General features: G+C 46.2%; 2 protein-coding genes, 1 long non-coding RNA gene and 1 pseudogene across 8 annotated transcripts; 1 reads left to right on the top strand and 3 right to left on the bottom strand.

The window, feature by feature from the left end:
* The first annotated feature begins 12110 nt into the window (after positions 1-12110).
* On the top strand, positions 12111-24136 carry LOC120678814 (lysine-specific demethylase JMJ25-like). Of its 2 annotated transcripts, none has more exons than XM_039960200.1 (11): positions 12111-12886; positions 12973-13078; positions 13620-13941; positions 14037-14100; positions 14191-15064; positions 15508-15837; positions 16139-16426; positions 16504-16576; positions 16688-16773; positions 16895-17014; positions 23813-24136. In XM_039960200.1, exons 1-11 carry the CDS (start codon positions 12357-12359, stop codon positions 23957-23959), a joined length of 2940 nt encoding a protein of 979 aa, XP_039816134.1. In that variant the 5' UTR covers positions 12111-12356; the 3' UTR covers positions 23960-24136. The 2 variants fall into 2 exon arrangements, with proteins under 2 accessions (XP_039816134.1, XP_039816141.1); XM_039960207.1 differs by lacking the exon at positions 23813-24136 and adding an exon at positions 19806-21553 and having other exon boundaries at positions 12114-12886.
* LOC120678825 lies at positions 23016-27728 on the bottom strand. Its single transcript, XR_005676824.1, has 2 exons — positions 27604-27728; positions 23016-23941 (listed from the first exon to the last, which is right to left on the bottom strand). It is a non-coding gene; the product is annotated as an uncharacterized LOC120678825 (long non-coding RNA).
* A 686-nt stretch (positions 27729-28414) lies between these two features.
* LOC120678807 lies at positions 28415-39393 on the bottom strand (annotated as a pseudogene). The gene is made up of 8 exons (XR_005676812.1): positions 38939-39393; positions 38044-38184; positions 37578-37943; positions 32761-32866; positions 29878-30014; positions 29638-29730; positions 29079-29279; positions 28415-28938 (listed from the first exon to the last, which is right to left on the bottom strand). The product of XR_005676812.1 is annotated as an uncharacterized LOC120678807 (transcript).
* A 21834-nt stretch (positions 39394-61227) lies between these two features.
* On the bottom strand, positions 61228-62272 carry LOC120678796. 4 transcript variants are annotated; one of them, XR_005676805.1, is made up of 2 exons: positions 61968-62272; positions 61228-61600 (listed from the first exon to the last, which is right to left on the bottom strand). XR_005676805.1 is itself a non-coding variant. In XM_039960171.1 (2 exons), exons 1-2 carry the CDS (start codon positions 62102-62104, stop codon positions 61302-61304), a joined length of 336 nt encoding a protein of 111 aa, XP_039816105.1. In that variant the 5' UTR covers positions 62105-62271; the 3' UTR covers positions 61228-61301. The 4 variants fall into 4 exon arrangements, 1 of the variants encoding a protein (XP_039816105.1); XR_005676804.1 differs by having other exon boundaries at positions 61770-62061; XR_005676810.1 differs by having other exon boundaries at positions 61813-62061.
* Positions 62273-70066: the final 7794 nt, after the last annotated feature.

The raw sequence follows: 70066 nt of genomic DNA, 5'->3' as shown, positions 1-70066 counted from the left end.
GGAGTACCTTGAAAGAGCTTTTCCTCCGCGCGAAGAACTTGAAATCCAAGGCTCCCCGGGGAGGAGCATGTGGAGGAGAAGGTGCTCCACGCCATCTTGAAGTCTCCTTGGCCTTGAGATGGATTTGGGATGGGGGATTTGCACCCTAGGGCACTAGAGAGAGAGGGAGTTCATGAGGGAGAGGGGGCTCGTGAGTGAGAGAGGGAGAGAGGGGGTGACGTGAGGAAGAGGGAGTGAGCTGTGAGGGAGAGAGATATTAGTTTATAGGCTTGTGGGGTCCCTATAATATAAAACATCTGGAGCAACCGGTCAGACCAGTCAGTCACACCGGTCAGACCGGTCCTGACTGAGCCAAACTAAATTTTTGGTAATGTTGGTTTCAGTTTTTGCGAATTCAACTTCTTATCATTTCAAAATTGAAACATAATTTCTAACCAAACTCGAACTCATCATTTCATGTGTTTAGATGCTTAAACTAGAATTCGATTTGATTTCATTTTGAAAACTTGTTAAAGGATCTCATGTGAAAACTTTTGGTATAAATTTATCCAACATTTTTATGTATGCAAACTCAGTGCTAATGATGAGGTTAATCGTGTGCTCAGCCTTAATGCAAGGTGATTAACACCCGGGGTGTTACACAGTGTCACACAGGAAAGAATCATGTATGACCAATTGTTAATTGTGTTCGTTCTCTCCATGCTTACAAGCACCTGCTGGGCATCACGCAAATGTACCAGCATTCAGCAAGGAATATTGGACAGCTTACTGATACTTTGTTAAGATCATGATTTTTTTATTGATGCTATGAACAGATACATTGTAAGATAACTTGGGATCAAACTTTTGCGGACCGTGTCTTATACATTTGCTGAAAATGAAGCGGTTTCCGAGTCTCCAAAATGTAAATGAAAGCTGCTAGCCTGTGAAGATTTCGTATCATCCATTCATCAGTGTAGTTTGGATTAAGAAACATTCATCATTGATTGTAAACACACAATCAGTGCTCATAGTCATTAGGGATGAAAACGAAAATGGTAATTTCTGATTTTCGAGAACCATTTTCGAGATTTTATTGACTTTTAAGGCTAAACGAAAATGGAAACAATTATCGAAAAAAACGAAAATGAAAATGGTAAAATAATATGAAAGTAAAAAAACAAAAGTGATTTGAGCATTCTCCGATCGTTTTCGAAAACTATCGTATTTTCGAGGTATTCTACCGAATTTTACCGATAGAAATACCGTATTCACGTACAATGCCAGCACCACTACTATCTATATTTTTAGAGAGTCATGACTCATTTGTCCAAACCCTAAATCACAACCTGGCGACCTGAATTCGTAGGACTATAAATAGTTTCTTGGATGGTGGGACCATTATTGTCTAAATTTTTAGTACTATAAAATGAGATACATGTCACGGATGGATGGATACTTGGATTGACATCTTAACCATCAGTATTTGTGCACGAAATGTGTCAAGTCATATGGTTAGAATTTTGGTCTATGGTTTGATATATTTATCGTTTTTCAAAATGTCGTTTCAATAGGTTTCGATCGTTATCGATGTGTTCTCGATCGTATATTATCGTTTCCGAAATTACCGGAATACCGATGCCGTTTTCATTTCCGACAATATCGTATCATTTCATTTTCAATGAAAAAAATATGAAAGTGAAAGTGATAGAGTCTTTCACCGATCGTTTCCGACCGTTTTCATCCCTACTAGTCATAGACCTGACCTAGGTAGGACATCGTTGATTAGGGAAGGAATTCCTCGGCAAATGTTAAGGGTTACGCGAGCGGGAACGGGCGGATCTGTCGTAGAAGCGCGCACGTGATACTTTTTCTCCGCAAGCTCGCCACCGGAGTTCGGAGAGAGGGATTGCCGGGGTTTGGCCTTCGAGCTTAGAAAGGGAAGGGAGGGGGTGGTAGGGACGCCCGGCCGCGGTGGCGGGTTGAAGGGCGGCGTGGTGAGACAGCGGGAGCCGCCGGCCGCCGGCCGCCGGCCGCCGCGAAGACAACCTGTGGGCTAGTCCAAGGGCTAGGCACTGGACGGGGAGCGCGAGAAGCCGCCGGAGACGGTTGATCGGCGGCGGTGACGAGCTGCTCATGGACCTAGGTGGGGACTATTGGATTTAATTGGTTAATGGGCCGATTTAGATTCAATTAAATCTAAGGCCCATAAAAATGCTAAGTTATTCAGCCCAACCTACTACTAGGCCCACGATGTCTAGGCAGGCATGATTAAGCTTGATATTAAGCATGTGAAGATAAGGTAAATCACCAACGAATCAAAGTCAATTAATATCAAGAGATCTTATCTCTCGGCATATTTGGCGTCCAAGGCCCACATTTAATGCACAAGATAGCCTTTAGAAACTTCTTATACTGGATCGGATGGTATTGCGATGTGGCATAAACAAGTAAAGGCACAAAGGCAGACGGGACAATCTAGTCTTGCCTTTTCTTTTCTTACAACCCACATATACGTGTATTTCTTCCTCTTCTGTTGTTGCTCCCCTCTAATTCTCCCCATCTCAACGTTTTGGATGCATGCGTATAGGCAGGAGGCAGCCAAAGACTCAATCTTCGTTAGATTCTGCTTACCACTACTGGAAAACAGAATCGGTTGGAAAAGGTCTTAGGCACCGGTTTTCCAATCGGTTACCGCAAACCGAGACCAATGATCTCACATTAAGACACCGGATTTTTCAACCGGTGCCTTAAGCTTCCATTGGTACCGGTTGGAAAGACCAACCGGTACCAAAGAGACTGCCACGCTGACGCAAGGTGGCAGCCCCTTTGGTACCGGTTGGAATGACCTTTTCCCTTTTTTTCCAAATATAGTTTTGTTTGTTATATTTATTACTGTTTATTCTTTTATAATTGCTAAATGCACTCGAGCTCTACAGTGCTATACTTTCATTGGTCGTTCGTGTTCGTTTTCAGAGAATATTTGAAACTAACTAAAAGTAAAATGCGAGCATATAATTAAACTAATTAGATGAACTAATATATTTACAAATATACAAATATCAAGGCATCACATTTAGAAATATTTACAAATGTACAAGTCATGTTTGTAGTCCAACTACTGGTCCCCTCAGGAGCTCAATGGAAGTCCTCTATGGTTGTGACCGTCGTGGTAGAACTCGCCTCTAGGATCCAAGATCTCGTTAAAAATGAATCCGGCGAGCTGCTTGCACACGGTGTTGATCCGATCAGTAGAGTAACATTCATCCCCCATTTGAGGGTAAGCTTTTCGGTGGTGGTGGGTTGTCTAGGCTCGCGAGAAGCTTTTTCCCTAATTCTAGAAGTACCTTTTCCCACAACGGGGGGACTTTAGGCTTCAACTGTTCTTTTATATATTGAGCAGTGTCCTCTTCCAACTCCTCAGCGGTCTTCTCGTTGGTCAATTTTCTTTCGACCGTTTTCTGCTTGTTCTTTGAGGGTCCAGCCGCTGGGAGGGATGCTGTCTTTTTCTTTCCTTTTTCTGGTGCAGGAGGAGTTGGAGTACTCGTGGCCCTTTGCGCCGGCGGAGACGGTGGTGAAGGAGTTGTTTGTGGGGACGGCAGTGAGGGAGACGGGCGATCGGTCTGCACGGGAGCCGTTGTGCTTGCAGTAAGTTTGACGTCAGTCTTGCGCTATAGAACGACCCCGTGTAGTGCATCTCCCAATGTCTTCTCTCCATCCCCTCCAACGAAGTCGAGCTCAAGATCCTCATTGTTTCCAACTATCTGCTCGACTGTGACGGAGGTGTAGCCAGGGGGTATCGGCCTTCCATGAATTGTAGTAGAAGGATTCAGGGGCAAGGCTAACCCGTATGTGACATGAATGGATATATTCCTTGCTCGCACATGAAGCTCGCACAGTGTCTGTTGACGCTCCTTAGCGCCCCAATTTATGTACCGCAAGCGCACGGATCGTGATAGCTTTTCTTTTAGAGTGCCCCCCAAGTTTTATCAATCCGTGGATCGATAAAGAACTACCTAAGGTTTTTCATCTAATCTAACGGATCTATCCTAACATGAAGTATGAATTGCACATATAGAGTAAACCTTTAATAGATATGAGTGTTGTGTAAATGTTGATCTCATCCATGAACATAGGCGTAACCATAGCAAAACCAAAGACATGACTAGACCTATCGTCATCTAGTTGTAGTTCAAGCTAACGAGCAAATAAATCATGCATCTCAATCAATAGCATCCTTAAATCAAAACCTCCAATCCAACCCCTCGGGAACCCCCCTACTCAGGCCATGCCCTGTCACGACGCTCCCTTTGGAAAAAAGCACCCCGAAGCACGCTAGACGTGTCAAACCCCCTTGGGTAGATCCGGTATGAACTCCTAGCCACCATAGCTACAAGAACACCCCATGCAATCTATCTCGAGAATAGATCTAGGAATAAGCGCACCCAAGGCAAGAACGAAATCAAAAAGAAGAGACATGATCGCTAATAGATTCGGAAGACATGATTATCATTACTCACATAATAGATGTGTTTGGATCATCGCCGCCATGTGCACACCATCGATGAATCCAACTAGCTCATGAACTCCGCCATGGCACAACCACGCAGGGAGGCCATGGCGGCTAGGTGCGGCCTAAGCCATCTCCTAGACAACTTCAAAGACTTGCGGTGGCCTTCGTCTCCCTCTGGTCTTGGCCCTAGGTTTTCGTCGAGTTCTGGGTGGATGGATGCTGCGAGTTGAATAAGGTGCGAGCTATTTATGAGCCGAGGAATCCACAGGTCGAAGGGGAGGCCGAACCGCCTCGGAAACGGGCTAGGCCGGCCGGCTCATGGGCCTAGGCCGGCCGGCCTACCCTCTTTCGGACCCACCTCGGTCTCATCTTTCGCGTGTAGACTCCTTGCATCTTCTAGAGTTTATGTCCTTCACGATTGCACCCCTTTGGACATCATTATCTTAGAGATATCTTTGAGGAAAGGATACGATAGGGAATTCTTCCTTAAATCTTCATTTGCTTTGCTTAATCCCGAAGTATCTTGATCTCATCTTATTGGGCTTGGTCCTTTGTGCTCTCTTGGAGGATGGATGTGCATGAATGGGCTTCGAATCAACATGGGCTTTGGTCCTTCCTTTGGGCTTTGGCCTTCATGTTTCTCCGTGTTAGCGCTCGATCACGGGCCTCATCATTTCATGCTCCAAAATAGGCCAAAAACTTGCAAAAACGAAGTTCCACCAAAATATATGTGCAAATGTGAAAATGACCAATAGTTAGGCCGGGGTTAGGACGGTTAGTGATTTTGATATTAAATTCATGCCATTATCAAGGATAAACAAGGGATAAAATGGGTACTTAAGGAGCACCAACATTCCCCCATGCTTAAACCTTGCTCGTCCTCGAGTAAGTCCAGGAGCTTTGCTTATAAAGAAATCAGCGTTGCCCCTCAATGTCCTCTCTGCACTTAGTCATACATAACAAGACATATTGCTCTCTCAAGTATTTAGCATTTAAGTTCATGTTGTGACCGGTTACTTTTTTATTATGGGAGATAGACAAGCAATTAAAGAACAAGCCACAATAATAAATAAATGCCATGCTCTCAAACTTAAGCGAACTTCAAACCTTTACCTTGTTTCATCGTGAAGAGTTTTCAAAAGAATGCATATCAAACATAAGTGAGGTTCTCTTGCAAAAGATCATGAAAACACTCATCTCATCAAGTCGCTCAAGCCTACATTAGATTGTCTTCAGCCTATTCTACTCATATATAAAAGTGGAAGGCTTATGTGGAGCTTGGTAGGTAAAAACAATCCTAACAAAACATTGTACTTGAAATATTATCAAACTAAGAGAGATCTAATGGAATTACCGAGACTAGTCAAAAAGGCCATTGGAAAATAATGTTGGAGAGGGAGAAAGATGAAACACACACATTTAGATAGGTGGACATGTGCAAGTGGCAAATGAATGATCCCGAGACACAAATGAAGTTCTCGTTATCGGATTGCACATGGTTGGAAGATTTGAGTATGGAATAGTTCTTCAAAGTAACTTGGAAAATTAATGAAGCCAAAAAGAGCTAAGGAGCATTTTATTCTTCTCTTTTTTTTCTTTCATTTTTCTTTTCTTTTCTCCTTTTTTTCATTTTGCTATTTTTCTCTTTTTTTCTCTTTCTTTTTGCTCCTTAGAACTTTTGATAACATAGAATACTTACCCAGCCACCCCCCATACTTGAACGAATGCTCGTTCTCGAGTATGAATAGTGGGAGAACCAACTAGCTAGGGTAAGTATCTCAAATTCACCTTCTTCTTCGTAGAACCTCTTGAATCTCCGGGGAGCCTTGTCTCTCAAAACTTTTCTTTATATGGTGCCCTTGATTCTTTTGATTCCGTCGAAATGATAATCCATACTCAAATTCCTCGTGTGTATGAATATCATCTTCAATGTGTCTTCACCTTTGTTGCCTTAATTTCCTTCAACTTCTTTTTGTACTAAGTCATGGTCCCAATCATTGCTTCACATTGTCGTCGTCTACTTCAATTCCTCGTTGTCCCATTGCTGCCTCATCTTCACGAATTTTTCTTTCAATTTTCAGAACAGAACATGTACTGAAACATTGCTCCATTGCGAAGTTCATGAATTTTTCTTTCCAACGAGTTCTCATTCGCCCAAAATTGATTCCGAACAAGAGAGTTATGTCCATTTCATCCCAGCGCTGCAATCTGTCCCAACCAATTTCAGAACGCGCAACGTCCAATGTTCTTGCCATATCTCCTTGTATGGGTCTTCAAATTCATTGATCTTGGATGCGTTAGAACGGGAATTTTATGGAGCTTCTGAATATCAACTTTTTCTTTCTTGTACATATCTGTCCATGTGCAAAATTTGATGAAAACAGTGGGGTTTGCTCTCGAACTTTGGAGATGTTGACGAATTTGATTTCTTCTTTGATCACGAATTCATGGGAACGCTTTGTCATGCATGCAAAATAATCAAGTGCACACACTACCACCAGGGTGACGGTCGGGAGTAGAGACAAATGCCAACAAACCAACTATCCCTAGAATCTCAACTTGTGGGATAGCTAGCTTAGCGAAATCTGATGAGTGTACGTGTGTGCAAGTGTAAATGCAGATGAAAGGAAGATATATAAACAATGACAATGTTTGCACCAATTTCTAAACACCATGTTTACAACTAGGTTGCTTAATTTTCTATATAGCCATAAAGATATAACCGAGGTCAAAACACCAAGTTCATTTCAAGGTTAAAAATTCTTCACAACGCAAGAAAAATAAAGCGCATTGCAAAGCTTATAAATCAACCTAAAGCAACATGAGAACAAAATGGATTGCTATCTTAGTCAAAAGAGCTTAAAGATGGAGGTCCGCAAATAAATTTTAAACACCACGTTTACACAAGATTGCAAAAGGAAAATGCTATCATGATAAGCATTACATCGATAGAAAAGCATACATCAATAAGATTGAGACCAAGCTAGCAAAATGAGGGCATGAACAATGGAATGGATGCAAAGTGCAAATGCAAAGTTAGCAAAAACAAGTGTTAGCAAGATTGAAAGGACCTTTCGATGTTGTTCCGCAACTAGCTTATTCAAAAACAATTGCTAAGAGTGACAAAACTCCGCGGCACTTCATAAGAAGTGAGGCTTTTGTCAATGAAAAGATTATTTATCGAAAAGGACCAAGAAACCGAGCTAACAAGGTTTTAGAAATAGTTTTATGGGGTTCCTATATTTTTTTGGCTTAAAACAAAAATTTTGAAGAGAGAGTGTTGGGTATAGAAATTCTATCTAAGGTGGTTTTAAAAAACTAGAGAGAAACATAAGTTAGATTTTTTTTAAATGCAACATGCAATGCAATGCAAGGGTGAGATGAACAACATGATATGCAATGCAACACTTGGTGGGTGAACAAAATGATATGACATGATGAGGTGGTCTAAAACCAAACAAAAAGTTAGTCTAAGTTAACTAGCCACAAGTTTAGAATCAAAGGGTGGCGCAATGCTTCATAAATCTCTCTAAAAAGACACAAAGAAAAAGACTCAAAACACTAATAGGCACACAAAAAAGTCTACAAGTTTCCCAAGATCAAATAACAAAGTGCTCCCTCAATAACATTTAGAATGAACAACATGAAGTTGCGATTTTTGTTAGAGCAATGGTACAATGTTACTTGATATTCCGATTAAAGAGTGCAATGTAGACGGTCATATTAATATATATATAAAATAAAAAATCGGGTTGCCTCCCGCAAAGCGCTTCATTTAAAGTCATAGAGCTCGACTTTCTTACCTTCAAATTAATGCGAAGCCATGGTCCTTCATGCAAGAGGTGAAGGTGTTCCATGCAGCTCTTATTCCACTTCCCATGTTGGACATGATCAATCACGCTTAATAGAAAACGTGCCCAATCGTCTCTCACATCATCGTTACCTCCTTCTTTGTTGTCCTTCGCGCTACCTTTCTTTTCACGGATTTTCCTCTCTATCCAGATTGGGAGTTGTGCCAACCAATTGATCCAATGCAAGGTGCACGAAATCTTCGTTCCAACAAGTCTTCATTTGCCCAAAACGCATTCCAATTGAGAGAGTTATGCCCCTTTTTCCCTGTCACTGCAACCTGCCCCGTGCTCAACAATCGGTGCCAAACAATAGGCTTAGACACCGGTTAAAGTTACCAACCGGTGCCTTTGTGGTGGGCACGTGGCGGCACCGGGTCATGGCAAAATCCGGTGCCATTGTCCGCTCTTTAGGCACCGGTTGGTGGCACTAACCGGTGGCTATACTGGGGTTTTGGTACCGGGTGATGCTTTAACTCGGTACCAAACCTCTTACCTTTGATTGCCGCTGGCCAAAGGTACCAGCTGCTTTTGCAGCCGGTACTGATGCGTGGCATTAGTACCGGTTGCAACAGTAGCATAGTACCGGTTGCAACAGCAGCCGGGTACATTTGGCCAGGACTTTTGGTCCGTTTTTTTAATAGTGTACGGTAGTTCTTCCTTTTTGAGGGCAATTCTGCATCCAGTAGTTAGGGAGTGAGTGCTTAGCGCGATTACGTACTCTCTAGTGGTGTTTGTGCAGCAACTACTTCGACTATACTAGGCAATTATTTATAATACTACTTTGACATTGACGTTGCTGATGGTGAACGTGGTACTCATTTAACTCTTTACGCGCGGGTACTACATTCAGTCGAATTGTATGCTATGACCAAGTATTATAGCAGGCTCTAAGTGAGCTAAATACTGATATGGAGGAGAGAGAAGAAGTAGGCTACAAGCTTGCAACCAGCTTCAACACAAAAATAAAAAAAGCTTGTAAGAGAACAAGTGGGCCTCACATTAATGATAATGAGCTAACTATTATATTAATGGGCTGAGAGATAAATTGGAAGATTCTTATAGCCATCAGCTGGCTGTATTATTAACCTTGCTCTTACCTTGTTGTTGCATATAGCACTCCATGTCTCTATTACTAGTATACCTTCGTTGCCTTCGTGTTAATTCTCACGAATCTTCTATATTAGTGGCTTTGTTTAAATTAAAAAAGGGAAAGTTTGCTGCTTTTTCTACGGTGACACCTAAGGGACAGGGTCACAGTGCCGGCAGGAGCGCGCGGGATGCGTTTGCTTGCGAACTCTCCAGCTCCCAGGCCCGGGCGGGCCGGATCCTTTGCTTGCGACCCACGGCGCGCTTCGGGCGCGGTGCCCCTGCTCCGCCGATGACGGCCAGCCGCCCAAGGGATCAGGGTCCCAGTGCCCTAGTCTGGCCGCGTTGAACTCAAAGCCCGCCTCGTATCGGTCGGCGCAAGGCGGCACGGGTGGTCACAGACACGGATGCCATGCCGCCGCTGCGTTGGAGCTGCCAGGTCAACGATCCACCATGAGATCCCGGGGTTCGTTGGGCATGGGGTCTGAATACCAGAATTCAGAGCACGTATACTCCACCAACGTGCAACGAACAACTGTACATCATCCATTGCCACAAAACAGGGGGAAAAAGGAAACCGAGCCGAGTTTGTGCCGTATCGATTTTACGGTCTCGGTTCCTTTCACGCCCGCCAACGAACTACACACGGAAAAAGCGGCGAGCCCTTGGGCGTGATTGGTTTCCTGGGAACCAGGCTGCCGCTGGCTTGGTCGAGTTCGCACGTGAGCCTTTGTTTGGATGACAGCATGCATGTGGCCTGGTCCGATTGAGCTGTTGTTTGGTTGCCCGCCTTGCAACACGCACAGTAGCAATTTTCAATCACTGAGCGGAAAATCGTCGGCACTTGATCCAGGGGCGTAGCTGGGGGGGGGGGGGGGCAGGGGCCTGGCCCCTATCGTTCTCAATTTTAGATTATAAATTTGAAATTTGATATAATTTTTATATAAATTAATATATTTGGTTCCCTAATAATAAAAAAAATAAATTTATAGCTCCGCCCTCACTTGCTCCACCTGCATGGTGGGAGCCTGGCCCGGTAGAAACGGTGATTCTTTTCTCGTGTGTTTGGTTGCGGGATCACTGGGTTGGGTTGGATCCAACCCGGATTTTGGGGACGGAGCCAACCCATCCATTGTTTGGTTGCACTTCTGATTTTGAGGACGGAGTGAACCCATTCCATGTTTGGTTGAAGGAATTGGGAATACGGGTTGGATGGCATGATAACACCGTTAGTGAGGGTCCCACTTGCAACCAATGGACCCCACCTGTCAAGCTCTCATCTTTTTCTTTTTATTTTTTTCCTCTCACCCTTTTCTTTTTCTTTTTTTCTCTCCCTTACCTTCTTCCTCAGCCCGAGGGGGGGGGCCTGCCGCGCAGCTCGTCGGGGCGAGCTCCGCACCCCACCTCGCCTGCCGGCCCTGCCTTGCCGCCGGCCCCCGCGCTCTCGGCCCGCCGACCCCATCCGCGGCCTCCGCCAGCCGGCCGACCACGGCCCCGCCCTCACGCCGGCCGCCGCCGTGTCCTCCGCCGCTAGATCTGTGCGCCGCCGCCGCCATGGCCTCCTCCGCCGTGGCCGTCGCCGGTGCCCTTCTCCGACCTGGCCGCGCCCGTACAGCTGCTGCTGGTGTTGGCTGCCGTCGCTGCGGCGCTCGCCTGCGCGGCCGCGGAGCCGCCGCCGCAGGAGCAGTCGGCGAACTCCGGCCCCCGCGAGCGCCCCCCCCCGCCGCGCGCCGCCGGCGTCGGTGCCGCGCCGGCGAGCTGCAGCTCCTGCTCCCGCGCGCCGCCGGCGTCCGCGTCGCCCAGCGAGCCCCGGCCCCCGCGACGCCCCCCGCCCGTGCGCTGCCGTCGTCCGCGCCGCGCCGGCGAGCTACAGCTCCGCCCCTGCGGTTCCCTGCCTGGCCGCACGGAGAGAAATGGGGGCACGGGGCAGCAGAGAGGAGAGACGGGAGAGAGATGGGGCAGTGACGGGAGAGAAACGCCGCGTCAGAGCGGAGCGGAGCGAACTCGTCCGCCAGATTTCGTGGGATAGAGCCAACCCGCATCTCCACCGAATATACCTCTCTCTGTCCCCTGCTGCCTCTATCCAAACACTCCAAAAAGAGATCCGACCCATCCGAGTTCGTATCTCGGGAGCCAGGCTCGGGCGGCACTTTTGCACTCCTCTGGCCTGTCCAACAGGAAATGCAGGTATCCAATCAGAGAGAACTTGCATCTACGCAGCCTGGCTGGGACTGGCTGCAAGCATCCAATCAGCCCCTGTCTGTCTCGCAGGATTCGGCCTGCGCGCTGCCCTCTCTAGAAGTACCCTCTCGTCAGGGCTACGCCCATCGCTGACACGCCGTCCCCGTCCGTCACCGCGCCCCACCCCGCTTGCAGGCGCAGGCCTCGAAATGGTAAAACTCCCCGAGAAGAGCTGACAGCTCCGTCCCGTTTCGTTTACCGTTGCAGCCAAACCAGCCGCCGCCAGCCCACCCCAACCACCAGCCCACCAAGGGCCCCCCGGAAGCGGTTCCTCTGCAGTTACTGCAGAGAAGACTCACCGGGTCCCCCCACCCCCGCCAGCGGAAACAACCAACCAAACCCGCGGGAGGGGAGGGCACGCACGCGGCACGCCTGGGGCTCGTGGGTTTCGCCCCCCAGGCCCAGGGTCTCCCGCTCGCCCCCGCCTGCCCTGCGCGCGCTCCACGTGCTCCCGCCGCGGCGCGGAGCGCGCAGCCCAGCTCCAGCGCCAGCGCCGCTGCGGATAAATAAGGACCCCCCTCCCCCAATCCTGCCGAGTCCGGCTCCCGAATCCCGTCCCGCACCGCCCCGATCGAATCCGGTCTCGCTCTCCCGATCGCCCCCTTCGATCTCCTCTCGGATTCCGCGGCTCCTGCAATCCCGTCCCCGGCCGATTCCCCGGCGCCGCCTCTCGGTCGGCCCCCGCCATGGCGGCGGTGGGGCTCCGGATCGGCCCGCTGGGCGGCTGGCCCGTGGGCGAGGAGGACGAGGACAGGCGAGGGGCGGGGGAGGAGGAGGACGACGACGACGAGGACTGGGCGGTCGGGCAGGAGAGGAGGACGACGAGCAGGAGCAGGGGCAAGCGGAAGAGGCCCGCGCCGCGGGGGCGCACGGGAGCCGGGCCGGGGCCCAACAAGCGGCGCCGCGCCGCGGCGCCAGGGCCGCCGCCACCGTCGGGGCGCGCCGCGCCGCGCCCGGAGACCGCCGAGCCTTCGCCGGATGAAGGTGCCAATGCCGCTTCTGCTGCTGCGGCGGCGGCTGCGGCGGCCGCGGTGGAAGACGGGGTGGGGAAGGCGGAGGGGGAGGGCGTGGCTCCGAACGCCGGGGGCAGAGGCCGCGCCGGGAGGGGCAGGAGGTCGTGCCACCAGTGCAAGAGGGCGAGGCAGAGCCCGGCGGAGATGATCAGGTGCGGGCGGTGCGACCAGATGGTCTACTGCGCCCCCTGCGTCAGGAGCAGGTAACGTGCCGCTCCCCCCACCGGTCGCGCGCCTCGCCCCGTCCTGCTCTGTCGCGGAATCGTCAGGGAACCTTGTGATTCTGCAGGTACCCGACGATGTCGGAGGCGGAGGTAAGGGAGCAGTGCCCGTTCTGCCGTGGAGTCTGCAGCTGCACGCGGTGCGCCGCCAAGGATAAGCAGGATGGGCCCGAGGTGATGTTCATGTGGCTTTCTGAGCTCGACACCCGAGTACATACATGCCTCAGCAATTCAGCATGATTTGAAATTTCTGGAATTTGTTTCGGTCCCTTGTTTAGAGAGCATTGCTCTTTGTTGTGACACGACGCGGATGTGTTCAGTTGGATTAGATTGTGATAAGGAGCTCTTTGTTACTGGTACTGTTGAGCTGGAGGTGATGACTTGTTTAGAATTATTTGGAGAAGTTCACTTACATTGTTTATGTGAATTCATAATTGAGTAGTTGACAAAAGAAATCTCAAATTTCAGTCATGGACACTTAATTTCTCGTGCTTCCTTGTTTAGAGAGCATTGTTCTTTGTTCTGGCATGTTGTGGATTTCGTTCCATTCTGCTATGTTGTGACAACCCTTTTTCACTGGGAGTGGGTCAAAGTGTTTGGAGAATTTGACTTGCATAATTTTTTGGAAGGAATCGTCGAGGAAAAAAAAATCTCATTTTCTAGTCACACCTCTTATTTGCTGAGTTCTGAGAATGTTTATTTTCTCCCATTGTAGAGCTCGGTTTTGAAGAAATGCAATAGCAATGGGTCAGCTACAAGAAAAAAGAGGCCCGTTTCTGCAGGTGTGAAGTTACCCAGGGCTCGTAATGTGGCAAGACGGACTAAAGGAGTTAACCACTCCTTTGTGAGGACAAATAGGATGAATGATGCACATGCCATGTTGGATGAGGTGGATACGTCAGATGTGAGCACTGATGAGGTCGATCCTGAAACAAAACGCAAATATGCCAGCTACCTGTTGCACTACCTGTTGCCATGTTTGACACAGATCAACAAGGACCAGATGGAAGAAAGAGAAGTGGAGGCCAGGATTCAAGGTAAAATAGATTGTTATGGAATAACTTACTAGCTACTTGTGGTTTTCAACTGCTTTTTTTTTAAAAAAAATTCATCCCCTCATTTCCCCCAACAGGATTGGAATTGTCAGAACTGAGTGTCAAGAAAGCTGACACCGGGAAGGATGAGAGGGTGTTCTGGTACTGGATGCTGTCAATTATTGAGTAATTTTCATTTTTTTTGGCTAATATTTTTTTCCCTATATGTCTAAAAACTGTTCTGTGAATCAGTGACAATTGCAGCACATCAATATTTGATCTACACAGAAGCTGCCCAAACTGCTCTTACGACTTATGCATCGTCTGTTGTAAGGAGCTTCGTGAACGCCATCTTGAGAGTTCTTGTCAGGAGGCACCGACAAATCATCCTAGAAAAGAATCTGGCTATATGCATGGTGGTGATTCTGATCCCCTGCCCAATTCCAATTTAGTCAAAGAAACAAGTTTGCCTAGTCACCAATCTGAGTATATCAAGTCGGAAGCTGATCCTGATGGAACCATACATTGCCCTCCATCTGAACTTGGTGTGTGTGGCAATGACTGTATGCATGATGGTGATCCTGATCCACCGCTCGATTCCAATTTAATCAATAACAAGAAAACAGATTTGTCTAATCACCAGTCTGAGTCTATCAAGTGGGAAGCTGATCCTGATGGAATCATTCATTGCCCTCCATCTGAACTTGGTGGATGTGGCAACGGTGTTCTTAATTTGAGAGAAATTTTTGAAAAAGATAAGTTAAATAAGCTCGAAATGTTGGCTTTGCAAATGAGCAAGCAGCTACAACCTTCTGATATCATCAGTACAGATACATGCGAATGCTCATGTTCAGCTAATCATGAAAATTCAAGGAAAGCTGCCACCAGAGAAAATTCAACAGATAACTGCATATATTGTCCCATATCAGATGACAGGAAGCCAGATGATCTCAAGCACTTCCAGAAGCACTGGGTGAAAGGAGAACCTGTAATTGTGCAAGGGGTACTCAAGAAAATGTCTCATTTGAGGTGGGAGCCACCAGATATGTGGTCTAAAGTACATGGCACCAATACTAGTTCTGAGATGAAAATGGTGAAAGCCATTGACTGTCTGTCTTGCTGCGAGGTTAGGGCAACACATTCCTCCAACTGCAAATCTATGCTACATTAGTTAATCTGTTAGAGATGTAAACTGTGGTTTATTATGAAACTAACTAGCATTTACACGGCTGTTACTTTTTATTTCTGTGGCATAGTTGGATGCATATCTATTTATTACCCACAGAATTATAGGTGTTTGGATGGTCACCTGGCAAAAAGGTCAACTAGGTTAAATATCCAAACACATTTGTAGTCTAGGAGACTACAAATAGAGTCCAAGCTTAGGTTGCGTGTTTGAGAAAAATAAAATGAAGGATTCAAATTCTGAAGGGACATGGGATAGATGCAAATTTTATTCTTCAAATGGTTATTGTCTTAGTGGATTGAAAGACTCCGATCAGTTGAGTTATTTTTTTTCCTTTTACCATAATCAACTGAGAAACATAATCTATTTGTTTGTATATACAGATCGAGATATGCACCAATGACTTTTTCAAAGGGTATTATAATGGTCGGCATTATCACAATCTTTGGCCTGAAATGCTTAAATTAAAGGATTGGCCTACTTCAAACCACTTCGAAAATATTTTGCCTTCCCATGGAAGGAAATACATCAATTCCTTGCCATTTCAACCATACACAAATTTGAAATCTGGCTTGCTAAATGTCTCTGCGTTGCTTCCTGGTGACATCTTAAAGCTTGACATGGGCCCAAAATCATATATAGCTTATGGCTATGCACAGGAACTAGGCAGAGGAGATTCTGTTACAAAGCTTCATTGTGATTTGTCTGATGCGGTAAGTAAATAATTTACACTATTGGTATTGAGAACGCCTTATCCAAATCCATCCATTGGACATAGTTATATCATACTGGACTGTTGATCAAGTCCTCGAATGTTTTTTTTTCTCTGTTGAGACGAGGCGTCTTCATGAAGAGAAGGCCTTCATACTTGCCTACATGATAGAACCTTTTTTTTTCATCTTTTAATGCTGGCTTGATCTATGAAATTTTTTTAATCCAATAGAGTAGAGAATGCTTAGAATCTCGCTATAAAGTTGTTTTCTGTTAACTCTGTAATGTTATTTCTGTTGTCAGGTCAATGTTTTGATGCATACTTGTAAAGTTCATCACTCTGAAGAACAACAACAGGAGATAAGAAACTTGAAAAGAAGACATACAGAACAGGATAAAAAGGAGAACGTAGCAATAGATGGAAATGATACAAGCATGGAGCATTCAGATATATCCCATGTTTACTGCACAGATGATGGGGGAGGTGCACTATGGGATATTTTCAGGAGGGAGGATGTTGGAAAACTAAAAGAATACCTCATAAAACATTCCAAAGAATTCCGCCATTTTTACTGTTCTCCAGTTGAAAAGGTTAGTGTCAGTTTGATCTCTGAATGAGCTTGTGCAAAGCATAGTTTATCATTTTGTGACACTTGCTTTCAATGCAGACTTTTAACCCTGTGCATGATGAAACATTTTATCTAACAAACAAACACAAGAGGAAGCTCAAAGAGGAGTATGGTGAGTTGCCTTATTTATTTATTTATTTATTTATTTTTTAAAAAATCCTTTGGTGCAAATGGTTACAGTGTTCAGTGCTAAAAGTTTTGAACTTTTGATATGATGTTGTAGGAATCGAACCATGGACGTTTGTACAAAGACTTGGAGAAGCGGTTTTCATACCCGCGGGGTGTCCTCATCAAGTACGGAATCTCAAGGTGAACTTGCCAATGCGTTATTGCAATACCCAGTTTCAAATTCTGCAGATGACGACTGGGAGAAATTCTATCAAATCTGACATGATCTGCATCTGAATGTATAATAATTTTACCTATGCAGTCTTGCACCAAGATTGCTCTGGACTTTGTATCTCCAGAGAACATTCAGCAATGTCTTAGCTTAACGGAGGATTTCCGCAGGCTTCCAAAGAAGCACAGGGCCAAAGAAGATAAACTAGAGGTACGGACTTTTCAATACATGACCGTGTTGATTTTTTTTTTTGTAAAACTAGCGGAGATGGCACGTATTTAATTTTCTTTCCATCGAGCAATAATGTTTTTTTATTCCAAAAATAATACACGTCTTTCTTTTCCTTTCATAAAAAAATGATGTCAATTATTATCCTTCCAAAATAAATAACGACGCAAATTATGGGTGAGTGCATGAAAAGGAAAATAGAGTGTGTGACAAAGGAAAGTAATATGTGGGTACAAAAAGTGGGTAGATGAATACTTGGTGTAAAAAGTATTAGAGTTTTGGTGGAAATATTTTCCTTCTATCAATTTCCCGAGACCTGCTAACACACCATCCACACTACCCGATGTGTACAAGTTCCAAGAAAAAAATTGAACTAAAATTGTAGTTCAAAAGGAAAGATCAATATAAGATTAGGCGCCGATTTAGGATCAACACACGAACACACTTGAACGTGCAGCACACAGCGACGCCTCTTACAATGCTGCTTCACCAACGGTGCTGCTTCACCAACGGATCAGACGGTATGCTTGATCGGTCAGACCGGTCTCGCGGCAGCCCGACAAAGATCCAACGAATGCCCGTCCGGGAGGGACCCTGTCGGGGCAGGCACACCTTGGATTGCCATAGGTTCAGCAGGGCAGTTAGGGCATTCTCAAACGCCATGGAGACGAAGTAAGGATAGTATGTCAAGATTGGAAAAGCTAGGGTAAAGAAAAAAAGTAAAGATGATAAAAAGTAGTAGATTGGTTTGTATTTGATCGACTGGATACCCTCAATCGGCTGTGATTCTTTATATTTATAGGGTGGAGAGGTCTTGTCCCGTACAGAATCCTTTTACAGATTTAAAGCTATAAAAATCTTTAATTTTCATTGGACTCTAAGCGGACGGGTGAGACGGCCTCGGCATATGCCATGTCCGGAGTATCCGAACTTATATCCAGAGTATCCAGGTTGAAGATCGGATGTCCGAATAGGCGTTTGGAGTGTTTGGAGTATCCGAGCATTCACCCGGAGTTTTCAATTTCCTTAATCTATCTGCCAATTTTGATCATCAACACCATTCATATTTCTTTTAAATAATATGATAGGATTTCATTAGGAGTAGATAGTTAATAAATACACTCTTGATAATGGACAAACATAAGATGTAGGCCCAGTTTGGGCACGCTTATAATCTGCTTACTGGCAGAAATAAGCGAGAATTTCATCCAAACGACTTGATTATTTTTTGCTTATCTGGTAAGCTGCTTACCAAAGAATCACGGAAATAACGTGGAGCCGATTTCCTCCGGCACGGTCCCGAGCCCGCGTATCTAGTAATCGAGGGGTGTCTACTCGCCTATCCTTGCCTCTCCCCAGTCTCCCGCCGACCCTCCCCGTGCGCCGCCTCTCTCCCTACCTTTGCCACAGCTCGACAACGCCGCCGTCCTTCAGGTGCTTTGATTCGGGCCATTCTAATTTACGTGCGACCGTACGGAAGCCTCCGTACAGTCGATTCCGACCAATTTTTTCTTTCCTTTTTTAGTAACTTTTTGTTGTTTTGTGATAAATAATTTTCAAAAGAAAAAATTTTGAGTAGAGAAAAGGAAAAAATTTGATGAGAAAAAGTTTGGAACAGAAAATTTTCATTATAATTGGAAAAAAATTAAAAGAAAAAATTTGCATCCAAAATCTAAACTAAAAAGTTTGAATTTTTTTAAGAAAAATATTTTGAAGAGAAGAAAAAGGAAAATTTGATGAAAAAAAGTTTGAAACAAAAAATTTGAGAAAATAATTTAAAAAAATTCAAAGAAAAACTTTGGCATCCAAATCTAAACTAGAAAGTTTGGGGAAAAGTTTTGTAAAAAAATTTTTTGCATACAAAACTCGAAAAAGAAAAAAAAAGAAAAAGAAAAAGCAGACGAGGAGCTCGCCGCCGCCTCCGCCACTGGCCCACTGCGGCGCCTTCCCGCCACCAGCCCCGCCTCGTCGCCTGCCGCGCCTCGCCGCAGCCGCCGCGCCTCCCTGTCGCTGTGCGCCACCCCGCCGCCACCGCTCCTCTTGGGGAGTGTGCTGACGCTGCTGCTACGGGCAAATGCGCCACCGCCGTCGCCGCCAGGGAGCTCTCCCAGTGGCCCTCCGACGCACCCCTGCGCGCTCGAGCGAGAGCCTTCGGGAAAGAGAAGGCGCTCGCCGCTGGGATTTGGATCTGAGCAGAACGAATCGGCGGTTGGGGCTCGATGGCTCCCTTACTCGATCACTCTAGCGACCGGCGGGTAGCACCAGCACCTTGCATCCTCATCTCCATTGGCTATTGCGGTTACATTCTCTCGGCGGTTACATTTGAGGTTACATTTATTGAGAGAGAATTCTTTAGTAGAAGGGAAAGATGAGGACCTCGTCAATCTCTTCCAATAAAAGTGATCATAGGATTATATTGCAGTAGCCTTTACTGTTTTGTAATACTCTTTAATTATCATGTTTAGAACTTGTATTTTGAATATTATTATGAATTTGTTATGTTTATTATAATTTATCATTCATTATATTGCGTATTTGCTTCAAAACAAAATTATATGCGGCATACTCAGCCGTAAATTTCTGGCTCGGCCATTGATCTCATAGACACAAATTATTGGACCTCATCAAAAGAGATAGCTGTCCAACAACCCATCCACATATATAGATGCTAGCTAAAAGATCAAAATGCTCTTATATGATGCACTCAATCTAAATACCCTTGGGTAAAACTGTTCAAATTTTTACCGGGTAAAATTGTCTAAATTTTTATCAGACTCCAACTTCATGACTCTGCCTCGCCTCGACGCAAGCTTCGCAATGGCACCATGTCCATCATAACTATCCGGCCGCACCAGACACCCCTCTGATTTTGAGGTCAAACGAGTCAAACCGTCTGGCACACTCTCCTGGCAACTCACCGATGTCGATGCGAGTCCAGCCTCGTCACACTTTGACGTCTTTAAATCTTTTGCGCTCCCACTGCATAGTCAGCTTTGGGCTAGCGCGGGTGGTGCAACCGCCCCGGGTCCCAAAAGTTTGGGCCCCATCTAGAGATATATGTATTATTATATTAACTAAGATCTGGTTCTTTTAGAATTCCAGTCCATTGAAGTCCAATTATGAAAACAGCCTAAGCAGGCCTAAACGAGAGGGCAAAGCCCACTTCCAAGAATCCCACGAGGCCACCAATTGCAGTTCCAAGTCACGTACAGGAACACCAATCGCTTGGCTGCTCGATGCCCCCGTTCGCCCCGACTCGCCGTTCGCCCAATTTGGAAGACCAATCGTCATGTCGTCGGACGATTATGGTCAACAGGGCCTCCATTTTTTTCCACCCCGGGCCACCAAAAGGTCAGGGTCGGCCGTGGTGCTAGATAGTGGCGTTGAGATTTTAGTCCTTCATGTCGGTGGAGGGTGGATCCACCACCCAATGACCCGACGACCCTGGGCAGCCGCCCAGGCTCGTAACTCATACACAAAAAGGTGTGGTTGATTCCTAGGAAGAAGTAGGGTAGGATTATATATTTTTCACGTGCTTTCGTATGTTTAATCGGCAAACGAGATGGCTTGGGAAGTCTGAGCGGCCGCAAAGAAGGCGGCAGCGGGGCTCGACATCCCCACTTTCTCTCATTTCCTCCCCTCGCTCTCTTGGTGGCTGCCCGCTATTGGCGGTCGATTCCGATGATTTTTTACCAAGTTTCACGAGTTTTGGTGAGTATTCAAATGCAGGAATAATCTTACTGAATTTAGCTGAACTAACAAGTTCCACGAGTTTTGGTGAGTATTCAAATGCAGGAACAAAGTATGTGAAAGAAGGTCGAAATGAGAGAAAAACCCAAGCCATCCGGCCTATGCACTATGGATTCAGGTGCTCAAACTTTGCTAGAGTGCTTGGCAACTCAAATCAAAGCAAGAACAACTTGCACCCATCCATGACTCACATTCTACGGTCGAAAGGCTTGAACCATGGATGAATGGGCCCACATGCAGTGCCTAATCAAACTTCAGGCTTGTGACCAACTTGAAGAAGGGCATCCAATGGTTGATTGACACGTCGGTGCAACGGAGGACCATAATTGTGACAGAGACGGGCCGTCCGGTCTACTAACAACTCGGCTTCAGACGAACGCAAATGTTACCAACCTCCAAGAGCAATCGGGCGTATCCAAGACGAAGTCGGTGGAAAACCGACGGCACCCATAGGCCAGCCGACCTAACGGAGGTCGGCCAGCCCCACTTTTCAGCCTCCTAAGGTGTCAGCCTTCGCGTGGAAGTTAATCTACTTGAATTACCTACTTACAAACGACCGTCAGTTATCGACCTTCTAAGAGCTATAAATAGCAGCCCTTACCATTTGAAAAGAAGAGTCTCTTGCTTAGTTCACTACTTTAGTAGAATAGGGAGAGTGTGAGGTGAGAGTTTTCGTGAAAGCCAAGCTAATGGAGTGGTGCTGAGTTCTATCAGTCTTACTCCATTTTGTATCCGCCTCGGAGAAATATATCTTTGAGTAAGTTCCTCGTATTTCTTCAGTATCTCGCTAGTTTTACTTTTTACTTTAATTACTTGTTAGTTCGCTTCCCTTGATATGTGGGATCTTGAGTTTGCGTAAGTAGCAAGTATTACTTATCTGAGGTTGCTTTCTGCCTAAGTACACGGTAGAAGTAAGTAACTCGATAGTCGTAGGCGTGGTGCCTAGGCTTGGTTAGTTTTCTCAGATTGCGTTCCACTCCACGATACCGCAGTGGTAGGCGGCAGGTGGTGACAGCCATATCTGTCCTTTGTAGTTTACTATGTTCGTGTGTTTTTATAGCAGTAGTAGCATGTTGCCGTTGGACTCCTCTCTAATCCATTTCTGAAGTTCTTCCTCTTTCAGCCGCTGAAGCAGATCAAGTTAGTGAAAAGCAAGTTATCTAAGTAATGAGTAAGACTATCTGAAGTCAGACACTCTTTCCTCTTATCCCTTTTCCCTGGTTGCTCCGGTTGGATCGTTTTAGGACTAGTTGTCCCAAGTAAACTTCCTAGTGAAAGCTGCAATTCGGTGTGCTTGCCGAGTAATTCATTTTAGCTAAGGAGTGCCAACACCCGCCCATGGCGGCTGCGGGCTGACACCATCAACCCGCAGGCGGATCCGCACCCTCGGCGGCCGAATTTGCTCTCTCGGGGCCTTGGCTCGGCGGGGCAGGCGAGCGGCGATACCGGCGATCTGAGCGCGGCGGCCTGGACACAGCGGCGGCGATGCCTAACTTGGTCGGCACGCAGCGGGAAGCGGCGGCGGCTCCCGTGGCTGTGCACGGTTGGGACACGGAGACGATGACATACGCTCTCTGTGGCCGCAGGGGTGTGGCCGCAGCAACCCCGCTATTGGCGTGACTGGGGTGCTACGGCGGTGGCTTCCGCAGCCAGTGCGACTGTTGGGGCCTGGCTGTGGCGTATCATGCGGCGACGGCGGTGTCACGTTCGCGGCGGCAGCTAACGCGGCTTGGCCCGACATCGGTGTTTGCGGCTGCCACGGCCTACTGCGGCGGTGACGTGGTTGATGCGTCGATGATCCAACTTTGGCTTCTGGCGGCGTCTTGTCAACCTGCGTTGACATCGGTTTGCTCGGACGTATGCTAGCGTTGCCATGGTGGCGTCGTTGGCTACAGCCGTACGGAGGCTCACGAGAAACACCATGGTGGTGGGGTTGGTAATGCCGGCCGTCTCTTTTCATAGTGGTGACGATGCGAGTGAAAATCCATTCCTTCTTGGGATGACGTCAACGTCCCCATAGTGGCGTCATTGGCTACAGCCGTACAGAGGCTCACCAAAAACACCATGGTGGTGGGGCTGGTAACGCCGGTCGTCTCTTTTCATAGTGGTGACGATGCAATTGAAAATCCATCCCTCCTTGGGACGGCGTCGATGGCGCCATTTTCTTCCTATATGCGACAGTGGCGGATCCAGGATTTGAATTTAGGGTATGCCTAGTTAAAACTTCAAGATGCAAAATGGTATAATTCAGTATACAATTAGGTAACATAACTATAAGAGTTTTCAAATAATTATGGATAGTAAAGGAAATCAACTAGTAAAGAAAAGATTGCTCAAATTTTGGATAGTCCTAGGCCTATATGGCCTACCCACTGAGTCCGCCACTGATAGGCGACGTCGAGCAACTCTAGCACGAACCTTGGCTGCTGTCTGAGGCAAACGACTTGGCTTTCTTTGGCGTTGGCAACTTCCGCAAGGGCATTTTTTTCTCTTTTCCTTCCTTTCTCTTTTCTTTTTTCAGAAAAAAGGAGTTAGACTTGTTCTGGCTTTAGCACCGTTAATTTTATTACATAATAAATTTATAAAAATTTGAATACATATACTAAGTTGAGGTTTTGAATCTTGAGTGCGTAGATTCCACCGTAAAGAAGCATATAACCAAATAAGCACTTTCAGTTCATAGAAACATGATATATGTGGAACTAGATTATTCAGGCGTTCATGACTCAACAATTCAGGTAGCTTTTTTTATATATAGGTTGGGCACCGCACTAGCTAACTTATAGACAAAACACGAGGAAACAAATCGTGCTAACAAATAGGATCCCTTCCCAGTAATCTAACCTGGTAGCTCAGATACCAACCATCATCTCTCTTATAAAACAATGGGCTAATACACTAACGACTCTTGACGAGAAGGTTATGCTTTCCACACTTTTACCGTTAGCCATTGTATTTTACCTGCAAAAATATTGCATCAAGAAATGTGAGCTACCACTGAGTTTTGTTTTTACCTCTTCATGGCTGCAGGTGAAGAAGATGATCGTCTATGCCGTCGAGCATGCTTTGCAGGTTCTGAAGGACCCTTGCTCATCACCGGAGCCGGAGGCCGCCTCACATTGTTTGCGAGACAGCAAAGGAGATGACGAATCGTGTGCGCTGGAGAATGTACAGTAGCTAGGTTTGTTGTCACAAATAATCTGAGAAGGGTAGATTTTCCAGATGTTGCATACTTGTATTCCTAGAGAGCTTGGTGTACCGAAAAAAGAAATGATTCTCTTTATGCCATAAGGTATTTGTAAAATACAGTAATAATTATGATAGCATAATTTTACTCTTTTGCTTAGAAAAAAAGGAGGCTGCCCTCCCGATAGGACTCGGTCAAAAACCCTCCACTCCCCGAACCAACGTTATCTCTTCCTCCGCCCGAGTGAAAAAAATAAAGAAAGTCCTACGTCTTCCTCCACCTGCCTTGTCCTGTGCCGACCTCCCCCTCGCTAGCATCGAACTGCCCTCTCCTTCTCCTTCCCCCTTTCCTCCCCCTCCTCCACCCACGTACCTCCGCCCCTACTGCCGCCATCCTCGTTGGCGTCGACCCCCCCCCTCCCCCCACAACGAGGACTGCCCTCCTTTACCCATCCCCTCTCCCCTCCCTTTGCCCCTTCCTTTGCCCATGCGTCTCCGCCCCTGCCGTCGGCACCTTCTGTCCACCGGTTGTCCACCACCACCCAGCCGGCGGGGCCATCGCCGATGACACCCTGCCTTAGGGGCGGAGCCAGAAAGTTGATTTTTTTCATTATTAGGGGGGACTAACCATACAAATTTATATAAAAATTTAATTTTCTAATGTAAATTTGGGGACCAGGGGGCCTCCCCCGTCTCCGCCCCTGCCCTGCCTCCTCCGTCGGGCCGACTGCCGCTCATAGTCAACCCTATAAGGCCACCGGCCATGGAGCCCTCCCCACAGCCCCAATCCCGGAAACCCCAGAACCCTAACCCTGCTTGCCCCCGCCACCGACCGCCCCGCCCACCTCGTGTGCAGATAACAGAGTTGTTATAGTATCAAGTGCCACAAGTTATTATAGTATAAAATATATGCATATAACAGAGTTGTAATATAATAAGATTGGTAAAAGCAAGCATCAGGTGCACGTGCCCACAAACTTATGGCATCCATCAGAATGGCCTAGACGCCTAGTGATAAGGTGAGGATACATCTGCATGTGCCGTATGTTTCAGCTTGCAGTTAATGGATTGCAGCTTAAGGGGGACATGACTGTAACAATATATCGAATGAGATTATTACATTCTTACAGATTGTAACAGCCTTTAAAATACAATCCACAATACTCCTTCTATTTTTATTTACTTGATGTATTAGATTTGTCATAAGTCAAACTTAGTCAACTTTAACCAAATTTATAGAAAAAAAAGTAATAATCTTTACAATACCAAATTTGTTTCATTGAATCTACCATGAAATATAGTGCATATGTTGGGTAGTATAGTTGTTGCTATGTTTTTCTATAGATTTGGTCAAAGTTGGCTAAGTTTGACTTAAGACAAACCTAATACGACATGTAAATAAAATTAGAGGGAGGATGCAAGTCTTGGTCATCTCTTACTTGCAGTAAATCCAATTAGGGCTAATTAGTTGAGCAGCGATTAGATCATTGCTCTTTTGCACTTGATACTATATTTTCTGAAGAAAAGCTACATATTTTTCAAAAAAAAAAACTCGTTGCTACTCCTATACCTTACAACTAGGTTGGAGTAAGGGGTGGGCATCTGCAACAAGACCACTTATTGTGGGTATCTCAAAATCCAAGTGACATATGGAGTGGTTTTGCTATTTATCTATATAAAAAGTTACAAAAAATAATAACGTGAAAAAACCAATATGAACGATGTATGGACAAAAACCAAATGTTTGTGAACCTATAAAACAAATTTTGTATCTCCTCCATCTCAAAAGTAAAAACAAAATCTATTTCTAGCCCAAAAAATAATCCTAATAAACCAGTTTATAGGTTCGTCCTTGAGTGTCACTCGTTGAGGGGTGTAAATAGTACGGATATTATCCATCCTTATCCCATTTTATATTCGATGGGAAGCCTTCATCAGTATCAGAGTCCGGATATTCAGTGCTCGACGTTAATCCAGATACTCACAAAGTCACATGTAGATGATGTTGATATTCCATTCATATCTTATCTGACATATATACGCACCCGATTTTGAATTCGATAAAACAATCTTTAAAAGATCTAAAATGGGGGGATTTTTGCCCCCACATTGAGCCACGTCAGCCGGAATATCCCGGCCGTTGGATCGTGTGTGAATGGCTCGGATTATCTGGAAGGCTCGGCAATTTTATAAAAAACTCCTCGAACTTTATCAAAATTAATATATAGGTCAACCCACACTCAGTTAATTTTATAGAAACCCCTTAAACTTTGCAGAAATAGCATTTGCTCAAGCCACCTCGCAAACAGTTTTACAGCAACCCCTCGAGCTTTATAGAAATACAATTTGAGCCACGACATCCGTAATATCCCGGCCGTCAGATCGCGCGTGGATGACTCGGATTATCTGAAAGGCTCAGCAATTTTATAAAAACCCTCTTGAACTTTATTAAAATTAATATGTAGTCCAACCCATACTCAGTTAATTTTATAGAAACCCCCTTGAGCTTCGCTGAAATAATATTTGCTCAAGCCTGCTCTCAAACAGTTTTACGGTAACCCCCTCGAGCTTCATATAAATACAATTTTAATCAAGCCAATTCTCAGGCAGTTTTATGGAAACCACCGCTAACTTTGAATGAATACTAGTAGGGCTGCCAATTTTACAAAACCCCCTCAAACTTTATCGAAATTAAACTATAGTCCAACCACTCCTCCGACAATTTACTAAACCACCCCCTCCCCCAGGTTTTCATAAATACCATTTATTCAAGCCACCTCTCCAGCAATTTTACGACAACTCTCTCGATCCAGCCACCTCTCGGGTAATTTTATGACAACCAACCCACGATCCATGCATTTTTTACAAACCCAAGCTCTACAGCAATTAACCCATGCTCCACAGACTTTTACAAAAAAAGCTCTAAACTTCTAAAAATGTACCCACAGCACGAAACTTTGCAAAAAAGACCCATAGATTCATGACGATCAACCCACGGCTCCTGCATTCTAACTAAATAATAATACACTAAAGTTTCTATAAATTAATCCACAACCTAAAATTTCATGAAAAACATTCCCAGCCTTCGTACCAATCACTGGGCTATAGGTCATGGCGCGGCAACACCGCGCCAGTCTTTCTAGTAACTATCTATTTTCATATCTGCAGGTATCCATCATTATACGATCCATTTGCACCTGTAGCCACAGTTTCGCACACCACTACTCATTCATCCAATCATATGAACTTTCAAAGACAAGTTTTAGAGAGGGGATATAAGATTGATAGGGGACAGAGGTCTTTTTCTCATGATGCTAAGCTGCCGAAGATTTGAATAATTGATATGCCTAGGATTTCACTTTTCCCTAGTAAATCTAGACAAACTTAAACATTTGGCTCTTCAATTAGAAAATTTGATGAAGAAAACAACAAAACAGAAAGGAAAAAGAGGAGAAAAATAGACACTCAAGAAAAGTGGTCAAAGGTATACATATCCATCTTCCAATCCAAGTGCTGACTTTTCCATATGACTACTAGTAAATGAAAAGAGGGGAGTGGAGAACAGCAAACAAAAGATGTGACCCTCCAATCCAAAAAGCGAAGATCAATTTATTGCAAGAGAAGGGTAGGCATACCTTCAGATCGGAGTCACGGGCCCTGTCGAATTCCAGATCCCAAAACGCAAGATGAAGCAACGGGTTCGTTGGGGTCGATGGCTTTTATATAGGCCTCTTGCAGCCTTGCCCACCCGTTAGGAAAGCAGATCTCGCTTTGGAATGAAATTCCCAAAAAACCCTGGGTCAGTCATAGATAAAAAGGCAACCATTGAGCGAACCCCACGACTCCACATCATCCCGTATTCTCAGCGCGTGAGGTGCGGCGTAAATTCTGGTCGTCATAAAGATCGCTTGCGAAGCTTTCTTTTTTTATGTATATGTAATTATGTAAAAAAAAGTTGTAATATTGGGCCTGACGTGGGCCTGGACTACTCCGAAGCACCGTATTGGGCCCCAGGACCGCACGAAGAAGACACCAGCCAGCACTACTGCACCAGGGCTAATTTAGTCAAATGATGATGATGAATCAATGCCATATGAATACATATCATAACATTGTTCTACAGGAATCACAAATCAATTGATTATTACACGAGTCGTCATGTCTATGACAATAGGCCAACATATAAATGACTAAGATGAGTTGCACTGGGCACTGGCATAACACACACAAGATACTGCCAATTGGGATTAGCCGTAAACCTGCACTCGTTCTGTGGATCATTATTATCTAACCAGATCAAGAATAATCTGTCTTTACGGGATTTTACTTACCTTTTATCTTCGACATGTATGCCATGCCAGACGAACAATGCAGACGGAAGTTCTGTAATCTTTACCAACCAATTCGGTAACAAGTAATATAACACATGCAGAATAACCAAAGTTGTATTGCATTTGCATATTTATTTCTATGGAGTGCACACTTTATAAGCAAGAACACTGTGCTCAGGCAAGTAATAATGTTCTGCGTATACAAACTTCAGATCCAAGCGGGCAAAGCCTAACATTCTTTGGCTGCTCCGGAGCTCCATAACTGCTCGGATGATGCCAGAAACCTGAACACGTACATTACTTGTAACTACCATCATCTACCCAATATCTATATATATGCGACATTTATTTACAGCGTAATTTAGGACAACTCTACTTCCAGTGGGTAAATAACAGCTTCAGCAAGCTAAGTAAACAATCTCACGGTCAGCAGCGTGCAGGTCGCTTGTATGTTGGGGGTAAGGATGGGCAGTTCTCGTTCATCTTCGCATAAGGTTCTATTGTGTTGTACTCTGGCAGCTCCATCCTGTACTCTCCGAGGATCTGGCAGAAGGGAAGCTTGTCTGACTCCGTGTTGCACCAAGTTGGAAGCCTGGCAGGGTTGTCATAAAAAATCTTCAGCATATATGCATCCCGAATCTGTGGCAGAAAGAAAAGAGTCAAACAGTGCAGGTGAGACTTGGTAATGTGAACGATGTAAAATCAACTAGAAGAAATGTACTGAGAGAGAAAAAAAGTGAGCATGAAATGTGTGGACATGCATCTACTTGAACACTTACTGTGAACTCGGTGACCTGAATCGATTCCGTGAAAGGAGCAAATATCCCAGCCTCCTTGTACATTGCAAGAATGAAGGCAACACAGGTGGTTGATTTGCCGTCACTGTATATCCATTCATCCTGCTCAGGTATGGTGAGCAACTGATCGAAAGACATTCCACGTCTTTCCGTCTCTATAATGATTCCCTGAAGGTCCAAACCCTATACGAAATGTATACATGCTTATGAATCTGATACTGAAAATAGCTGTAACAACTAAATCAGGAAAATTAAGTTAAGATGAGAAAAAGAAATCCATTTTGATAAGCTATCTCAGTTTGAGCAAAACACTGAAATGAACATATTTCAAGCCCAACAAAGTGCAGTCAACCTCCATATCCCATCAATAAACATAGGCCGTAGCCCAAGTAGATATTATATCAAAAAAGTTAGCTACAGTGGCAGCATGTAAGTATGTACCAGTACCACCACAGCTCACTGGAATGCAAATTGGAATGCCCAATTAAATCCATAGGTTTAACAGAAACAGTGTTCATTTAAAATACATGACTTTACAAACCTCAGTTCCAAGGCGTTTGTTAAGGGCTTCATTCCACATGTTTGCAGCATAAAGTGGCTGTACTCTAGTCCACATAGACATAACAGCCATTACCTGAAAACAGTGTTGGCGAAATTGAGGTGTCAGAAAATAAAATCATGCATGGACTCAGAAGTATTACAGTAGCACAGCACTGGAGATAAATATGAATATAAAACAGAAATATTAATTTAATATTTCCAGATATCAACAAAGACTTACCAGGTTAGCATCAAGAGGAGGTGGATAATTATCTCCTACTGTGTCAATCCAGCTAAATATCATGTTATGATAGCCGTAAGGCTTCCCAACCATGCTCCGGACATACTCCCACGCAGCACTTTCGTTGAATCTGGCATGTTGAAAGGCCCTTGTTTGGTTTTGGTAATTGAGTGACAACTTAGGTGGACTAATAAGTGTTTATGTTGAGATACACATGAGATTAGTCCACACAAAGACACTAGTATGAGCAACATGTGCCATGGAGGAGAAATGGCTAAGGGTTGATGCTATGCTCATATAATGTGATCGAGGAGCTCATTGCATATGAGACATGACATGGAGTTATGTGACCAAAGTGGAGAAGATCAAGACAAGGCTTGGCTTGATGAACCGGTTGCAATGGAGAAGGGCAAGTCAAGGCTTCAAGCGAGGGACCGCGAGGCGGTGAAGCTTGGGCAAGATTTGGCGCCGATGGACCGAGGCAACGGTGAAGAGCGAGCAAGGTCAAGATCGATGGACCAAAGAGGTCATGTGATAATATAGAGCGGATCATATCATTCAAAGAAGATCAAGCCAAGTGTTGACTCATGATGATCAAAAGGCTTGATGGAGTTTGGTACTTGTGTGGTATCAACATTTGGGAAGATGAAATGAAATGCGCAAGGCAAAAGTATGACTTGTAGGGCATTTCATTTCACCGGTCAAAGGTTGTGTAGAGAAGTGCATGACTGGATTTAGGATAGATGGCCATACTATCAAGAGGGGCAAACTTGTTTGCATATCGGTCATCTAGTGCCACTTGAGCGATCTAACATTGCGATGTTGCTAGGATCGAGTGGCGTGGTGAAATCAAGTGAAAATCCTTTGAAAATGATTGTGAAATGCTAACACACATGCACATGGTGTTGTTCACATGGTGGTGTTGGCACATTTGCAAAGGAGAAAGAGTTGGAGTTGATGTTGATCAACTTTGGGAAGCAAGAAAGGTTTTTCGGTTTTCTCCGGAAATTAAGTGGTCTCTTGGAGTGGAATACTGTTTTGATCCATTGTGTTTTGGATCAAGTATTCAGTTGGGTTGTGTAGCCCTCTGAATTAGCTTTCCATAGAGTCCAAGATCACCTAATTTGGACTTCGGAGCTAAGAGTTATGACCGTTTTACCGAAATACTTTTCTGCTGGAAATATACCTGCGGACGGTCCGCTCAAGGGGGCGGACGGTCCGCCGTTATCTCGGATGAGCTCAAACAGAACCGTTTTTGGCTCTGTTGGTGGTCCAAAATGAACTGCGGACCGTCCGGTCCATGGGGGCGGACGGTCCGCCTTTAAAAGCTGAAACGGGCGCAGAAACTTGGTAGTTCTGTCTTGGGTGTCCAAAATGAACTGCGGACCATCCGGTCCTTGGGGGCGGACGGTCCCCCTCCTATTGAAAATTCTGGGACAGAAACACTGCGGTTTCTGTGTGTGCTCACGTTTTGAACGGCGGACAGTCCGCCCCTGGGGAGCGGACAGTCCGCCGGTCACTTCCAGATTTAGTCAGAGACGTTTGCAAATCGGTTGGTTCGAAGTTTTGAACCGCGGACGGTCCGCCCCAGGGGTGCGGACAGTCCGACCGGGGCTCTAACGGTCGACTCTGAGACATAATCATTGCAGTTCTAGCCGTTGGTTTTGAATGGCGGACAGTCCGGTTTTTGTGAGGCGGACAGTCCGCGAAAAATCTGTTTTCACGGGATTTGAGTGTAACGGCTAGTTTGGGGCCTCCCTCTATAAATAGAGGGAGTGGCCGGCCATTTGAGGTGGCTGAGCACCTTGGGGACTTGGTGTCCATGTGTGAGAGTGCTTGAGAGCCCTCTACTCACTCTAACTTGATAGTAATCATCCGATCGAGTGAGAGAGCGATTCTAATGCGATTGCTTTGAGAGTTTGCATCGAGTGGCACTAGGTGATCGTGTTGCAAGCCGGTGTGCTTGTTACTCTTGGAGGTTGCCACCTCCTAGACGGCTTGGTGGCAAGAGGCTCCGTTGAAGCCCGCAAGAAGATTGTGCGGTGCTCCGGAGAAGAGATTGTGAAGGGTATTGTGCTCATCCCGCGGGAGCCGCGAAGAGCAACTCTAGTTGAGCGAGATGTGAAGAGCAACAAGTGGTCCGGCCGGATCATGTGCTAGAGCTCGGTGTGAGCACTCCACGTGGGAGAGTGTGACTTGAGAGTCACCACTAGCAAGAGGATCGGCGGCAACCTTGGAGCTTGTCTCAACGGAGATTAGCTTGGTGGCAACCAAGTGAACTTCGGGATAAAAATCACCGTGTCAATCTTGTCTACTCTTCTCGGTGGTTTGCATTCTCCAAATCACAAGCCTTGTATTTGCATTCATCTATATCTTGTGCTTGTGTAGTTGCTCTCTAGTGATTAGTTAGCTTGTGTAGCTTGCTAATCATCTTCTTGATTGTGTAGCTAGAAGTAGAGATCTAGTGTAACTAGTTAGCTTGTGTAGCTTAATTAGTTACTCTTACTTAGATTGTGTAGCTAAGCAAGTTGAGCTCTTGGATTTGGATTGTGTATCCTTGTCCTTGAGCATCTAGTGAGCTTAGATTTGGCTTTGTGCTTTTGCTCATTAGAATTGTGTAGGAGCTCCCCCCGGTTTGTGAAGTACTAGTATTTAGGCTTGTATGACTTGGCATTAGAATTGATAGGAGAGCTCTTACTAGCTTGGCACTCCATTTGCTTTGTGTAGGATCTTTTTGGAGGTGCCTTAGAGTCATAGTTAGAGGGGTGAAGTCTTGGCTAAGCGAATAGTTTCAATTCCGCATAAGTTTCGGTTAGCCGGCGCAATTAGTTTTAGAAAGGACTATTCACCCCCCCTCTAGTCCGCCATCTCGACCCTACACATGTACATCAGGATGCAATGGAAGAAGGGCTATCTGAGGATTTGATTCATCCTTCAGTGCCATGGTCCACCATTCATCCCAAGGAACTATAGCAATAACTTCTTCTCCCTGTTGTTTTCCAAGTGATTATTGTCAGAAATATCGCAGATGGAAACACTTGTACTAGAGTAAAATGCATGATTTACCAGGTACAAGCTTCTGAGGAAAAACTGTTTATTGGCCAACAGTGACAGTGGTTTGCATCAGATGCCCAAGACAAACAGACAATAACTCTAGAATTCACCAATAGACTGACAAAGATGCCAGAAAGAGCAGACCGAGCCTAGCTCAGTTGGTGGAGACTCCCGGTGGGGAGCTCACCCATCCGGGCTCGAACCTGGACGTGCACGCTTATTAAGCTTCCAATGAGGACAGTAGCGAGCCCCTTTTCTAAAAGAAAAAAAAAGATGCCAAAAGGACAAGAAATTTTTTAAAGAAGAGAACCAAAACATGTACTCCCTCCATAGTTGAATTAGTTGTCGTTTCGGACATGATTGTGCTTACCAAGGAGTCATTAATTAGGGTGTATTTTTCCTACTTTGCCCTTATTAAATACCCTGCGGATGCAGGATGCCACATTCTCAGCAATCTTTCGTAGCTCGAGTGGCTAGTCCTCCGCGGCCCGATGCGAGGGGTTGATGGCTGGGTCGGGTTTGGTGGCACTTTTTTTAGCATGGTGCTGGCTGGGTCGGGTTTGGTGGCACTTTTTTTTTGCATGGCACTGAGGCCCGCTTGCATGGCGCTAGGCGCTAGCTGGGTGCCTAGGTTGGGTGTGGGTGCGTTGGTGCTCATGCGCGTGCGTATTTTGGCCGTGCGCGCCTGCGTTTTTACCCTGCGCGCTCTCGGTTTCAATTGTTTAGCAAGCGCCCGTGCGTTTGGGCTCTTTTTGGCGCTTTTTTTCGTTGCATGGCACCGTGCGCGCTCTCGTTTTCTGGTGTCAGTCCATCTACCCCTTCCTATTTAACCGGTGCTCCACCCTTTGCATCTCAACCTCTTCTATTTCCATCTGTGCCGTGCTCTAGTCTTGCCTTCTCCACTTCTTGTCTTTCCATACTGCAATGGAACATGCCGCAGCGAGGACACTGCATCACCTCGACGGAGTGCGGCACGAAGTCCGGCAGCATGGAGTCCGCCGCCGCCAAGTCTGCAGAGTATGCTGCCGAGTCCGCCGCCTCGACGGAGTCCGGCACGAAGTCCAGCAGCATGGAGTCCGCCGCCGCCGAGTCTGCATAGTACGCCGCCGAGTCCGCCGCCACCGAGTCCGGCAGCATGGAGTCGGCCACTGCCAAGTCTGCAGAGTCCGCCACCGAGTCCGGCAGCATGGCGTCCGGAGCCACCTCCATGGACGAGTCCATAGAGTCCGGCGCCAGCAGCATCTCTGACTCCGGTGGTGCCATCTCATCCGACGAGACCGGCGCCACCTCCATCGCCGAGTTTGGAGCGCAAGCGAAAGGGAGGCGATCAAGCCGGCGACGCTGCTGTGCGGCGAGTGTAGGAGAGAATAATGAATGTATTCCTCCAAACCCTAGAAGGGTGGGATATATAGTTCCTATACATGAGCCTCTAGATGAGTCTCTATACATGGGCTCACATATATACCAACACCCCCCCGCAGTCTGAACTACCGGCGCAGCGGTGTTTAAGACTAGACAACAAGAAAGCCAACACCCCCCGCAGTCTGAACTACCATCGCAGCGGTGTTCAAGACCGACAAGAAGAAAGTACAAATGGCAAATACCCCCCGCAGCCACAACTAACCACCTGCTACGTTGAGACTGGAGCGAAACTCCGAGAAGGTCGAGGAGGGTAGTCCCTTGGCGAAGATGTCGGCAAACTGAGAGGTGGTCGGGACATGGAGTACCCGAACATCGCCGATGGCGACCCTGTCGCGCACGAAGTGTAGGTCGATCTCCACATGCTTCGTCCGCTGATGCTGAACGGGGTTGGTGGAGAGGTAGCGGAGGAGACGCCTCAGTGCAGCAAGGTGAGACTCCCGGGGATCATGCATGTGAAGACAGACCTGCTGAACGGCATAGGTGAGATCCGGCTGGGTGAAGGTCAGGTACTGCAAGGCACCGGCAAGGCTCCGGTAGGTAGTAGGATCAGCCACGGGATCACTCAGATCAGCAGACAGCTTCGCCTAAGTATCGACAGGAGTGGAGCATGGCTTGCAATCAGTCATTCCAGCCCGCTCTAGAATGTCGAGTGCATACTGCCGCTTATGAAGGAACAGGCTAGAAGGGCGAGGCTCAACAGTAACGCCCAAGAAGTGGTGGAGCCGACCAAGATCCTTCATAGCAAACTCCTGTTGCAGAGAGGAGATGACACGCTCAATCAATTGCTAACTGGAGGCGGTGAGCACAATGTCATCGACATAGAGCAGCAGGTAGGCAGTCTCATCCCCACGGCGGTAGATGAACAGAGAAGTGTCAGCCTTGGCCTCGGTGAATCCCAAAGTCAGCAAGAATGTGGCGAACCGAGAGTACCAAGCCCGTGGAGCCTGCTTCGGACCATAGAGGGACTTGTTGAGCCGACAGACCATATCCGGACGACTCAAGTCCACAAATCCCGCTGGCTGAGAACAGTAGACAGTCTCTGACAGAGTGCCGTGAAGAAACGCATTCTTCACATCCAGCTGGTGCACAGGCCAAGAGCGAGAGAGCGCAAGCGAGAGGACCGTGCGCACAGTAGCAGGCTTCACCACTGGACTGAAGGTCTCATCATAATCCACACCAGGCCGCTGAGTGAACCCCCGGAGAACCCAGCGAGCCTTGTAGCGCTCCAGTGTGCCATCAACCCGACGCTTATGCGTCCAGATCCACTTGCCGGTGACCACATTGCAACCAGACGGACGCGGCACGAGGTCCCACGTCTGGTTGGCAAGAAGAGCCGCGTACTCCTCCTCCATCGCGCGACGCCTGTGAGGATCCGCCAAGGCGTCACGGACAGAGGAGGGTATCGGAGAGACCCGCGACTCTCCCTCGGTGGCGGAAAGAGTCGCGGCCTGAGACGCCATCCGCCGAGTCACCATGGGATGGATATGCCGAGGATCCCGATGGATGAGTGGCGGGTGGTACACCGCCGGCTCGGCTCGAGAGGGAACCGGAGGAGGCGGCGGTAGCGACGGCTCCGGTGTAGGCATCGCAGGAGCCTCCGGAGCCGGAGGTGTCGCCGATGTCGGCGTCGAACGACGTCGGTACACCTGCACCGGCTGAGCGTACCGCGGCGGCGCCGGTGTTGGCGCCGAACGACGCCGGTACACCTGCACCGGCTGAGCATACCGCGCAGGTGCAGGGGAAGGTGCCGGGGCCGCGCATGGTGCAGCAGGAGACATTGGGTCCGCGCGCGGCACGACCGGAGCTCCGGGGGCCGCGCGTGGCGCGACCGCGGGCACCGGGGCCGCGCTCGGCGCAGCAGGGATCACCGGAAGCGGTGCCGATGTACCAGGAAAATCTGTAGGGAAAGGACAGACAGGTAACGGTGGCTGAACCACCAGGTCAGTCGAAAACAGTGAATCCAACTCGTGGTCAAGAGAAGGTGTGGAAGATGTGGAGTAGGGGAAATCCGACTCTTCAAAGACGACGTGTCGGGAGATCAGGACGCGGCGAGAGGTGAGGTCAAAGCATCGGTACTCCTTGTGGTCAGGGGAGTACCCAAGGAACACAAAACGAGTCGAGCGGGGCGCCAGCTTGTGAGAAGCGGTGGCGGAGGTGTTAGGGTAACACGCACACCCGAAGACCCGAAGGTGGTCGTAGCGAGGAGGGGTACCGAAAAGAGCGTGGTGTGGAGTGGGAGCAGGAGAAGCAGTGGACGGAAGACGGTTAAGCAAGTAGGTGGCGGTGTGGAGGCTCTCAGCCCAGAAGCGCGGGGGCAGATAGGCCTGGATCAGAAGGGTGCACACAACGTCGTTCGTCGTGCGAATCATCCGCTCAGCCTTGCCGCGCCAGGCCGGGAGCAGGGGATGCTGCGCCGGGGGAGGGGGCGCCGGGAGCAGAGGGCAGGGGAGGGAAAGAGGACAAGGGAAGGAGGGGCGGCGCCGGCGGCTGCAGCTAGAGGAGGAAGAGAGGAAGAGGGAGAAAGCTAGCTGATACCATGTAGAAGAGAATAATGGATGTATTCCTCCAAACCCTAGAAGGGTGGGATATATAGTTCCTATACATGGGCCTCTAGATGGACCTCTATACATGGGCTCACATATACACCAACAGCGAGGAAGGGGGGCGAGCACGTAACTGTTGCGGTGCGGCGAGGAAGGGCGGCGAGCCGGCGATGATGCAGTGCGGCGATTAATGTCGTCTTGCATGTGTGCGCAGAACGCTAAAAAGGAAGAGGGCGATTAATGCCGTCTTGCATGCGTGCGCCGAACGGGTGGAGTGAAACGAAGTGCCGTGATTAATGTGATCAATGCTCTGACGAGCGCGGCAGTCGAAACGAGCGCATGCAGGGGCAAAGGAGTCCAAAAATTGGCCAGCGCCTCCAGAACGACGGGCTTTATGAAAACGTTTCACTCCCCCAGGACGACAGCTAATTCAAGTATGGAGTATCATACAAACACAGAAAACAGTTTGAGCCTCATCTCAACTCAATCAATATTTAACCAGAAGGGATGAGCTAAAAGTTCAATTGCGTAACAGATTTGTCTTCGTATTATATTCAGAATGATGACCAGTGGAACTGATTTTGTGATTATTGATCATGAAAAGACAAAGAATTGCTAATAATGAAAGCAGCCATAAGATAACATGAATCAGGCCTGGAAGATGAAATTAAAGTAACATACCTTGTCATTCTCATAGTCTGACTCCGCAACCCAGAGATCACCCTTTTCATCTTTTAAGCAAACAGACGTATGCCCAGCAAATGCACCAGTTACCCATTTCTCCAATGTCTCAAACCCACCCCATCAACCTCGAATCTTTGATAGAGCCAAAAAGTCACCAGATTGTATGTCCTCCTTTCTAATGTTAGCAACCCAAGGCTGGGAACGTTTCTCAAATGAGGCTCCCATATGCTTCTCTAAAAAGGCCAAGTTAGAATGTTGGCCCCAGGCAGTGTTTGAAAATAAAGGCAGGACATCAATCAAAGATAGCAAAGTTCCAAGCATTCCAGATGACATGAGAAAAACAGAGATGCCATGCTGCTTCACCTGATCACAAACATAAAGTATTAGACTGCTAAGAATAAGATAAATTCGACAGGATAGAAAATTTTGAAATTAGATAGGAATTTTCAGAAAGACAACACACATATTCCAATTCCGCTTCTTCTTCCCATGATTTAATCTCCAGGGTGTGTTCCCGAGCAGCAAAATAATATTCCCATGTTATCCTATATGGTGTCGCAAAAACATAGAGATCCATGCATGTCCAGCTCTGAGCTGAAGCAATCTGCATAAACAAAGGGAAAACACTTTGTTATGGCAAAATGATCATATAACTACCAACCTTCATGAACTGGCCAGATGCAGATTAAGTAAACAAGCAATTTTTATTTCAAAAAAAAAGTAAACAAGGAATTAGTCGATATAACAAGGTGCAATTTTGTAGTACAATCTGGTTTAGACTTCTGAAGGAGTCTTAGACTACATCAAATCATTTATAGTACAATAAATAGTTTGGTTTCATAAAACTGAAATGGAAACAATAACATGAACACAATCGTCAATGTTCAATAATAGAAGAACAAATCATAAAATCTACACTAGGAAGTTCACTAAAAAGCTAGGGATATTTAGACCCAACATGAGAAATCCACCAAAAAGGAAACATCAGAGATAAAGTGCACACTCCACTTTCAACAACACTAGCCCTATAATAATCAGCTAATGAGGCAAGAATTTTCTCTAGACCCAGCAGAAACAAAACATAATGTTTCGATTATTACAACCCACAGCTTTTTGCCACCCAGAATGAATCAAGCATATCCATCCAGAGTTACAGACACAAGCGATTCAAGATACTAATTGTCAACAAATTAGTTCTCTAATGCAACCAACTCTTGTACGAAGCGATTGCTCATAACACCACCTAAGTCAACAGTCGTCAACACTACCCACTCCTGTACCTCATCTCACTAGATGGCACAGCAGTCTGAAGCAATTCCGCCCAATTCCGACAAAATAAACGCGGAGCGATGGGGGACCTTGAGCCGCAGGACGGCGCCGCCGACGTCGGTCCCGTTGCGGTCCCCGGGCGTGAGCTCGATGGCGGCCTCGTTCTCCGCGAAGCAGGCGCCGCCCCAGGCCGCGGGCGCCGGCGCCCCGGGCGCCACGGCGGCGACGAAGGACGGGAGCAGGTCGACGGCGTTGTGGAGCGTGTTCATCACGGGCCACGCCACCTGCCGCGGGCAGCACGTCCCGCGGGCTGAAGGGCACCTTCAGCCCGAGCTCCACCGCCCGGGCGCCCCGCGGCAGCGCGGCGGACGCCACGAGGAGCGCGAGGAGGAGGGGGAGGAGGGCGGGGTGGTGCCCCCGCGGTGGGGACTCCGCCCACGCCATCGCCGGCGCGGCGGTCGGGTTGCCTGCCTCCCGCCTGTTCCGGCGCGCTCCCGGCGAGACGGCACGCTTGCGCGGTGGTGGGGTGGGAGGGGAGGGGGAAGGTGCCGTGCGGCGTGCGCGGACGGAGTCGCTGCTTGCTTGCGTGGCTTATGGGTTTGGGGGGTCTGGTTGGGTTCGACTATAGATGGCCATTCGGGCGGCCCGGCCCTGGCACCGGCCCGGCCCTGGCACGCTCTTTAGCGGGCCGTGCCTAGCCCGGCCCTATAACCTAACGGGCCGTGCCGTGCTAGCCCACTGGCTCCCCTGACAGCCCAGGCACGAGCCCACGGGCCACTTTCGTGCCGGGCCAGCCCGAGACAGCCCGGCCCAACAGCGGATCTCGGGCTGCCCGAAGCCCATCGAGGAGCAGACAACAAAGGCGACGACCGACGAGGCGGCGGCGGCAGCCGGCGGGGGAGATGAGGAAGCGGCAGCCGGGCTCTGCGGATCCGAAGAGGCGGCGGCCGGCGAGGCGTCTGGCGGTTCGGAGGGGAGGAGGCGGCGGCCAGTGCCACGGATCTGAGGAGCGGCGGCCATCCGGTGGTTCGGAGATGAGGAGGCGACGGCCGGCGCCGCGGATCCGAGGAGACGGAGGCCGGCGAGGTGGAGAGGAAGAGGCGGCGGCCGACGCCGCGGATCCGAGGGGCGGGGGCCGGAGAGAGAGAGTCACAGGGGCGGGGGCCGGAGAGGAAGAGGGCAAGGACGAGGAGCGGCGGCAGGCCAGGCGGAGACGAGGAGGCGGCGCTGCTGTAACACCCCGGGTGTTTAAAACACTAAACATAAAATAACATACATAGCATCATGCATAATCATCAAGATTAAATTAAATAATGCATTTCTTTTATGTATACAAGTGCATGTGTATGTGTGTCTATGTGTATGTGTGCAAGATGTGTAGAATAGAGTGCTCATGTACCTTTCACACTCACCATGAAATGATAAACAAAATACGTCACTATACACTCTAAGTGATGTTTATAATTTTGCAAGAAGAATTAAATTCAAATAAAAGGTGGGCACATGAAATAAGGAATAAACTCAAATTAAAGAAAACATGCTTTGAAAATAACTTTCAAATCCTTGATCAAATGAACTTTTGCCCAAAACAAGAGTTGTAGAGTTTTAAATGCGGAACAACTTTTATGTTCATGATTTTTCAAGTTACTATACAAAGATTTAAGAAAAAAAGAATTTGGATTTAAATAGAGCAATAATGCAAATTGTCAAGAATTTAAATTTAACTCTTTATCTACGCTTCAAATGAGTTTTTGCCTGAAACGAGAGTTGTGAAGTTCGAGATTTTCTACAAATTTCGTGTTGAAAGTTTTTCACGTGTCCATTGGAAATTTTGAAAATTTTTGAGTCAAACCCGGCCCAAACCCTTTTCTCTCTCCCTTCTCTTTCTACTCTCTCTCTCTCCCCCTCCTTTCTCCCTCCTGCTTCCCTGCTTCCCGAGCCCAGGGCCGAGCAGGGCAGAGCACTCGAGCACCTGCCCTCACTGCGCCGCCCGCACGACGCCGCGCTGCTGCCTCGTTGCGCCTGCTGCCGCCGCGCCGCTGCCTCGCTGCGCCGCGCCATCACCCCCACTCGAGCGCGCACGCCACCCTCGCTGACTCCCCGCTCCGCCGCGCACGCCACGCTCGGCGACAGCCGCGTCCGGCCGAGCGCCGCGGCCACTGCCGCGCTGCCCGGCCTCCCTGCCCGCGCCCATCCCCTTCTCCTTCACCCTGCCCGCCCATAAGAGCCGACCCGGGGCCCCTGCTCGCACGCCAGAGCACGCCACGGTGCCGCAGCACGCCCCTGCGCACGCCGAGCACCACCGCCGCCCGCCATTGGTGCGCCGAGCTCGAGCTTGCCCCTCCGCCCCATTCCAGCCTCCACCGAGCTCCAAACCACCACCACACCGCCCTACTGAAGCTGCACGGCCCGGCCTCGTCCCTCCTCCGTCGCCGTGGAGCCGCCGCCGCGGCACAGAGCTGCCGCCGGCCGCCTGCTCCCGTGGAGCTCCGCCTCCGCCCCTCCTCAACCCAATTCGAGCCCACAGCCCCCTTCCTCGCCTCCCACCGAGGCTCACCAGCCCCTCCCGCTCGCCCTCGCCCGCCTGAGCAACTCCTGCCACCGCCATGGACGCCGCCGCCCCTACCTCGCCGTGGAGACCCATCCTCCGGCCTCCCCCGAGCTAAACCGACCCCGCCACGACCTTCTCCATGGCGCAGTGCAGCTCGCCGACCCCCTCCCCGCCGCCCAGGGCCTCTGGAGCGCCGCCGCCTGCCGCCGGCGCCCGTGGGCCGCCCTCCTCAACCACCCCCAACCCCGTCCAAGGCCACCTCGAGGTAGAGCGCGACCTCCTCGAGCCTCTCCACCCCTCCCTCGCCGCCGGCGAGCCTCACCCTCGCCGGAATCGGCCCGGCAAAGGCCGCCCCTCCCCTGTTTCCCGGCCAAGGGCCCAACTGCGAGCCCCCAATTCTTCTTAGGGTCTTCCCTGCAAAATCTAAGGACCCCGATGCAATATCTATTTTTGTACTAAAATTTCGCAGCCAACTTGTAAATTCAATTGAAAATCGTAGAAAAATCATAAAATAGCAAATAAATACTTTTTGGAATCCTTAAGAAAATATCTACATATTGGAACCATAATATGGCAGGCTTTAGTTTAAAGTTTGTACTGTAACAATAGATATTGATATATGCTTAATAGTGTTTAAATGCTAGTTGAACTTGTCTATTTCATAACTATAGTTTAATACTCTCAGTTGACCTGAAAATTTTTATGGTAGCCTACCCATGTAATTCTAGTGTTGTTATAAAAATTTCGTAGTCAGTTCTCATGTCTAGATATAGATGCTATTAAATCTTGATTTATAATTTATGAATGAGTGTGGTAGTTTTAATTTTTCACCATGTTATGCTTTTATTTTGAGTTTGAAATTTCTACAGTAGGATCAACCCAATGAATATATTTTGTGGTAAAATTTGTAAGCACCCTACTACTGTTTAACATGTCCAAATAATTGATCTAGGTTTAGATTCACTAAATCATCATGGATAGTTTCTATTCTTAGAAAATTATTATATTTTAACCAGTGAGTAGTTTTGAGTACATTATCATGTTGGGAAAAAAAAAGAAAGCTTGAGACCCAGAAACTGAGTTTAACTATCTGTATAAATAAATCTTAATTAATATAGATCTAGCTCGACTTATTTTCTATACTCTGTAACTTGCAAAAATAAAATATGAAACCAGTAGGTTTAGTCGTGATATGACCTGTAGTTCGCAGTAAAATGTTGCAGTAAAATATTTCCCGTGCTGTTTCTTAAAGGTTTGTAAGGTAGTGCTTTAATCGGATCTATTCATGCAAAGAAGGTTCAGTGGGTTGTCTATAAAAGAAAAACAACGCACCCAGCTCTTTTATGAGTTAGTATAGATAAAATTACTACTCTATAAATGACTGCCCAGGAAATATTAATTAGGAAGTTTCACGTCCAAACTCACTTTAGGTTGGACTACAACTTTATCGTGAAGGAAAAAATAATAACATCTATGTTGTTGATCAACTCGGAACTTTGCATTCACACATATGCATTGTTGCATTTCATTCAGGTACGATAGATGAATCACGTGAAGGACGCGACGTTGGAGTCGAGTCAGCAGACGGTGAATGGTGGACACATCTAGAAGATGGATGGATCCAGATGTGCATGATCGAAGGAAGATGCTCGCCGAGCACTTATCCTCTAACTAACACTAACCTAGTGTTATTCTCAGGCAAGCCCCGGAGCATGTCCCATTCATTGTAGATTTATGCAACTGCTTATATTTCTATATACTTGTGCATTTACGTTTACAGGAGTTGATTGAAACCTTAGTTGCATGATCCTAGGTACCTATGATTGAACACTAGTGGGTTTAGGTCGCTAGTTGGCTAGGCTAATGGTTCGGTAGAAGTCGAGTGATTTCCTGTCACTCGCGAGAATTATAGGAATTGAATGTCCACTGCATACTGCAACTATAAGGTTCACGGGCGGGGTTGTGGTACTTGTGATATCCCGTCTGTTTAGTAAAAATGGATAAGGCCGCAGTGTGTGATAGTGGTGGTTAAGCTTTTGAACGTACTAACCACATGCCGAGAATATGGTAATCGGTAAGCTTAAGTACTGGATTGAACCGAGGCCGGAACATACTCCCCACCGTCTTGAACTTGTTCACATCTGGCTAATGGCGAGTACAGAGTCGTCGTACTGCTGTACTTGAGGGCGGTGGGCCTGTTCCGTGAATCGGGAATTGAAGGGAACTGTTGCGTGGATGACTCTGTCCCCATGCGTGTGTTTAGGTCTTCCTGGCCAGGTTAACAAATTCGATTGGAATCGTCCGCCTCTCACGGATATTGGGACTGCTTAACCCTTTTGCCACATAGAGTAAGAAATAGAACAATGAGGATGATGAATATGGTTGAATGATGAAAGATAATTGTTTCCCACCATGTATGCTATTGGATAGATGCTCACCTAGAATGGATAATTGAACTAGAATTTGGAAGCTAAAACCCGAAATTAAGGATCTACCCTTTAATGCTTTGCGGCAAAACAAACCCCTCCAGCCAAAAGCCTTGCATGTCTAGATTAAGGGCTAAGTATACCCTTAGTCGGGTAAGCCTTGCTGAGTATTAGTATACTCAGCCTTGCTTGTGGCTCAATTTTGTTTTCAGGTGATTCGTTTGAAGATAAGGTAGCTAGCTTGACTTGGCCGTGTGTTTTACCTCCTGGTTGGTCGGTGGGATGGGGCACGACTCCGGCCAGCGATGGCAATGCCAAGTGATGTCATGTACGGGCTTCATCATGATATCTTGTATCGTCGTTTAGAACTCGCTTTATTTTCCGCTGTAGTTGAACTCTGAACTACTTTCAATTTGAATTTCAAGTACCTTTTTAAGATTTCAAACTCGGTTTGTAATAATTAAGTTAAGACTCGGTAATGTAATATAATTGTGAAATGTTGTACTCTCTGGACTCATCTTCGTGTGAGTTGCATGTAAGCTTTGGGTTTCGAATGCAGCTCAGGTGGTTTTATCGGGACTTTACCCGACTGGACTGCCGGATTACTCCGTTTGAAGTGCGTGTTAGCCGGGATTACATTTATGGTGATGGTTAGCGCACTTGAGCCGGATTAATTCGGGCGGTACTGCCACAGCTGGTATCAGAGCCGAATAAAGCGCACACCCGAGAGTGCGACTAGATTTTAAAAGTTTTACTTAAAACTTAGCCACATAATCGCGTTTGGTAAATACGTTGGTTCGTTAAGGATTGTGTATAGTATGTAAAGCCCTAGGGAGAATTATGGGAGTTACTAGGTGCCTATCTAACTTATGGTTTAATTTTAACTAACTTCCAGCACATTCCTTTCAGTAATTTAAATTCAGTACTTTCCATTTGTAACGACGCACCTACGCTAAGGTAAGACGGTAAGGATCCTCAGTCAACTGAGAGAGCTTGACCTTCCCATCGGTGATGCGAACCGAACGCTGTGCTCAAGCAGTGGCCTACTTGAGCTGCTACCAATATACCGACCATCGGTTGATTATATTGGGAGTAAAAGAAACCGTGAATACGTCGCCTCGGTAGCGTATGAGCACTGTCCATGCAGTGTTGGACGCATGGATGCCGCTTCTATAGTGAGCGGTAATGTATGGGAACGCTTTCATGTGTGCTGGCATGAAAGGTTCAATGAAAATATATCTGTCAATTTTCTGCAGGTACACTAACCGCGATTACGTAAGTTAAGTACGGTTAGAACTCGGCTAGAAATATATATATAGGGAGAGACGTAAATTGTGCCATGCCACCGGTACTAACCCCGTAAGTCCAAAGTTATTTGGCAATTGTTTTTCTTGGGAGGACGATTAGGTCGTGCATGCATCATACTCATATAATCGAAAGCCAATGAAAATAGATGTGGGTTAGTCGGCAAGGTTAAGGTTTGCACGTGAGCACGGTTCATCTTCTCTCAATTAAGGCCTATCTAGAAATCTGTCATTTCTGCTATATCCTGGAAGACGAATTTATTTGGCATGGTAGATGACTTTATCTGTAGAAGCGCCAGTGGATAATTTTGCTCCAAAACTTGTCTACTAGCTGCTGTTTAAATTTGAAAAAATTTCGACTAGTATACAGTGGGGTACCCTAGAAACATTGACACCCTGTTTTTCTGTCAGCTTTGAGCACTTGGGTTGCACGAATTTTTAAGCCTTCCTGGAGGTGTTTTCTGCAGATGTGTTCAACACAAAACTTGTGCCAAATTTACTCAACAAGCTTCTGTAAAAATTTGGTAATTTTAGGCTTAGTAGTTTGTCCTCAGCACTCAGTTTACTAGCTCTCTGGTCACTGAAAATTCTGGGCAGACAGCAAAGGAAAACATAAGGATATGACCATCTTAGAATCTGATCTAGCCCAAGGGTTGACTACCAAAGTGTGCACAATTACCCTATGAATCTTCTGGTGAAAATTTGGAATTGTTGGACATCAATTCTTTAAGTTAGGGCTACTTTTGTGCACTGCTCAGAATCTGTTTTTATTATCTTGATTCACATGTTTCCCTATATCACACACCATATCATTGCTTCAGGTGGCCGACCCTGTCTAAGGGAAAATGTGTCACCTGCATCACATATAAAATTGAGAAATTATTACTCCCTTCTCCGCTTCGAGTTATGATCGGCTTTGTGCCACCCCTTTTCTGAATTTTCAGAACAAGCACCTAGCAGCCCGCACACTTTTAGCCTAGCTTCGAGTTGGATCTGGTAAGTAGAATATGAGAGAATTGTTGGACAACAAGTGGAGATAGAATTTGAGAAGGATATTGGCGCCTGGCTCCCTAGTCAGCCTATCAAGTATGAGTAAAGATGTTTTTCGTGGACGAGTTGGAGGAAATCTCAATTGCCCATCTTGCTCATATAATTCTTTTGAAAACAAAAAAAATGGTGCATAGAAATACTAGAATATCATGTAGGATCATTACATGCATGGTTGTGGCATTGCCATTGCCAAATCACCTGCATTTTTGGGGCTCTGTCTCCATTAACATCATATGCATCTAGGAAGGACTTCTGATTATCGCCTGGCTCTATCTTCCTTCCTAGCCATGCACATTATTTGGGTTGCTATATTTTCATCTTGTCGTGGTGTTTGTCACTGACATATGGTGCCGCGACGGAACCTAGGGCCTCGTATGCGCTACAGCCATACGCTTGTGTCACTAGGTGCACGTTGGTATCATTGTCCGCGATAGCAGCTCCGCGACATACTATTTTTCGCAACCCGCATAATGTGATGACTTGGGTGCTAATTCGGGTCAAAATAAAAATAATAAGGAGTACCAACATGACTCCCACGGTAGCTAACGTGCATTTCAACACGTGCACCATCAGTCATGCATCATGACCGGCACATCATAACCAAGGCCTCACGCCATGTGCATTATTTCATCAATGCATAGGTTATCGCATCCGTGCATTGCGTCATTGCAAACATTGATCCCATGGGTGCATTAACAAATTGCAGCAACACATTTACACCATAAGCTGCCACATTGTATCATCAATCTCTCGGCATGTTGGCATTTTCATAATATATCATGGCATTAAACAAGTGTGCATCTTTCTCAAACAAATATCAACTCCATTAAATAAAAGAACCTTGAGCAAGAATGCCTTGAGGAAACCTTGCTTACGCCACATAATAAGATCTCAGGACGAAAAAGAAATACCTCAAGTGGTAGTAGAGTTGATCCTATTGTTTTCCATGCTACGCATGAGCCAGTGCAATTATTCAGTTAAGGATCTCAAATTGATGATTCCCCTACTCTTGTACTATTACATGAGATGAACTTCTGATTCTCGATGAGTTGAACCGGACCTTCCTTATGCCAATTTCCACCGTTTCCTGTTTTTACTCCAAGGTATACTCACGTCCCACACTAGGTTACTCACCCGAATCTCGGGACGAGATTCTTTTTAAGGGGGGTAGGCTGTAACACCCCAGGTGTTTAAAACACTAAACATAAAATATTATACATAGCATCATGCATAATCATCAAGATTAAATTAAATAATGCATTTCTTTTATGTATACAAGTGCATGTGTATGTGTGTCTATGTGTATGTGTGCAAGATGTGTAGAATAGAGTGCTCATGTACCTTTCACACTCACCATGAAATGATAAACAAAATACGTCACTATACACTCTAAGTGATGTTTATAATTTTGCAAGAAGAATTAAATTCAAATAAAAGGTGGGCACATGAAATAAGGAATAAACTCAAATTAAAGAAAACATGCTTTGAAAATAACTTTCAAATCCTTGATCAAATGAACTTTTGCCCAAAACAAGAGTTGTAGAGTTTTAAATGCGGAACAACTTTTATGTTCATGATTTTTCAAGTTACTATACAAAGATTTAAGAAAAAAAAGAATTTGGATTTAAATAGAGCAATAATGCACATTGTCAAGAATTTAAATTTAACTCTTTATCTACGCTTCAAATGAGTTTTTGCCTGAAACGAGAGTTGTGAAGTTCGAGATTTTCTACAAATTTCGTGTTGCAAGTTTTTCACGTGTCCATTGGAAATTTTGAAAATTTTTGAGTCAAACCCGGCCCAAACCCTTTTCTCTCTCCCTTCTCTTTCTACTCTCTCTCTCTCCCTCCTTTCTCCCTCCTGCTTCCCTGCTTCCCGAGCGCAGGGCCGAGCAAGGCAGAGCACTCAAGCGCCTGCCCTCACTGCGCCGCCCGCACGACGCCGCGCTGCTGCCTCGCTGCGCCTGCTGCCGCCGCGCCGCTGCCTCGCTGCGCCGCGCCATCACCCCCACTCGAGCGCGCACGCCACCCTCGCTGACTCCCCGCTCCGCCGCGCACGCCACGCTCGGCGACAGCCGCGTCCGGCCGAGCGCCGCGGACACTGCCGCGCTGCCCGAGCTGCCCGGCCTCCCTGCCCGCGCCCATCCCCTTCTCCTTCACCCTGCCCGCCCATAAGAGCCGGCCCTTCCCGCTCGCCCTCGCCTGCCTGAGCAACTCCTGCCACCGCCATGGACGCCGCCGCCCCTACCTCGCCGTGGAGACCCATCCTCCGGCCTCCCCCGAGCTAAACCGACCCCGCCACGACCTTCTCCATGGCGCAGTGCAGCTCGCCGACCCCCTCCCCGCCGCCCAGGGCCTCTAGAGCGCCGCCACCACGACCTAGCACCGCCGCCTGCCGCCGGCGCCCGTGGGCCGCCCTCCTCAGACCACCCCCAACCCCGTCCAAGGCCACCTCGAGGTAGAGCGCGACCTCCTCGAGCCTCTCCACCCCTCCCTCGCCGCCGGCGAGCCTCGCCCTCGCCGGAATCGGCCCGGCAAAGGCCGCCCCTCCCCTATTTCCCGGCCAAGGGCCCAACTGCGAGCCCCCAATTCTTCTTAGGGTCTTCCCTGCAAAATCTAAGGACCCCGATGCAATATCTGTTTTTGTACTAAAATTTCGCAGCCAACTTGTAAATTCAATTGAAAATCGTAGAAAATCATAAAATAGCAAATAAATACTTTTTGGAATCCTTAAGAAAATATCTACATATTGGAACCATAATATGGCAGGCTTTAGTTTAAAGTTTGTACTGTAACAATAGATATTGATATATGCTTAATAGTGTTTAAATGCTAGTTGAACTTGTCTATTTCATAGCTGTGGTTTAATACTCTCAGTTGACCTGAAAATTTTTATGGTAGCCTACCCATGTAATTCTAGTGTTGTTATAAAAATTTCGTAGTCAGTTCTCATGTCTAGATATAGATGCTATTAAATCTTGATTTATAATTTATGAATGAGTGTGGTAGTTTTAATTTTTCACCATGTTATGCTTTTATTTTGAGTTTGAAATTTCTACAGTAGGATCAACCCAATGAATATATTTTGTGGTAAAATTTGTAAGCACCCTACTACTGTTTAACATGTCCAAATAATTGATCTAGGTTTAGATTCACTAAATCATCATGGATAGTTTCTATTCTTAGAAAATTATTATATTTTAACCAGTGAGTAGTTTTGAGTACATTATCATGTTGGGAAAAAAAAAGAAAGCTTGAGACCCAGAAACTGAGTTTAACTATCTGTATAAATAAATCTTAATTAATATAGATCTAGCTCGACTTATTTTCTATACTCTGTAACTTGCAAAAATAAAATATGAAACCAGTAGGTTTAGTCGTGATATGACCTGTAGTTCGCAGTAAAATGTTGCAGTAAAATATTTCCCGTGCTGTTTCTTAAAGGTTTGTAAGGTAGTGCTTTAATCGGATCTATTCATGCAAAGAAGGTTCAGTGGGTTGTCTATAAAAGAAAAACAACGCACCCAGCTCTTTTATGAGTTAGTATAGATAAAATTACTACTCTATAAATGACTGCCCAGGAAATATTAATTAGCAAGTTTCACGTCCAAACTCACTTTAGGTTGGACTACAACTTTATCGTGAAGGAAAAAATAATAACATCTATGTTGTTGATCAACTCGGAACTTTGCATTCACACATATGCATTGTTGCATTTCATTCAGGTACGATAGATGAATCACGTGAAGGACGCGACGTTGGAGTCGAGTCAGCAGACGGTGAATGGTGGACACATCTAGAAGATGGATGGATCCAGATGTGCATGATCGAAGGAAGATGCTCGCCGAGCACTTATCCTCTAACTAACACTAACCTAGTGTTATTCTCAGGCAAGCCCCGGAGCATGTCCCATTCATTGTAGATTTATGCAACTGCTTATATTTCTATATACTTGTGCATTTACGTTTACAGGAGTTGATTGAAACCTTAGTTGCATGATCCTAGGTACCTATGATTGAACACTAGTGGGTTTAGGTCGCTAGTTGGCTAGGCTAATGGTTCGGTAGAAGTCGAGTGATTTCCTGTCACTCGCGAGAATTATAGGAATTGAATGTCCACTGCATACTGCAACTATAAGATTCACGGGCGGGGTTGTGGTACTTGTGATATCCCGTCTGTTTAGTAAAAATGGATAAGGCCGCAGTGTGTGATAGTGGTGGTTAAGCTTTTGAACGTACTAACCACATGCCGAGAATGTGGTAATCGGTAAGCTTAAGTACTGGATTGAACCGAGGCCGGAACATACTCCCCACCGTCTTGAACTTGTTCACATCTGGCTAATGGCGAGTACAGAGTCGTCGTACTGCTGTACTTGAGGGCGGTGGGCCTGTTCCGTGAATCGGGAATTGAAGGGAACTGTTGCGTGGATGACTCTGTCCCCATGCGTGTGTTTAGGTCTGCCTGGCCAGGTTAACAAATTCGATTGGAATCGTCCGCCTCTCACGGATATTGGGACTGCTTAACCCTTTTGCCACATAGAGTAAGAAATAGAACAATGAGGATGATGAATATGGTTGAATGATGAAAGATAATTGTTTCCCACCATGTATGCTATTGGATAGATGCTCACCTAGAATGGATAATTGAACTAGAATTTGGAAGCTAAAACCCGAAATTAAGGATCTACCCTTTAATGCTTTGCGGCAAAACAAACCCCTCCAGCCAAAAGCCTTGCATGTCTAGATTAAGGGCTAAGTATACCCTTAGTCGGGTAAGCCTTGCTGAGTATTAGTATACTCAGCCTTGCTTGTGGCTCAATTTTGTTTTCAGGTGATTCGTTTGAAGATAAGGTAGCTAGCTTGACTTGGCCGTGTGTTTTACCTCCTGGTTGGTCGGTGGGATGGGGCACGACTCCGGCCAGCGATGGCAATGCCAAGTGATGTCATGTACGGGCTTCATCATGATATCTTGTATCGTCGTTTAGAACTCGCTTTATTTTCCGCTGTAGTTGAACTCTGAACTACTTTCAATTTGAATTTCAAGTACCTTTTTAAGATTTCAAACTCGGTTTGTAATAATTAAGTTAAGACTCGGTAATGTAATATAATTGTGAAATGTTGTACTCTCTGGACTCACCTTCGTGTGAGTTGCATGTAAGCTTTGGGTTTCGAATGCAGCTCAGGTGGTTTTATCGGGACTTTACCCGACTGGACTGCCGGATTACTCCGTTTGAAGTGCGTGTTAGCCGGGATTACATTTATGGTGATGGTTAGCGTACTTGAGCCGGATTAATTCGGGCGGTACTGCCACAGCTGCGGCGGCCGGCACGGCGGAGACGAGGCGCGGCGGCCGCCGCCGGCGCTCGGGGCTCGGGGGACGGGGGGAGGCGTGGGGCGCTGCGCTAGGGGAGGGGGGTGGCGCTCGCTGGGCGGACGTTGTGACCAGGTAAGTGGGCCGCTAGGGTTTGCAGTCTGGGAGTGGGGGGAGTTGTGGGCTGGCCGGCTGGGCTGGTTAGATTTTAGAGTTAGCAGGCCAACTATGGGCCGGCCTGCAACTTCCGTGCCGGGCCGTGCCAGCCCACGGACGGGGGGTGCGGCCCAAGCCCGGGCACGGGTAGCGGGCCGGGCTAGCCCGGACACGGTTTGGACCGGGCCGTGCCGTGCTTGGGCCGGGCCTATGGGCTTCGGGCTGCAATGGCCATCTATAGGTTCGACTGTTCGAGTCGGGGTCGGGGCGGGGCCCACTTGGAGACAGAGAGACGGAGACAGGACGGGCCCACGCCATTGAAGTCCTGTTTTTGGAGTCGTGCTGTTCGCAGCAGTTCGCCCGTTCGATTCCTGATTTGGTTCGGACTTCAGAGTATGCACGCATTGCAAAATCTGATCGGACTCGAAAAGAGGATACTTGGTTTTTCTTATTTTTAAAAAATTAGACCGAAAGAACACCAATCGATATCGTGTACGTAGAATTGAATTCTGATCCCGTTTGGGAGCCAAATTTCAAACTCAAATGGGTTTGTTTGAAGGGAACATATCATAGGTAAATTGTGCAAATTTCAATCTAAACTACCGGATCAACATTCAAATGGCATGAGTGAGATCTGGTGTATTTAGTTCTTTTGGTGTAAATTTTTTGAAGTATACAGATATACATTTGAAGTATTAAATATAGACTAATAACAAAACAAATTACAGATTCCGCCTGTAAACTGCGAGACAAATTCATTAAGCCAAATTAATCCATCATTAGCAAATATTTACTATAGTATCACATTGTCAAATCATGGTGTAATCAGGTTTAAAAAATTCGTCTCGCAATTTACACGCGAACTGTGCAATTGATTTTTCCTTTTATCCACATTTAATACTTTATTCATGTGTCCAAATATTTGATGTGATGTTTTTGTTCAAAAATTTTTGGAATCTAAGCAAGCCAAAAACCCCCTTCCGCTCCTTTGTACATCCTATTGGATGTTAATCTGATAATTCAAATTAAAGTTTATGTGATTTACACGAAAAAATTGATTTGTACCTGATATCTGATATGTTACTTCGATCGTACCCAGACTTTGCCACGCCGCCGGGCCAGTTTGATCAAGCCGGACACATGTTTGCCACACACAGGCATGCCACACTAGTTTTATAGCTGTTGGCCCACATGCCATAGACTTGTTTCTCAATCTAGATAGATATTTACGAAATCATGAATCCGCGGCGTGCTTCAATCATAAAGGTCCGGAAACATGTGGCAGGCTGCCAAACACGCATAAAAATTTTAGAAAACGATTTGCAACAAAAAATAATCTAGTTCGCGCAATAAAACCAAAGAGGATCCACGAAATTGCGGCCGTGTTTGGTTAGCAGAATGTAGCACGCACGTTTTTCAAAAAAGGAATCTAGTATTAATGAAGTCTATTTGCGAAAGTTTTTTGAGATGCATGTAACTTGTCGCGACGAATCTAATGACGGTAATTAATCGATGATTGACTACAATAATGCTACAGTAACCATCCTCTAATCACGTGGTCAAAGATCATATTAGATTTTTCAGGGTTCCTAACGCAGTGATTTTGAAAATAGTTTTGTAAACTGGCTTTGTTTAACACCGTACTTAACGGTCAACAATGAACCACGCGGTAAAAAGTCTTATTAGATTAGCACATGCGAGAACCACTAGAAACAAGTGCTGCAGGGAGCAGGCTCGACCTTTTTTTCTTGGAAGAAACGACTGGCCCTGCTTAGTTCCCAAAAAAATTTCTACAATACTCATCACATCGAATCTTTTAACACATGTATGGAGTTAAAAAATAACTAATTATGCAGTCTAACTGATTAGCACGAGATGAATCTTTTAAACCTAATTAGTTTATAATTAAATATTATTTGTCAAATAACAACGAAATGTGCTGCAGTATCAAAACTCAAAACTTTTTCATCAACTAAACACACCCAGACAGACCAGTAACAACGTTGGTGATATCGACGGCTATGAAACTTGGGTTGGAGATAGAAAGCATGGCAATATCATACAATATTCAATCACCTGGGGGGCAAATAATTACCAATCAAGTTGCCAGACGAGTGCCTCTACAGTTGCAAGGAAAATTTTTTACCACGTCTCTTATAGTTCTCCCCACCCAAAAGGTTGATATTATACTGGGTATGAACTGGATGGGAGATCAAGGGGTTCTTTTAGACACTACTTCACAATATGTGCATATTGATTCTCGTCTGTATGGTTCTATGACTTTGAATCTGATGGACCATAAATCTTCAACACCTACGGTGAATCAGGTTAAGGCCAAAAGTCTGACTGAAATACCAGTGGTGTGTGAATATCCGGATGTTTTTCCAGATGACTTACCAGGCATGCCACCTGACCGTAAGATAGAGTTTGCCATTGAATTGCAACCGGGAACGGCACCAATTGCCAGAAGACCTTATCGTATGCCACCCAATGAGTTAGCAGAACTAAAGAAGCAATTACAGGAGTTGCTTGATAAGGGTTATATCCGTCCTAGCACTTCACCTTGGTGCTGTCCAGCGCTCTTTGTTAAAAAGAAAGATCAAAGCCTCAGGTTGTGCATGGACTATCAGCCTTTGAATGCTGTCACTATCAAAAACAAATATCCACTCCCCCGAATTGATATTTTGTTTGATCAGTTAGTCGGGGCCAAGGTATTCTCCAAAATTGATCTTCGATCGGGCTATCATCAAATAAAAATTAGGCTCGAAGATATCCCAAAGACGGCTTTCTCCACACGATATGGGCTTTATGAATATCTCGTTATGTCATTTGGATTGACGAATGCCCCGGCTCATTTCATGTATCTCATGAACTCGGTGTTTATGCCCGAGTTGGATAAGTTTGTCGTGGTTTTCATCGACGACATTCTTATATATTCCAAAAATGAAGAAGAGCATGCTGAGCATCTTCGCATTGTTCTCCAGGGTCTTCGGGAACACAAGTTGTATGCCAAATTCACCAAGTGTGAGTTTTGGCTAAAGGAGGTTCCATTCCTGGGTCATGTTATATCAGAAGATGGAATTTTTGTTGACCCTAGTAAAATCCAAGATGTTTTGAATTGGGAAGCACCTACATCTGTTCCAGAAATTCGGAGTTTTCTTGGGCTAGCAGGATATTACCGGCGGTTTGTTCCGGATTTTTCAAAAATTGCTAAGCCCATGACTGAGTTGCTCAAGAAAGGGGTGAAATTTAATTGGAATGATAAATGTGATCAGGCTTTTCTGACCCTAAGGAAACTTTTGACATCTGCCCCTATCTTAGCCCAACCTGATATTACTCAACCCTTTGAGGTATATTGTGATGCATCAGGTATGGGTTTAGGTTGTGTCCTCATGCAAGACCGTCGAGTAATTGCTTATGCTTCCAGAGCACTCCGGCGACATGAGGAAAATTATGCCACTCATGATTTAGAATTAGCAGCAGTGGTTCATGCTTTGAAGATCTGGTGTCATTATCTTCTGGGTAATCCTGTTCATATATATACGGACCATAAAAGTCTCAAGTATATCTTCACCCAGAATGAACTGAATCTACGCCAAAGGCGATGATTGGAATTGATTAAGGATTATGATCTGGAAATTCATTATCACCCGGGTAAGGCCAATGTGGTTGCAGATGCTTTGAGCCGCAAGGCTCAGTGCAACTGCCTGTCTATTGTGCCTTTCAATGAAACCCTTTGTTATGAACTGGAAAAATTAAACTTGGGGATCATCACACATGTCAGTCTTAATAATTTGGTCCTTTCATCTACTCTTCGAGATCGGATTATTTGTGCTCAAAAACATAATGTCGGGATGGAAAAGATTCGCCAAAGACTTGCGGAAAATGACTCGGGGGTGAAGTGTTTTCATTTAGATGAGGCTGAAATTCTATGGTTTAAGGATCGTTTGGTGGTACCTAAAGATTTAGAGCTCTGAAAACAAATCCTTGATAAAGCTCATCTCTCTAGGTATTCTATCCACCCGGGCAGCAATAAAATGTATCAAGATTTGAAGCAGCGATTTTGGCGGACAAGAATGAAGCGGGAAATTGCCAAATATGTGTCTGAGTGTGACATTTGTAAAAGAGTTAAAGCGAGCCACTTGAGATCAACTAGTCTTCTTCAACCGCTGACTATTCCATCAGGAAAATGGGAAGATATTAGTATGGATTTCATTGTTGGATTTCCCAAGACTTCTAAAGGATATGATTCTATTTGGGTTATTGTGGACCGTCTGACGAAGTCAGCTCATTTCCTTCCCGTAAAAACCATCTTTAGGGCACAACATTATGCTGAGCTTTATATCAGTCGTATCCTGAGTTTGCATGGAGTACCCAGGACTATCATTTCTGACCGTGGTACCCAATTTGTTGCACATTTTTTGGAACACTTTCATGCAGCCCTTGGTACTCAACTCATTCGCAGTTCGGCTTATCATCCTCAGACCGATGGTCAGACGGAGAGAATAAATCAGATTCTCGAAGATATGCTTAGAGCCTGTGCACTCACCTATAGTCATAAATGGGATGAGTGTCTACCTTTAGCTGAATTCTCCTATAATAACAGCTATCAGGAAAGCATCAAAATGGCTCCTTTTGAGGCATTATATGGGCGAAGGTGTAGAACTCCATTGAATTGGTCAGAAGCTGGTGAGAGAAATGTATTCGGCCCTGATATGCTCAGTGAGGCGGAAGAACAAGTCCGGGTTATACAGGAGAACTTGAAAATAGCCCAATCCCGGCAGAAAAGATATGCAGACAAGAAACGTCAATCGATCTCGTTCCAAGTGGGAGATCATGTTTATTTACGGGTATCTCCAATGAGAGGAGTCCAACGGTTTGGTGTAAAGGGAAAGCTCGCCCCTCGCTATGTTGGGCCTTTTCCTATCATTGAACAATGTGGGCCAGTAGCATATCGCTTGGAACTTCCTGCTCAATTATCCGCAGTTCATAATAAATTCCATGTCTCTCAGCTCAGGAAATGCCTCCGTGTTCCAAACAAAATAATTGACATAGAGAAGTTACAAGTGGAGCCCGATTTTGTCTATCCAGAGCATCCAGTGAAAATTGTTGATCACAAGACTCGGGTCACTCGAAATCAAACCAGCAATTTCTATAAGGTACAATGGAGTAATCACTCAGAGCGAGAAGCTACCTGGGAAACGGAGGATTTTGTTCAATCCAGATGTCCCGAGTTGCTCTAATTATACCAAGGTATATGATTTTCCGACTTCCTTTCCATTCGGCACTTTTCTCTTAAATCTCGGGACGAGATTTCTTTTAGGGGGAAGGACTGTAACAATCCAAAATTTGGAATTCAAATGGAAATACGAATTCACCAAAGTTTGAATGAAGTTTAGCTAAATTCAAACCTTACACGTGGCCCCCACATGTCAATCCCTCACCTCGCGTCTCCCTGTTGAGCACAGCGCTCAGTAATGGCGCTCCGCGGTCTCCCGAAGCCTCCCCACCGCCATGCGTGTCGTCGTGGAGAGCGATCCCGTTTTTCCGGCCGGTGTCGTTGCCAAGTCGCCCACGACGTCTCCCGAGCTCGCCACCTGCCTTCACTCTCGTTCGCGCTCCCGTTCCTCTCCTTCTCCTTCCTCTGTTCGTGAGGTTTCCACGCGCGTTGTCCACCGTGCCGCCGCCGTTTCCCTCCGCCGCCACCGCCGTGCGCCGCGAGCCGCCTCTGCACCACCCCGCGCCAAGCTTGCGCGCGCACCAGGGCCGCCCGAGCTCGCTGATGCTTACCCCGGCGCCGCACCGCCGCCGCTTGGCCCCGCTGCCGCCGGCGCAAGCACGCAGCCGCCTCCCCTGCCCTAGCGCCGCCACTGGCGCGACTGCAAGCACGCCGCCACCGCCTCTGCGCCACCCCCGCGCCGCACCGCCACCGCGGGTCTAAGCGCGCGAGCCAAGAGCCCCGCCGCCGCGCTGCTCGCCACCGGCCGCCGCCGCATGAAACGGCGAGCTGCGCCGCTGCCGCCGCGTCACCCCCCTGCGCTGCCGCCGCTGCGGGCTAATCCGCTGCCCAGAGCCGCGCGCGCGCGGGCCCTGCCTGGGCCGCGGCTTCGCCCTGCGCAGGCCGCCGTTGGGCGCCGCCGCCGCGGGCCCTTGCCCCCCTGCGCCGGCGAGCGCGCGCCCTGGCGCGCCTGGCCGCCCCCCTCTCTGTTTTGTGTTACTAACCGCTGGGGCCCACGGGTCAGGGGTTAAGGGGATTTCTTTTTATTTTGTTGATTTATTTTGGCTGTGAATTGTAAATTCCATATAAAATCAATGAAAAATGTGAAAAATATGAAATAAATTTTGTTGGATTTGGTAGAGTAAGATCTATGGAGGAAAAATATCCACAGTGGCAAAATGACCTTTTTACCCCTGCAAGAATTTAGATTGTGTTTAGTCTTGCTTAATTAGTTTCTATAGATTTGTTAATCTAAAAATTATGAAATTTTTGCAGTAGCTTATTTTAAACATGAGTGATCCACCATAAAATTTTCATACTCATAGGACCTAGTTTAGTATATGAATGTAACATGTAACCAAACTTAATTATGTGTATATTTTACATGTAAATTTTTATACAAATTATAAGAAGCAAATAATAATGTCTTTGCTAGTCATATTTTATTTTGTAGTAAATCATGCTCTAATTGATAATTTGGCCTCTAATTGTTTCTAGCACTAGGGTTAAAGTTATTTATCACCATACTTGCATCCTTTTATGTAAATTATTAATTTGTTTAATGATTATCATCTAATGGCAAAGTCATGTTGGCATTTACTCGTTGTCTCATATGCATGACATTTACTCATTGTCGCATATGCATACATATAGAATCCGCGACCGAGGAAGTCGTATACGAGGTGATCGCGGAGCCGCAGGAGCAGACGGAGCCAGCCCAGCAGGAGTTTCGTGACGACTCGGCCCAAGGCCCAGTGGACACTAGCTCTGAGCAGCAGCCCGCAGGCAAGCCCCGGTGCACAACCTATTATTTCAATTTATGACATCTATATATGTTTCTATTACTTGTGCATTAGGTTTAGGAATTGTTTGGAACTCTAGTTGCATAATCCCTAGGTTCCCTGTAGTTATACTAGTATGTATAGGACGATAGAAATGCTATGCTTAATAAGATCTCGGTAGAAGTCGAGTGATTTCTGGTCACTCGCGAGATATAGGATGTATCGTTATTTTGAGTATATGGAATAATGGAATAGGTTGGCGAAAGAAAAGAAAATGGAGACCGGGCGGGGAAAGGCTAGCCCGTCTGTGTCGATTAAGGACCGTTCGTTGTCTGGCCCTGTGATCGAGTTTGAATTGTACTAACTGCATGCCGGGAGTAGGAGGTAATCAAAACCGGTAAGCCGAGTACTGCTTTGCTTCGAAAGTACATGACTCCAACTCACCTCCTGGGGTAGTCGAGTAGTCGCGGAGAAATGGGATTGCATATGTTTACTTTTGGTAGTCTCACGTTGAGCTCGGCTGACCATATGATGGTGGGGCGGTCCTGTAGTTCGAGGCGGGGAGGGGAATGGTTGGTCCGTATGGTCCGACGGGGCCAATACGTGCCGTGTTAGTTAGGTTCACCTTGCAAGGTTAAATCGGATCGATTCGCTGACAGTCGCTCTCGGATATGAGCACCTTTATCACAGCACCGCATCGTAGTAATGAGATGGAATATTAATGTATATGTTGAAGGGAATGTTGAGATTACTAATTGATCTTCTATTATGTTTGTTTTAGAAAGGGTTCTGCAAATGTCCAGAGGATATTAATTTATATAGAATGTGAGCTAAAATATTGAAAGTAAGGATCCACCTTTAAATGCTTTTATGCAAATAATCCACAACCAGAAAGCCGTGCATGTCTAGATAGTGGGCTATGTATACCCATAGTCGGGTAAGTCTTGCGGAGTATTACTATACTCAGGGTTGTGGCTCAAACTATTTCAGGTCAGGATGAGATAGACTTCTGCCCTTGTTGTGCTAAATTCATCCAGCTTGGCGCGGATGGTTGGGAGGTGGCCGGACCAGATGTTTAGTCCTTGCTAGTTACAAAATCACACACCCGTGGGCTGAGTGTGTGATTCGATACTGCGCTTCTGGTATTATGGACGTCAGGTTTCCTATATCGGGCTTTGTTTTAAAATAAAGTTGCCCTTGTATATTGTTTATGTAATCAAACCAGGTTTGTAGAACTTAATGTACTCTACTCGGTATTGTAATCATATTTATATGTACTCGTCATGTTTGTACTGCTTGCGCTCACCTTCGCGTGGGACTACTGGTGTTTGTTTCGATCGGAATGTCGGTTTCGAAAGGACAGTCAAATTAAACCGTTAAGCCAAATGTGCCTGATGTGTTCAAATGATGGCCATTTAGCTTAATTTGAGTTTTAATTTGGCGGTTCTGTCACAATCATCATGTCATCCATGGTCAAATCGGGAGAAGAAAAAAGTTTCCAATTCTAACACTCCCCCCCTTTCTAAATTCCCCAACCGCCATCGGTGGCGATAGGAAATCTTCTTTTTTTCTAATATTACGACAAGGAAATCCAAACACGGAGCGGGGGCGCCGCCCGCCTCTACTGCTGCTGACCGGCACCGGAAGAGTGGGCCTTGTCGCCGGTTGCTGCGGTGGCCTTCTTGGCGGCGATGACGTGGGCGTAACGCCTCGACAGTTCGCTGTAGAGCTCGACGACGCGAGCGGTGTTGGTGTTCAGCTCCCGAATGAGGGACATGTTGCGGGTCAGCCTATCCGCGTCGTAGGTCTCCTGGTTCTGATTGATCTCCTGGATCAACACGCAGTTGTGCTATGAGCTCGGCTTCCTTTCCCTTCTCGTCTCTTCGAAGCTGCTACAGCACAGGGAGGCGAAAAAGGAGGCGGATTGATTTCCCGGCGGCGATTTTGCCGGTCCTCTTCCTTTCCGGCGGCCTTCTGGGCGTCGGAGAGCGAGATGGACCGGCGAATCGCCGTGCGGTTGTGTATAGACTAGGTAGTGTCCTATCTAGGTCTAGGTTTTGCCGGAGAGGGGTGTCCTTCTTGCGGCTGTGTCTTCCTGGTGGCGCCGGCGAGGCGATGGTGGCGGCGTTGCAGAGGAATAAGGTTTCCCGGTCTCGTCCTCGCCCCTTTGGCGGTCTTCTTCGTCGTCAAGGGTGGATCCGGGGAAAAGGGGATCTACAGAATCCCCTGTGTTGGAGTCGGCGCGGTTGTCTGATGGCGGCGCCTTTTGTCAAGGGTACGGTGGCCGTTGTGGGCGGTGCGGCAAGCTGGAGGATGGGTCGAGCTCGAGGTCCCGACGGCAAGAGTCGTCGGCGAGCTTTGTCCCAGGATCGGTGGAGTTCGGGGTGCATCCCCGGCCGATGCTCTTCCAACGGCATTTTCATCCCGGCTTCTTTGTCGGGTGTCCTTTGCGGCTCTTGTCAAAGCTTTGCATCGATGGAGCTCTTCCTGATCCATGGTGGCCAAGACGTCTTCCTCGACGGCGGCCGATTCGTCGGTGCTGGTCGGCGGAGGCTTCTGGTGGCTTCGAGTAGCACAGGGGCCTGGGACTTTTGTGTAATTTCTATTTCTTCCAGGGGCCTTTGTGTAAGATGGCGAGAACAACTGCCCATGTATCCTTACACAGCGTTTCTGTATTTGTTCTCGTATGTGTATGCTTTCCTTATCCTGTAATACAGGTATGCTAAATCAAAAAAAAACACGCGGTTGTGCTCCAGGATCCCCCGCGCCTCGCCAATGCTCTTCTGCGGTGCCTGCAGGGGCTGCACGACGATGCCGGCGTTGGGGCCTCCTCCAATTCCGCCCGCATCGCCGGTGCCCGCCCTAGCCACAAACCACTCCCAGCTGCTGGAGCCGCCATCCTCCTCCATCGATCCTGTCTCCCAGGTGCTCGCAATGCTGTTCGTGCTGCTACTCCCTGCGCAATCAACAAGGACGGAGTCAAAAGACACTCGACTATCCTCTAGAGACCAAAAAACAAAAAGAAAATGAGAAAGGCTCAAAAAGATCACGCCGGCATAGCTGCCAAGATTTGAAGAAAAGATTCGGGGCTGAGTTGGATGGTGGGGGGGGGGGGGGGGATGTACATCGGAGGCGTCAAATTAAAGATCTGCACGGTGGGGCACTCACTATACGGGAGGATCAGAGCTAGAGGGGTGATCTTTATAGGCGAATTCCGGAGGTGAGAGGGGGGAAATTTGGGGAGGACGATAAGGGGGTTCAGGGCAGCGACGAAGGATCGAGGAGTGCGTTTCTGATGGCATGGTCGATGATATCCCTCTCACCGTTTAGGGGTCATCCCCGTAAGGTGGACAATTTTGGGGGGAAAGCGTCGAGATCGCTCAAGCTTGTCCGTCGGGGCGTCCTGGCCCCAGCAAGGCTCACCGAATGATTTGGCGATCCATGCAGATCCAGCGGTCATCGGAGATCTTTTGGCCGTGGGGACCTCCAGGCTCCAGCCCTTCACCGTGCATCCATGCCGATGCCGTGTGCGCTAGATTTTGGCTTTGCTCCCACCAAGTGTTGGCTCTGCGAGTGCCTCGCAGTGTCTCCGGTGTGTATGAGAACATCTCCAATGGGATGGGTTGAGAGACAGGCCAAGAGACAAGGGAAAGTACGTAGCTCATGGTGTAAGGTTCGCAATGCTATTTCTACAGTCGACCGGGAGCAGAGCAACTCACGGTCGACGACCCGCGCCACGTGGTGGGCCCGACGACCCACGTGATTACCTCCTCCCACGGCCAGAATCTTCTCGCATTTCCTTCCGTCTCCTCTTAGCAGGCTATTTCTCTTTCTGTCTAGATCCAGCAGGCCTCTGTCTTTATCTTCTAGCAGGGACGCGAGCTTCGCCCGGCGAGCGCGCGGGCGGGATGGTGGCCACGGCTCGCAACCCTAGTGCTCGCCGGAGGCGGCGGCAGCAGGGTCTTCCGCCACTCCCCCCTCCTCCAGCGCTCGCGGAGGATGGAGGCGGTGGCGGCGGTATGGTGCGTCCCTGGGTGCTCGCCGGCGGCAGGGATTGGGCGGCGGCGGCGAGGAAGCTCGTGGAGGACGAGGGCGGCGGCGGCGAGGGCGCTGGCCTCCGGCGGCGAGCTCCGCCGGGTAGTTTTTTTATTTCTTTCATTTGATAAATTTCTCTATGGCAAAAATTTTCTCGTAATTTTTTTTATCTCACCAATTTATTTCTTGAAATTTTTTCTACCCACCAAATTTTCACTTGAAAATTATTTGACTCATAAAAAATGTCTAAATTTATTTTTCTTAGAAAACGACAAAAAAAAATTTAAAAACAAAAAAAATTGATGTCAGAAAATCGACCGTACGGATGCCTCCCGTACGGTTGACCGTAAACTAGCCATCCCCTGTAAGGTTTGGTGATCCTTTGTAATCTAAATAAACTGAGCACAAAGATGAGAACTCGGTGATGTAGATATGGTATTAGGAAAAGTAAAAATGATCAAAAAAATGTTGATTGAAAACAACCACATGACATCGATATAGTATTTAGCAAAATAAATATAGTATATTAGGTAAAGATGTGAAATGAACGATCAAATCATAGAGATCAGAATACAACAACCTAGATCTGGTATTTGGGGAAACCAAGTGTGAAATAAAAAACAATCAGAGCATCGAGATTGAAACATGGCGATGTAGATCTGGTATTTGAGGGAACGGATCGTGAAATAAACAATCAAAGCATCGAGATCGAACACATGATGATGTATATTTGGTATTAGGGGGGACAAATTGTGAAATAAATGACCAAAGCATCGAGATTGAAACATAGAAACATAGATCTGAATATTTGCAGAAATAAATTAAACGATAGATTCCTAAAGTTCTAGTATCGATTTGATATTTATGTAAGGAAATCGAAAGAAATAATACCGTGATCCATTCCAACCCACCATGGCTGGGGTTGTGGCTCCTCCTCGATCACATCTTCTCTCTGCTCACGACGTTGGGCCTCTAGCCCTGACCAGAAAAACCTAGATCTGCGACGGTTCTTGCTCATCTGCCATCCTTTGACCTGAGGCGCCATCTGCTCTCTAGGGTAGCAGCACAGCTGGGAAACCCTAGTTGAAGGAGAGGGGGATGAGACGGGGATGGAAGGGGAAGAGGCACTTTATATCCCGACGGTCACGTATTAGGATCCTCACTAAGGTGGGCCGATACACTCACATATTAGCAAAATTAGAATGTCGAGTAATATGGCCTACTAGCTTAGCCGGCCCAAGTTCTAAAGATGCACTCTAATTTTCTAGCATGGGCCGTATTGTGCTCAACATTCGTCTCATCATGTCAAATCCAATATAATCTTAGGAGCACCTCCCGAGCCATAGGGAAACAACAAAACACCTAAATTGATGGTTCTTTGTTCTTCTCAAGTCAAATGAAGATAGACTACACGAAACAGAGCATATATTGTGACTTATTAATTGTAGATTAACGTGCGGTTGTTGTCCGGAACTCTAAGTGTCTATTTGGCTTAGAGCCAAACCATACCATTATTTATCATATCTAAGGTTAATTGAGTTTGATCAAGCTAATAACCAAAATTCACAAACTATGATAAAATTATCTTTCTTCAAGCTTGGTCCCACCACCAAGGTTTTGAGATTCGAACTGAATGGGCTGGATTTCACTGGATTTTGTCCGTCTCGGTAAGGCCCGAGAACAAATTAAAAAACTGGCTAAAAAGTTTCGACCCGATTTAATTTTGAACCCTAGCCCAAGGTTCATAGCAGCCCATAAATACCTCTTCTCACTATAAAAGCATAGATTCCATCATGAAACCTAGCAATTTCATTTTCTTCCACCCCTCCTTCCTGCTGGCGGCGGCCAACAGACGTTGGAAGCATGGTCGAAAACCAGGGTCTCCCCATCGGCCTCCTCCTAGATTCGCTCATCTCCTTCCTAGTTCATCCTATTCCCGTCCATCTCTCTACTCCAACCTGCAGCTCGTAGCTGGTGTGAGCTTTTCTGTTTTAAATCGATCTATCATGTCCCTAATCAGTTCGTTGTTCTTGGCTAGGCCCTTCTCATGGAGGCCTCATGAGTCATTAGGGACTATGTACAATAAAGACTATTTGTGATTCTGTTAAGCTCAATTGGACTCTAAAATGTGTTAACTGGACTGTGGTGATGTAATATATATCATCTTTCTTCTACTCTCTTGATTCTTATATTATATATTTCAAAATAAACTCCTTAAAAATATTTGTTGTTATGTTTTGTAAAAAAAATCGGTTCAAATTCATCAAAATTCTGTTAGATTTCAGTCAAAGTTCAAATTATTTCACTGGTCAACTCAACTGAAATTTGTTCTGATTTTTTTTGAATTTTCCAAAATTCATCCAATTCGGTGGGCTCCGAAATTTGGTGAATGAATTAGAAAAGGAGACTAGATTGTCCTAAACTAAGTGTGAAATTTGGTGAGTTAACCTTAAACAAATTTGGCAAAAAAATGATTGAATTATTACTAACTAAATACGCTCTAAGTAGTTCGCATGGGAAGTTCACTTATTACAAAGTTGATAAAGGTAGAATTTACCGGGTAAATAGGCCTTAAGTAGTTAGCATGAGAAGCTCACTTGTTACAAAGTACATAAAGATAGAGTTGGAGGATCAACATATTTAATTATTTATGAATGCATGAATGCACCTTATAGGTTGCTGTCCTTGGTCAATCGAAACTTTCTACTGTCATGTATACAACTAAAACATGGTATCATCATGATTGAAAAACATCCTACTACCTTGATAAAACTAGTTTTCTAGTTCCAAAATGTGGAAATTAGAAAATTTAAAGGGGCAATCTCATCTTATAACTAGATTTGGTGTCAATAAAGTCAAGTATTTGAACCACTTTTTTTCCAAATAACAATCTCTTTAAACCACTTGATCTAAATCTTACCTTTTAATATCATCTATTCCTCTTTATTGTTCCTTTCCACGTGAAGGAGAATATTCTTGATGCTCTTCTCTCATCGCTTTTGCCTCCAATTGTCTCATTGTTGTTCTTGCCCTAACGAGGATCAGACCTTCCATATTATTTCTCCCTTATGTAGCAATTCTTCCTTTTCAACATTCTGAATTGCCTTGGCAGCACAATCACCACCAGAGTTGTCACTTCACTATGAATTACGATCAACATTAACTATAGGGAGACACCACCCCTAACCTTCAACACTTGTCAGTTAGGTATGAACAATATTTCCGCTAACCTGACAACCATGACCCCCTTCCGTCTCTCTTCCTTGGCCATGAGGCTATCCAACTTTCTTAGAGGCTAGAAAGATTGCCTCTACTCTATCCTCCGAAATTGCACAACAGCAGCCCGTAGATCTAGTCTTTTAATTTTTCTCTAAATTTGATTTTTCAGCAACATCGGCGAGGTGATTGTGCTGCTGCTGCTGCTGTGGAATAAGGTCTCTTCGATCTGTCCCTATCTCGACGGCGTCCGATCTAGCACCGACGAAGGGCCAGTGAGAGTTGGTTCTGCCAGATTTAAAGGTTCTCTCAAGATCTTTGCAGTTGTTGTCTCAATTAGGAGATGCAGTTCGCTATTTTATGTTGTGGCGACTTCGACCTCTACTTTCAATTTGTTTTGGGATAAGATCCGATTTCTTCAGCCCTTTGTTTTAATAGTGAAGGATCGCAAGTCTGCGTTACTTGGGGTGTTCCCCCAGCCGATGTTCTTTCAGCGGTTGCTTGATCTCATTGTAAACAATGAGTGAGTGTTTTTGCGGTCTTCAAAACCTTGTGGCGACGGCATTTGCAGGTGTCCCTTTTCCTATTGTGCCATTGCAGTGCATTTTTCAAGCTCCAGTGAATCACGAACAATCAATTGAAGAATATGACCAGAAAACTCTTTGATGTACTTTTGTTTTCTTTATGTCGTGTTGTATCAAGCTGTCTTTTTGTACCACTAATTATTTTTATTGATATGAATTAGATATGAGACATATTTCTAATGTCTTTTCTTAAAAAAAGATATCATTATTTAATATAAGGTGACACGAATAAGCGATAATAAAACTTTAAAGAACCTGCTAGGCGACTGGTATGTTTGCTAGACCTAAGTTACATAGCAAATCTGAATTTCTAATAATAAGTGTTGTTGATGGTCAAAATTGGCACGATCGTGCAGACCAGTCAAACAGATGTGCACAAACCAATCGGGCGGGTTTAGGTAACTTTATCAAAATGCAAATTTAACTCCACCATTGTGTAGCTCTCGCTGAGATGATCAAAATGCATATGTATAACATCCGATTTGGAGTTCAGATGAAAAAGTTATGATTTCGAGAAGACTTGAGCCAGATCGAACGGTCAGACCGGTCCGTTAGACCGATTCAGGTTGTAAAATCTGAGTTAGAAGTTGTATTTTGATACGAATTTGTATAAGATTTGACTCCTAATGGGGTAAGACTTCCCTTCTTATGTCCAGTTGAGGATGTCCAATATCGATCAATCTATCCTTTTATCATTTTTACCTTTTACCTCTCCAAACTAACTTTTTCAGCCTTGATATGCTGTTCTTACTTTGTTTCTATGGCATTTGAGGATGCTCTTGGTGACCTGCCGATCTTAAAGCACCTCAAGGTGCGCCTACCTGACAGATCCCTCCCGAGCAACGTTTGTTGGATCCTCATCAAACTGCCCTAACAAGATCGGTACGTGCAACGACACTGCAAGATGCACCCCTGTGTGCTGCACGTTCAGTGCTCAATATTTGACGCGGCATGTTTTTGCGTTAACAGTTGCCATCGTGATGAAATATGAAGACCCTACTATCTCTCATTAAAAATACTGCTATAGTTTTACATGTCTATAAAACATATATAGTTGGTCCCCACTAAGAGCCACGTTAATCCATGTCATCTCAATTAGTGTTGTCTATTGGATCTCAGCAACTAGCATAATCTCTACCATCCATACAAATGATACATCACTAATAGATGAACATAGTTACTCTGTCATGCATCAAGGGAATTTTGTTGGGTACTACCACTGAGCAAAGGGCTCTTTGCTGACCGCTACTGCTGAGCATTAAGGGGCACTTTGTTGGCCACTACCGCTAATAGATGAACATAGTTACTCTGTCATGCATCAAGGGAATTTTGTTGGGTACTACCGATGAGCAAGAGGCTCTTTGCTGACCACTACTGTTGAGCATTAAGGGGCACTTTGTTGGCCACTACCGCTGATCATTAAGTCTCTTAGAAACTGCCTCCACCATACGATAAAGGTTTAAGAGGTTAACTGTACGGCTCCTAAGCTTTCACATAATTACATATACATTTGTCTATGCCGGCGGCGCTGTGGAACTCCAGAGTCGATCCCGTGGTGCGCATGTAGCTTCCACTGTCCGACGCCACGTTGTAGGCAGCGAACGCGACGCAACCATCGGCCAAGAACCGGCAGAGGATCTTGGGCACCACGCCACTGGCCTATGCGAGCTGGAAGATGAAGTCCATGTTGCTGGTGGTCTGTTTTTTTTTTCTTAGTGCAAGATTTACTTTGCTAATCTCAGTCCCACGAATTTTCTTATCTTTTCTCTCAAAAAAATTTCTTATCTTTCAGCCTACTGTAAATTTCTGGGAAGAAACAAAGATCACATAATTTATAGGTGGATTACCATACCAGCATCATACGGGTTCATCTTAGAGACGATGATGCTCTCAATCAACAACCTATAAGATGAATAAAAGGTGTAAACATTATTTCCTTTTGCCTCTGCGACACAGAAAATAAAAGGGTCCAAAATAGAGAACGATATGTGTGAGCGGTTCACCAACTTTTGGAGACAGAGTTCCAGAGGTCAATTAGTGATAAGCTTTTGTTATTCGAATATCCACCATTTCATATTTTTCAATAAATTTTGATCAACATAATACTACATGCTCTCCATTGTGTTTTATTTATTTATTTTTACATCTTTTTGTCATAGTTTATAAAAAAAATTCACTCAAATCCTGTAGCAAAGCGCAAAGAATCACCTAATTTATCAATATAATAGATACCTTTTGACGGATTTATATCTATAACTCTTATAAAAAAAAGCTCCCCACTACATCCCATTAATTGCTATTTCTCTAACATATGGTACAGCCACATCACCTAGATATTTTTTAACCATCCGATCTTTGATCTAACGGCACAAAACATTCCAGTCCCTCCCAGCACACTTAAATCTAAACCGTCACACTACTACATAAACTATTTTTACCACCGCCATTTTCATCGCCGGTTCCAAATGTACCGGTGGTGAAAATCTTCACCGCCGGCCCCAAAGTCGTTGGGCTCAGTGGGGTTTAGGGTCGGCGGTGAAAACCATTTTCACCGCCGGTCCGTGTCTAGGGCCAGCGGTGAAAATGATTTTAGTTTTCACCGCCGGCCCTAGCCACGGACCGGCGGTGAAAATGATTTTAGTTTTCACCGCCGGCCCTAAACCCCACTGAGCTCAACGACTTTGGGGCCGGGTGTGAAAATCATTTTCAACGCCGGTCCATGGCTAGGGTCGGCGGTGAAGATGGTCCCCTTTATAAACCCTCCCCCCTCATCACCCTACCCGATTTCTCCATTTCTCCCCATCATTTTTTCAGCCATTTCTCACCATGGTGTTCAAGATTTTGGGCCTCTTTTGAAGTATTAATATCAACTACTGTGGCAGAACTGTTCGAATTAATCCGGCTCAAGCGCGCTAAACATCACCACAAAGGTAATCCCGGCTAACACGCACTTCAAACGGAGTAATCCGACAGTCCAGTCGGGTAAAGTCCTGATGAAACCACCTGAGCTGCAATCGAAACCCAAAGCTTATATGCAACTCACACGAAGGTGAGTCTAGAGAGTACAACATTTCACAAATAGATTACATTATAGAGTCTTAACTTAATTATTACAAACCTAGTTCGAAATCTCAGAAAGGTACTTGAAATTCAAATTTACAGTAGTTCAGAGTTCAACTGCAGTGAAAATAAAGCAAGTTCTAAACGACGATACAAGATGTCATGATGAAGTCCGTACATGACATCACTCGGCATTGTCATCGTTGGCCGGAGTCGGATCCCACTCCACCGACCAACCAGGAGGTAAAGTATACGGCCAAGTCAAGCTAGCTATCTAATCTTCAAACGTATCACCTGAAAACAATGTTGAGCCACAAGCAAGGCTAAGTATACTAATACTCAGCAAGACTTACCCGACTATGGGTATACTTAGCCCACTACCTAGACAAGCAAGGCTTTTGGCTGGAGGGGTTTGTTTCGCCGAAAAGGAACTAAGAGTAAATCCTTAATTTCTAATTTTAGCTTCAAAATTCTAGTTCAATTAATCCTTCTAAGTGAGCATCTATCCAATAGCATATATGGTGGAA

This window comes from Panicum virgatum, chromosome 2K, assembly GCF_016808335.1.
Source record: "Panicum virgatum strain AP13 chromosome 2K, P.virgatum_v5, whole genome shotgun sequence".
Classification (NCBI taxonomy): domain Eukaryota; kingdom Viridiplantae; phylum Streptophyta; class Magnoliopsida; order Poales; family Poaceae; genus Panicum; species Panicum virgatum.
The sequence above is the reverse complement of the archived record's forward strand: the minus strand, read 5'-3'. Positions and strand labels throughout refer to the sequence as shown.

Excerpts from the sequence above, each read along its gene's own strand:
- LOC120678814 (XM_039960200.1), top strand. The coding sequence starts at position 12,357 with ATGGCGGCGGTGGGGCTCCGGATCGGCCCGCTGGGCGGCTGGCCCGTG. Across the intron at positions 13,942-14,036 it reads AGTGGAGGCCAGGATTCAAG|GATTGGAATTGTCAGAACTG; the intron begins GTAAAATAGATT and ends TTCCCCCAACAG. Across the intron at positions 15,838-16,138 it reads ATTGTGATTTGTCTGATGCG|GTCAATGTTTTGATGCATAC; the intron begins GTAAGTAAATAA and ends TTCTGTTGTCAG.
- LOC120678796 (XM_039960171.1), bottom strand. The coding sequence starts at position 62,104 with ATGACCGCTGGATCTGCATGGATCGCCAAATCATTCG. Across the intron at positions 61,601-62,067 it reads ATGGATCGCCAAATCATTCG|GGAGTAGCAGCACGAACAGC; the intron begins GTGAGCCTTGCT and ends TTGATTGCGCAG.